Genomic DNA, 72089 nt, shown 5'->3' on the forward strand with positions numbered 1-72089 from the left:
ATCGCTGAAAATCAATACACTTCTTCGTCTTATGACCATAAAGACTGTGTATAAATTTAAAGTCAATCGGATATTAACTTAAGCCTCTAGAGCGTCCACAAGCAATTGTGGATGTATCAAAATCAACAGGTCAACTTTATGTCTTCGATACAAATTTTACACGCCCAATCCAAAAGCTGATCACTTTACCCAAATCAATATCAATATGTTTTGGACACATGGTGTTTAACATACACCAATTCGCTTCGGGACTAACACATTCTTCAATTTTATTTGAATAGTTTGTTTGTGACGTCTTTATCACTCAATTGGGAGGAAACTAGATTAAACAGACAATCACACAAGGTGGGACAGATAAACCTACTACACTTGACTCAGATAAACACACTAGGTGGGACAGATAACCCTACTACACTTGACTCATATAAACACAAGGTGGGACAGATAAACCTACTACACTTGACTCAGATACACACAAGGTGGGACAGATAAACCTGCTACACTTGACTCAGATACACACTAGGTGGGACAGATAAACCTACTACACTTGACTCAGATACACACACGGTGGGACATATAAACCTGCTACACTTGACTCAGATACACACTAGGTGGGACAGATAAACCTACTTCTTGTCACGTACAAACTGAAGAATGAAACCAGTCGAATTAAGTGATTTAAAATGCAATTTTCTATTGTATGTTTATAATTGAGTATTCAGTTATTTTCTATTTACTCTACATTGGGTATTTGAATAAAATTATTTTGTAATAATATATTTATATTATTTAATTTCCCGATTTACTTAAGTGCGTCCATATATGGCCACATGCATCTTAATCAACTGGCACCGTTGTAAATTAATCAGATCCACCCACCTTTTTGGTTTCTGCTACAAGAGTAGCTTCCTGTTTTTTGATTTGAGCCTTGGTATGTTTTAAATCCTCCCGACATTTGACGTCTTTCTGCTCAAACTCATTATATTTATCTTTATTTATTTCTATCTCCTTCTGTAACTCTTGGAATTCTCTGAAATAAATCAAAACAAATGGGGTTTAACATCCACTCAACACAAACTAGGTCATTTCGGGACTAACATATGGTTCAACTTTTTTCCATAATTTCAATAATACGGAGGACCCGTAGAAAACGCACAGGGTTGGACAGGCGACCCTACTCCTTGTCACGTACAACCCTCCCCCTTTGGCTAATGGGCCTAGAGACCAGCTAATGGGCCTTTAGATCAGGTAACTCTTTATTTTAAATTCCAAGTGTCAAGGGTAATTTTACGTGCAGTCCAACCTGTACACAGGACATCACTTCATCCGAACAACTACACACCAGAGTGGATTTAAAGTCTTGTCATTACTTCGATCATTTTGCGACTAAAATATGGGATTTTTATGTTTACGATGCAAGAATTTTGTTTAAGACAGTTGTGTTAATCTTCCTATCACCTCTTCTTCAATTTAATATTGTCCAGACTATTTTTAAAATGTGCACATTTTGTGAATTTAGCGTTACACAGCTGGACAAGTGAACACTTGGCTGAATAAAACCTCTAAGATCTTCTCAGGCCAAGACAAGTTAGAAAGGGTCTTTAACATCCAACCAAAACATAGCCTGTTATTCAAGGAATGGAATTTTAACCCAATTAATTCACAATGATTGAATGGTACAAACAGATCAAGAATTTAACCCAAGTAATTCACAATGAATGGTACAGATAAAGAATTTTAACCCAAGTAATTCACAATCAATGGTACAGATAAAGAATTTTAACCCAAGTAATTCACAATGAATGGTAAAGATAAAGAATTTTAACCCAAGTAATTCACAATGAATGGTACAGATAAAGAATTTTAACCCAAGTAATTCACAATGAATAGTTTTGATGAAGAATTCTTACTTAAAAGTCTTCTTGTGTTCTTCTGCTTTTACTTTCTTTGTTTCTGTTATTTCAGCCATTTTGTTGTCAACTTCTTTCAAACTTTCGTTTATTTTATCAAATTCAGCCTTGGCCTTTTCTTCATTCTCTGTACATTCATGGCTGTAAAACAATTTAATTAACCGTTCTATATTCTCTTATTATATGTGTAGATTGCTACCCACACAGGTAACATATTACTATTCATCATTATTCATGTAACTTGTTATTATTCATCATGAATATTCATGTATACAGAGATCATTAATAATAATAATAATAAGTGCTAATATCGTGCTAATTCCACATATAGTCGTGCTCATAGCGCTACAAATAACACAATCACTCCTGCAAATATTATTCAAATAAGTATGTTTTCAATCTGGATTTAAAGGAGTATAATGATGGACTGGATGGAAGATTTTCAGGTAGCGAGTTCCACATATTGGCAGCAACAAAACTAAATGAGCGAGCTCCAAAGGAGCTTAGTATTCTTCATGAATATTCATGTATACAGAGGTCATTAGTAGTCATCATGAATATTCATATATACAAGGTCATTAGTATTCATCATGAATATTCATGTTGACATGATATATAATTTCTCCACTTACATATAAACATGATATAGCTGATGCTTGACTCCAATTAATTCATTCTCTTGCTTCAAAAATTCTAACGCCTCATTTTTGGGGCCTTCAAGGTCGTCTTTCTCCTTCTCTACAACTTTCACACGATTTAACTAAAAAAATACATGAAATATCATAAAACAGAAAATAGAATTCTTAAGATCCAAATATCTTATTTCCTATAATAAGGGAGATGCTGCAGTAATAAACTACATGTACAGAGAGAGAGAGAGAGAGAGAGAGAGAGAGAGAAAGAGAGAGAGAGAGAAAGAGAGAGAGAGAGAGAGAGAGATGGGTTTAACATCCGCTAGACACAAACTAGGTCATTTCAGGATTAACATATGGTTCAATTTTATTTCAACAATCCGCTTCCACGTAGAGGTCTTTTAGCAGTGGGAGGAATCGCCATATAGTGAGCTAGAAGAGAAAGTTTTGTCCGGCCGGGCCGCCAAAGTTTTTCATCCCATCTAGTTAAGATTGATTGTTACTGTAGATAAAATCAATATCTTACCTTTTCAGCCCGATACTCGTTTAATGTTTCAACTCTTTTTGACAAGATATCGATTGGTTCTTTAAATCTGTTACTGCCGATAATATCTTCCAGGAATTCTAGCATGCCATCTTCATGTTCCGTTAATGCTTTAGGTTTCATCATCGCTATTTGTTCAACCTCCCCCTCAAAAATATAAAACAGATATACATGTATACTGTATAATCAACAATAACCTTCCATAAGTAACTTGATTCTCGTGTGTTTAACATGTCATTGAAAACTTGGGTGATATTACGAAGGACATTAATCTTCTGATAATTAACAAAGACAAATCCTGTTACAATTGAACCCATCTTCTGTTACTCAAAACAGATGCATGGTCTGCTTTTCACAAATTAATGAAAGGAACTTGTTGTTTATATCACGTTTTGGTCACAAAACCGAACATTAAAAATTGCAAAGTAACATTTTTAAACTAAATGTCAGAATGAGTTCCAATTTATGTTACAGGTAGCCATCCCACAGCGTTTTCCAATATGCAAACACTAAAATAACCTAGCCTGGTTATCCATTGGTTGATTTATAACAAGCCAACAGTGAGGCTGATGTCCCCCGCCAAAATCCCAAAATAAATAGATAACACATATTAATTAATCGCACATTTTATTTTTTTCAAAAGTATCAAGCAATCAAACTGATAATCAACTATACACTAAGTTTTATCACTCTCTATCAGATAGAATCAAAGTTATCTTGTCCTAAAGCATCGACCAATGAAATTTCTTAGCTCTGCTTAGCTTTAGCTCGAAATGTTAATCATTGAATTCAGTCAAGACATTCACCTAATGACCATCTACATCAAGTTTAAATATTCTACCTTCACTAAAAGCAGAGCTGTTATGTTCCACAGTCTTGACCAATTAAACTGCTTATCACTCCTTAGTCTAAGCAGAAAATTCTCATCATCGAACTTAGTCAAGTAATGATAAAATGAATCTTAATACTCAGGAATTTCATCACTCTCACTTAATTAAAACCAAAGCTATTGTGCAACAAAGCATCAACCAATCAGATTGCTTATCTCTGCTTACCATAAGCTGACAATGTTTATCATCAAACTCCATCAAGAGAGAAATGGGGTATAATGTCCACTCAACACAAACTAGGTCATTTCGAGACAAACATATGGTTCAATTTTATTTAAATAATTCGCTTGCGCGTAGGAGTCATTACCTGTGGGAAGAAACCGGATGTTTTGGAGAAAACCAACTTGGCTAGATAGGTGACCGTACCCCTTGTCACGTACAGGCAGGAAATCGAAATCATGCCACTTGACTCTAACCCTAACCCTTACCTAGATTCAACACGCACACGTTAACCATTCAGCCACCCAACCCAGCTCACTTGACTCAATGATGGACCTTATGATTGAAAGCACATGTTAGACCAGATGCATTATGTAAGGGCTAAAATGTCTCATTTGGCCTCAAATGTTACATAAATCATTAATAAAACATTTATTCACATGCCAAGCTCTCTAGATCATCGGATGGTTGTAAGTTTCAATATATTCACGTTTCATTATCTATTTTTGGACAATTGTAGCGAGAACTGTCATAATGCACCTGTAAAATATAAGAATCTACCTGTATTTACCTGTAGGATTAAGAATCTGTTGTGGTCGAGATCAATTCCACATTTACGTAATAACGCAGCCACTTCCTTATAGGTAACTTTTCGTCCATCGACACTGTAGTTAGAGGTGTTATCTTTATACGCTGTACGGGAGACGACCAACTCAGAGTCAGGTACAACTGTAAAATCTTCATCTCCAGGCTAAAAAACAAATCAGTTGCTAAGCAATCAAAGAAGGGACAGAAGAAATTTCCAAAGTTTTTAAAAGTCTAATATGTGACACTAATTATTGTGTTAGAATTTCAAGTCAATCAGGTGATAGCTTTACCATACCTGTATCTACATAGGTAAATCAGGTGATAGCTTTACCATACCTGTATCTACATAGGTAAATCAGGTGATAGCTTTACCATACCTGTATCTACTGGTCCCTGTTCCCTACCAGGCCCTCCGTCCTGCATCACTGACGAGGGGACACCATGACGGAAAACCCTGAAGAACACTCTTAACGAAACGACGGCAGAAAACCGAATAGAGAGAGAGAAATGGGGTTTAACGTCCACTCGACACAAACTAGGTCATTTAGGAGATAAACACTTCCTGTTACGTATTTAGAGGGGGTTTATTGTCCATTTAACCATGCTTGAATCATTAGAACACGAGACGCGATAGCGTCGAGTTGTTCTAATGGATAATTCAAGCATGGTTAAATGGACAATAAACACCCGATAAATACGTAACAGGAATGTGTTTATCGATATTGTAGCACAAATATTTGGAGATTTTCTTCGGAACTATTTAGAAAACATTTTTACACCCATTTTGAAAAGTCGTTATTTGGTCACGCGCTTGCGTTCATTTTTCAAAATATTTTCAACAGACGGTCTCTTGCTTACCTGCAAATCTAAAATTTTTGAGTCTCGAGTTGCTGGTAAATGAATTATGAAAGAAAATGTTATTCGGATATCGAAAACAACAAAATATTTTTAACGTTTGAAGATCTTTAAAAGAACGAGAAATTGGTATTTTTTTTTGCGGTATTTCGAGGCGAGTGTCAGCGTGATTGAAATAATTCCGCCCTGCTATCCGAGACTAAAAGAGGAGTAACTCTTGGCAACAAAAATGACTTCGCTTCGGGAGTTTCATGTAAGTTTCCAGCATTTATTATTTTATTTTGCAGACTGTTATCACAATGTTGTAGTTAGTTCTTCTTTAAACAATTGCAGTTCATACTTACACCCTCTAAAATACCGTATAAACCATGACAATGATGTCTAGTCTAAGATACCAGTGGTTGCTATGTAGCTGTTCTGACGTGTTGTCAACAAATGACAATTTTGGCATAAATGATAATGATTAGGCCTATATTTCAGCTGCTGTATTCGACTCCCTCATTGTATTTTCAAGCGATTCCTTGTGACTAATGACTTATTATCAGGTAGATCATGCTAGTCAGATTTTGAAAGCATGATTTTTTTTTTTAAAAATCCACCTGATTAATAAAACTTGGTGAGTGAAGCTAGCCTACCAAAAAAGAAAACATAGGCTACTGACACTGTCACTGCCTAGTTACGAATATATTTGGATACCTGAAAACGGTTTTAATTAATTTATGATTGATTTTCTACTGTTTTATGTATTTCAGAAATGTGATTTCATAAAGGATGATGTTTGAAACTGGTGTGATAGTCATGTGTGCAGAATTCCTTGAAGATATTTGCCAATAAAGATTTGAGTTGAGGAAGATCATTGGCACAAAAATGAAAAAAAGTACTGTTATATTTATACGCAGTAATTCACCTTGATAATTTAGAGGGGGTTTATTGTCCATTCGACAACACTTTTCGACCAATCAGAATCGAGGAAATTTCTAATTTGTGCTACAATTTGGGACTAACATATGGTTTAATTTTATTTCAATAATTCGCTTGCGCGTAGGGGTCTTTAGCAGTGGGAGGAAACCGGAGAAAACCCACGAGGTTGGACAGGCGACCCTACTCCTTGTCACGTACAACCGGGGATTCGAAACCATGCCAGTCGACTCAATGACAGACTTTATGATAAAGCACGCGCACGCTAACCATTCAGCCATCCAACCCCCCAGAAAACCGAATAACTCTGGGGGTATCTAGAATAAGTCCTATTTGCTTGAGTGGGAGTCCTGAGGCCGCATGACCCTGGCCCATGGGTCATCTTAGGTCAAGCATCAAGAGGGATTTAAGGCATAGCATATTCAAATTAGATTTGAAGCAGATTTGAACCATGTTGCTGTGGGGTTTTTTTATAAAAACAAATTTTGGTAATAAATAAAGAGTAAACATCTATATCCTTGACGTTTGCCAGCGTAGAATATGGGCGTAAAATAATTTGTGAGCCCATCTGTTTTCCGCAACCAAATTGGCCATAGATACTCTCCTGACCGCCTCCTTATCAAACAAGCGCTTTAATCACTGAGGCACTGCAGTTCCTGAATTAAAGATAGAATTTAGAAATAGGTATCTTACCCCTGTGTCAATAATTCTCTGGAAATAAACACTAACGGTACAACTGTTGATGTCACGATGTTCTTCACTGTTGTGTAATAAAACACTCAGTTTCTTTGATCGTATCTTGTTGGCACGGTAACCAAACACAAACAACATGGAGTCAATAACATTTGATTTCCCACTACCATTAGGTCCCACTATTGATGTAAAACTCTGAAAAACATAAATTATATATAAATAATATTTTCTAACTCTTTGAAAGAGAGAGAGAAATGGGGTTTAATGTCCACTCGACACAAATCAGGTCATTTCGGGACTAACATAATTTTATTTCAATAATTTGCTTGCGTGTAGGGGTCTTTAGCAGTGTGGGGGGGAGGGGAGGACCCGGAGAAAACCCATGACGTTGCACAGGCGACCCTACTCCTTGTGGATGAAATATATTTCGGATATAAATAGGGGCAATATAAATATTTTCAAAGGAGAATTTGATAGAACCATGAACAAAATATCCATGACAAAAACAGTCAGCTCACAGGGCCAACCAGCCATCTTCAAAATAAAATGATTTGGCTGTCCCGTTATTTATCGCCGCCGTAAATTTTAAACACTGACAGTATGGCCTATGCCCATTAAGGCTGTGTAAAAAATATCGATATAATCGATAATCGGTAGAAGTTATTTAGCGATACGATAATCGATATGGAAATTTAAATATCGATTATTGGTATATTTACCTTCTGACGGCAAGTTACGGTCACTTTCACATGACTGAACTTGCCGTAGTCTAGCATTAGCAGACGAATGAATGAATACACAACGTCAACACAACAACTATTTCTCCCTCTGCTTACAAACTGGCACATTTTAAATATATATTATTGTAAAAACTAAACTTTAAGATTAAATACATTATTTTAATATTTTCGTTGTCTCCCTCACTTCTCCCTATTCTGTCTGTAGGGAGAAGTCACTTCTCCCTAAAATTTGTCCCTAGTTTCAGCCCTGATTACTAGTTGAAACTAAAATAGGTCACGCACTTTGTGAACAATGACAATCGCACGTGATATATAGTAAAATTATAATTATCTCCTTTCTTTGTTCTTGATTGATTTGTAGAGAAATCGTCTGCTTTCACGATAAAACTAATTGTATTATTAATGATCAACTCCGCTTTTATTACTAAATCATGTCAAGATACAGCCCATACAAAACACGTTTTTGACTTCCAGGGAAAATATCTATATCTCTCGTAATTTCGTGGAAGAATTCTACTTTGGTTTTCATCTAAATTAACCAATCATAAAAATTCTACTTTGAAAGCCCTTAATTATTTTTTTATTGTCCAATCAATAGACGCCTTCTATTTTATTTTATTCTATTAGTAGTAACACTGTGTGATCGCCAGTCACTTGCAAAGAGAAACCATGTATTGTCTTTGTATTTATTGGAGATATTGGAATAAAAAAAGGTTCAAATGAATCCAGAACAAAACTTAGAATAATACTCAAGTTATTCCTACATTTAGCAACTACATGTAATCATTTTACATTAATTGATTTTTTTACGTACATCGGCACAGTATTATGGCCTGAAATGTGCAAATATCAAAAGGGACAGAGATCTTTGGGATATAAAGATATGTTTTTTAAGTTTCATCAAAATATGATAAAAATTGTGACCTCTAGAGGGTCGAAAACCTTCGTATTACACACTTCTACACAATTTGCGTACAAAGAAAGAACATATTGTCGGGCAGTTTCATTTCGATTTTCCAGAAATATGAATTCAACCTTCATTTATGGTGAAATGGTGATGTATTTAAACAGTTTTTAAAATCAGAAAAAAAATTGTGACCTCTAGAGATTCTGCAAGCTAAAAATGTGATTTTTCAAACAATCAGGGGCCATAATCCAGGAATATAAGTTCAGATATCCGCGATTATCAAAAGGAACCAAGATATTTGTGTTATGGTGATATTTATCGGAGATATTGGAATAAAAAAAGATTCAAATGAATCCAGAACAAAACTTAGAATAATACTCAAGTTATTCCTACATTTAGCAACTACATGTAATCATTTTACATTAATTGATTTTTTTACGTACATCGGCACAGTATTATGGCCTGAAATGTGCAAATATCAAAAGGGACAGAGATCTTTGGGATATAAAGATATGTTTTTTAAGTTTCATCAAAATATGACAAAAATTGTGACCTCTAGAAGGTCGAAAACCTTCGTATTACACAATTTGCGTACAAAGAAAGAACATATTGTCGGGCAGTTTCATTTCGATTTTCCAGAAATATGAATTCAACCTTCATTTATGGTGAAATGGTGATGTATTTAAACAGTTTTTAAAATCGGAAAAAAAATTGTGACCTCTAGAGATTCTGCAAGCTAAAAATGTGATTTTTCAAACAATCAGGGGCCATAATCCAGGAATATAAGTTCAGGTATCCGCGATTATCAAAAGGAACCAAGATATTTGTGTTATGGTGATATATTCACATGTTTTTTAAATCAGATAAAAATTGTGACTTCTACAAGCTAAAAACGTGATTTTGCGTACAATCAAGCCATAATTCAGGAAGTTACGTTCCGATATGCGCAAATATTGAAAGGAACTGAGATCTTTGGGTTATAAACATACATCTCGAGTTTAAATCAATTTGGATAAAAATTGTGACCTCTATAGTGTTCACAAGCTAAAAATGTGATTTTTCGTACAATCAGGGGCCATAATCCATGAAGTTACAGTCCGATACATGCCAATATCGAAAGGAACCAAGATCTTAGGGTGATAAACCTATATTTCAAGTTTCATTGAAATCGCATAGAAATTATGACCTGTAGGGTGTTCACATACAATTGTGGACGGACGGACAGGGGCGACGACAATATACATAAACATGATTATAAATAAAGTCTTTATCATTAATATCAATATTACCTTATTATAAATAAAATCTGTGAAAAGGTGAAAATGATTTAAATTTAACTCACTTTATGAAAAGGTCCAAGTGTTTGGGTTCCAGCATACGATTTAAAATTATGATTTTTGATCTGTGAAATCATCAACCTGGGTCCATTAACGTCATATGTTGCTACCGATTCTGGGGCCGCAGGAATTTCAACATCTCCGTATTCTGAAATAAAAAGATCAAACCCAAATGAAATGAGGTTTAACGTCCTACTGTTCTGCTGCGACTGGGCTAATGAAGATGATGGGCTTACGCCATACAGTGGAGCTACGGCCAACTCTTGTATCGAATTCCAACTTTCAAGGGATCTTTTACGTGCATGCCAGCATCTTATCCATGTATATCCCATGTGTATCCTTGGTTTTATAATTACCACAAAACACAGCTCTGTGTACTGATACAGGTAATGTGATTGTGAAAATATAGGTTGCCAGGCAAAGAAACATCTGCTGCATATAAATATTCAAAGTAGATCCAATGATTAACCTTTTCTCTAGAGCGCCCACAAGAATTTTTAAAGTGATCAATTTTCACAAAGTAATTAGCGTATATCATTGAAAATGTTTCTTAACATTGTGTATTAATTCAATTTCAATCAGTTCATGTCTTTAACATCTAGAGCGTCCACAATCAGACAGACCATCAGACGGTCGGGGCGATGGGAGTGTAAAATAATGAAACATCCTACTGTTCTGCTCCACCTGGGCTAATCTAGACGGGCATACAGCATGCCATAGGGTGTGCTATGATGGAAATTTTACCCGAACAGTGGCACTATGACCTACTCATATATCAAATTCCAACTGTCAAGGAATCTTTTATGTGCAAACCAATGTGTACACGGGGAGAGAGAGATGGGGTTTAACGTCCACTCGACACAAACTAGGTCATTTCGGGACTAAAATATGGTTTAATTTTATTTCAATAATTCCCTTGTGCATAGGGGTCTTTAGCAGTTGGAGGAAACCGGAGGACCCGGAGAAAACCCACGAGGTGTACACGGGACCTCAGCTTTCGTCCCATTCGAATGACTATACATTATCCCTGACAAGACTGACAATTTACTTTCTCTGTCAGTGCAGGTATCGAACATGTGTCTTCCCGGTTAGCCAGCCAACATCTTATACACTGATTCCTTGTGGCTTCCTTACGAAAAAAAAAACGTTTCAATTCGAGATCAAACCCAACAGAATCCCTAATTTGATTGACCAACAACCAGTGCTTCACGTTTAAAAAAAAAAGAGGTGCCATAAAAGCTTTTCTAAAATTACAACAGCTGAAAATCGCTCCTGCAAAAATAGCACTTCTCAACTCTAATCCATGTATTTCATACTATACTTTGACCATAGATGAAGCCATTTATTGACCATTAATACTTAGAAAATGTTTTGATATTTATTAGAATAAATAAAAAGAAAAATGAAATTTCAGTATTTATCTTTCACACCTAGGGTCCTATACTGACTTGATGAAAACCATAAAGAAAAGTCACAGAAAAAATCTTAAGTTTAACTTTGACGCCCTGATAATTTTGACGCCCTGATAACTTTGACAAAAAGTCTGCACCGTAACAATTCGATGTTTCCCGTTTTGTCTCCAATGAAAATATAAACAATGAAAAAATTCAGAACAATGTTCGCAAATAAAGTTTATGTATAATTAATATAATTTACAGGACAATTTGAGAAAATTAAACAATTTGGTCCAAAGAGTATTTTATACGTACATGTATATAATTTTTAGCGTAAATAAGTCGGAATGTGAGAAATGAATTCCAGGGGGCGCGATAAACTGTCCTCTGCACATGATTAATAATAGTGTCATGTACAGGTGCAACGACGTGTTTGATATTCCATTTTATACCGATATTTTAGAATCCGAATTCTACACATTTCTCAACGGCAGGGCCATAGGCCTCTGAATTAAACTTAAAACATGATTTGAGACGCATGTTTTACTAAGCGGAATTCACATTAAGACTTACAGCTAGTGCGGCTGTCGAAGAAATTAAATACGATATTCACATGGATCAAAATAAGAATCAAAACCATTTAATCGCGTTTGTGTACATGGATAATGTGTGACGTGGAAAATTATAAATGACAGGTCAGTTACTAAAGCGACATTTCGAGGCCTGTCTGATTAAACTCTATATTTATTTCTATTTATCTAAATTTTCTTTTTTTGAAATTTATAGAAAATCGCGTGTGAAACTCGAATCGTCGATGCAACTGTGTACGTGATCAATTGAACATTTGGAAAACTGTTCTGACTGTATCTTTTTTTTTTTTTTTTGTTGTACGTATTTATTTTAAGGTTCAATAATTATTCTCTGAATTGACATAATCATTGTTTTGTTGGTCATATTCAACCAAGAGGAAATTTCAAAACAATGGCTGAATGTTCGCTACACAACTATTTTTTTCATTGGTTAGAGGGGTCTAACCGCAGGAAAATTTACTGTTACTATTGGCTGACAGCATGCATGCACGAATCAAACAATCTTATTTGCATATTGCATGCTTTATTAGTATAATGGCTGGATCGGTAACCTCAACGACCAACATGTATTACCTTTTATTAGTGTGCTACTGAGTTTGCCATTATATACAATAAAAATAAGGAATATTTTCACGTTAACAAAAATATTTACTTGACGCATCATATGTTTCCACTAATTTCCAGCACCCAGAATCAAATTTAGCGATATTTTCCTGTGGGCCAGAAACACAATTCCCATTGGACAATTATTCGAGGATTGGTTACATGGGCTTTATTTGCAGTTTGGGGGTTCGTTTTTTGACAAATGTAAAATATGACGAGAACAATTTTATCCTCGGAGGAGAGCGATCGCTCGCGTCAAACGTGAAGCACTGAACAACCGTGTATTGATATTACCCTCTGGATTGAAATGTCTTGAAACTGTTGGGGTTTGTGGAACTTCTTCACTGGCTGGTTCCTGCTCTGTTTCCATAGCAACCTGTTCATCTTCCTGGGCGGGCGGTGCTACAGCTGTGGTGGTTTTCTTTTTATATCTGGGCATCTTTCTGAAATATTTCAAATTCAAAGCAGTACTAGAGTATACAACAATATCGTTTATCTTGAAATGCAAATTATGTGAGGCAGAAACTGGGTTTAATGTCCACTCATTAAAAATAAGAGTATTTGGGGAATAACATATGGTTCAGTTTTATTTGAATATAATAAATACCTTGCGTAGGGGTCTTTAGCTGTGAGAAGAAAACAAAAGATCAAGAGAAAACTCATGTGCTTGGACAGACAACCTTACTTGTTATCAGATACATATTACAAGTCTGTATGTGGGGAATAGAAACCACGGCCGGGCGGGGGTGGGGGTGGCGGAATCTCTGAGATGAGATAAACATGCATTGTGCAAGAGCTAAATCTGCCTATTACAGGTCTTTCTTTAGGCCTGAAATGTGATCTAAATTATTAATTGGACATTAATTAAACTATTATTTAAATTATCCAGACCATAATTAATCGCTCAATGCCATCGTTAGCCTGCGATATTTTGACATTTGAGGATTTGAATACATTTTGTGATGGATAATTGAGACTTTGTTTGTTATTGTACCAACGATATATTTAGTAATGACGATCGTGGTTTGTCTAAAATTCTTAAAATTGAATCGCTAATGTTCAGTCAGACAGAGTGAAGCAATTTGTCAATTTGAAATTTGAAACATTTTGCATTATTTATTTTATAACTATAATTTATAGCAAGAACGGGCAGCTCTTTATCCAAATCTTACATACATCTTTAATATAGACTGAATTGTGCTTCTGTTTTTCCATGGTTTTATTGTGTGTACTTTTGCCGTGACCGACCGAGTTTGTTTACATTTTTTGAACGAGCCTGACAATTCAATTAAGATTGTCAACGTCTATAGTTCTTTAAATTGGAACAGACATTACAGAGATATATCAACAATCAAGTATTCAATAGATTTTGGTTATTAAAAAAATATTTTAGCTATTGTAAATTAGGAATATTTACCGTTCTGCTGTGTATTATTGACAGCAATGTCGAAAATGGCGCTCAATTTCACCATCCATCCGGAAGTCTCCAAGTCTGTAATTATTGGGTACGGATAATCGAGTCTACGCCATTCCAGAAAGAAGTCAAATAACATAATTTTTGCTTCAATTTTCTCCAAATACAAAATATTAAGCTTTTAAAACAAGTTAAACGTGATCGTGATTTGTTCTACGTAACTTCATACAACTAACTATCAGATATTTGTTAAATGATTTTAGAAATAATGTTTCAGGGGAAATAACTCTCTTTAAGATTTTTTTTTTATGGATGTAGACCACTATTTGTTAAACGCGAATTGTTTACCTCTATCGTCGAGTTGTCATTTTGTGTGCTTGTTTGTACGTCCGAGGTATATCTCCTATGACGGGGAATTTGTGTCAAAAGTCAGTGCTATGTTGTTAGTGTTCTTGTATCTCCAAAGTGTAAATTGCAACAAGTCAAATGTAAAAAATTGAAATTGTTGAAATGTTGCAATTTTGAAATTGTGAAATGTTGAAATGTCAAAAGGTAGATGTCCAATGTGCAATGTGAAAGTAAAATTATTTTAAAATAAATTAATTTTTATTTAATTGGTTATATCACAAAATGAATTATACGTAGAAAAAATGTCATTTGTCAAAAGTCATGATGTCATTTTACGCAATGTAATACAGCTAAAAAAAAACTTTGTATTTGTCAGTATTACTGTTTTTTACATTTAATTGACTTCGTGAAATTTACACATTACATTCAACATTTGTAGCATTGGAGATACAAGAACACTAACAACATATCACTGACTTTAGACTCAAGTCCCCCGTCATAATCTTCAACTGGTATGGAGCGAAAACCTTGCCAGAATGTAGTAATATGGTCTCTGCGACTATATTATGTCTCTAACTGATTTATTGGTTCCACATATTATAGAGAAGTCATATGTCACGCACTCAAATTGAATGGGTGATAGATCTATATATAAACAGTGATAATTTGGTAAACATTTAATTCTATAACAAAACCACACGTCTAACACTCGCCTGGTGGAAAGTGTCCACTGTCCATATAAGGGTGGTTCTCAACGCCATTAAGCTTAGTAACCAATCATCATAATTGTATTTGTCCAATTAAATAACTGACAGAGCTGTCTCAAGTACACTGTCAATGATTAAAGGACTGATTTAGATACTATAGGGAGAGAGAGCGAGCGAGAGAGAGAGAGAGAGGGTTTAACGTCCACTCGACACAAACTAGTCATTTCGGGACTAACATAAGGTTTTAATTTTATTTTAATTTGCTTGCGCGTAGGGGTCTTTAGCAGTGGGAAGAAACCGGAGGACCGAGAGAAAACCCACAAGATTGGACAGGCGATCCTACTTCTTGTAACGATCCTACTCCTTGTAACGTACAACCGGGGAATTGACACCCCCCCCCCCAGTTGACTCAATGACAGACCTTATGATACAACGCGCGCGTACTAACCATCCAACCCCACTAGATCGTAGGAGAGCCATATGATGTAGGGTTTCCACCGGTAAACTCGTTCTGCGGTGGGGTTGGGAGAGTAGCGAATGACTTTATTGTAACCTATGTATCCAGTGCTTGACATAAAATGTACAAACGAACTATTGCATTGTTGTTCCTGTGTGAAACGACAATATGAGTAAACTGAGGAAAATACACAACGTGAAAAGGAGTCCTAAGTAGAGAATTACAAATATAACCAGAGACGATTACAAGGCTATTAAATTGTGTAGCAGGATAGACTATGCGTAACACGTCGGCCGTGGGAAGTTTTTAGCAGATGGACTTTCCACATCTGACGAGAGACGCATATTATTACAATAATCCCGACTCATAACTCCAAACAAACAACAAACGAGTAAGATATTGGAAGATGAAAATTAGAAATTAAAAGTTAGAAATGATAATTGACTATTTACATGAATTTAAAATACAAATATGCGAAATAATCCACGTACCCGCCCATGACGACCACGCCATAGACCATCGATGAAACCAATCGCATCTCATCTTAATGGCCGACCCCAGAAGACCATTGTGTACAAAGTCGAATCGAAATTGTGGGGTACCCCAGGGATCAGTTCTCGGACCAGTATTGTCCGTACTGTTCACACGATGCCTGGGGGGGGGGGGTGTGGATGGCCGAATGGTTAGCACGCGCGCGCTGTATCATACGGTCTGTCATTGAGTCAACTGGTGGGGTTTCGATTCCCCGGTTGTACATGACAAGGAGTAGGACTGCCTGTCCAACCGCGTGGGTTCTCTCCGGGTCCTCCGAAAGCGAATAATGGAAATAAAGTTGAACCATATGTTAGTCCCAAAATGACCTAGTTTGTGTCGAGTGGACATTAAACCCCATCTCTCTCTCTCTCTCTATTCTCACCTTGTTGCAACACCACAGCGTCTTGCGTCAACTCTTTATTCTCGCCTTGTTGTTTGTGACTCCAGTATTGAGTTTGCACCATGGCGGCCATGGGTACTAAAATGCCTGGCATCTTTTGGTGCGGTCTCTAGCCCTTTCAAGACTGTACTACTGTAAAGTCCGCTCACTTTCCATGTAGTCTACACGTTTTCATGTGTACAAACAAAAATCGCTGAAAAGGGTGGGGAATCCCAGGAAAATATCAAAAGGGTGGGGAATCCCAGGAAAATATCGACACAAGTGAGGATTTCTCTTTACAGCATGGAGCCTGACATTTTTAACGTTCAGTAGCCGCCTTTTTATAATACCACCATGTCTAAACAATATGCCATTTGCAAGATGAATTTGAAGAAATAAGAACGGTTGATTGACTTGTGTAGGTTAGCCTACCACTATCACGATTCGTGCTATGATTGAAATTGTGGTTTTAATCGTGGGGATTCTATTAGGTCTTATCATATATTGAGGTCAGTCGTGTTGATCGTGTTGATCGTATCGTGGACTCTAGGGACACCGCAACAGTTGAGTTGCATTTGTGCCTGTGTAGCGTTCTTTCATATTTTTGACTTGCAGTTAGGAACGGATCTCACGGATGGTGACGAGTAATCCAGCGATCCTGTCGAGGTGTGGTGACCCTAAGACGACCGCTCCGAGGAAGATCATCTAGCTGTGGTCTGTGTTGCATTGTATCGACCCAGGAGACGGTAAATTGTGGTTATGTTTACGTTGAAATGATGGACACAGGCTACCAGACGTCCACTAACCTGGTTTATATGGATCCGAGTTAAGCGTGGCATTGTTGAACAATGAGTGATTATAGGCCCAATATTGGTCACAGTTTTACGACAATTCCTGCATGTTCGATTTCACGAAAAATATGTGCATAGTGTCCACATATTCATTAAAATGGTGCGTTCTGGTGATTCATTAATTCGATGCATTCTGACACGTTGCTTCCAAAAAGCAATCAAAATGTTCCTAACACCACCAGACTGCTCTGCATTCTAAAATTTGTATCAATTGTTGAGCTAAACCCCGCAGCACACTAAATAGGGAAATACCGTCTTCATTAGATTGCAGTTGATGCAGAAAAGTAGCTTAGTACTTGAAATTCGCTTCCATTTCATTTCATCACTCTATAAGCATACAATATACAGTCTGGGTCTTCGAGACTAGCTGAATATACAATATATTTGCTGCTTTAATTTTTGTACTAAATTGTTTGTCTTTCTGTTTCAAAATGCGACGGGTGTATAGCGCGATCTGGCAACCTATCTTTTAGGATTCTTGTTTTCTGTTCGCGGCGTCTTATGCTTCGTTGATTCTGAGTTCACAATACGACAACCTTTGTGGGCTGCCGGACGATATAACAGTTAAGAACGTATATTTCGTGGCCTGGCAACCTATCTTTTTGGATTGTCGTTTTCTATTCGTTACGTCGTGTGCTCCGTTCTATGTGTTGTGTTAATATAATTAGATGCATCAGCCCATTCATCTAGATCGTGATATAAACAGGCCCGTAACAGCCCCCCCCCCCCCCTGTGAAAAAATTTTCAACCATAAAAAAATAGATATACATTGTCCGTCAATATTACAGCACCCCGGAGAACATCCCCCCCCCCTCCTCACAGCTATTAGCTAGTTACGGCCCCGGATAGCCTATAAACAAACCTCCTTAAGGTTTATAAATAAAAATAGAAGATATTATAAAATCTATAAAAGGATATTTTGAAAGTTATTGGAGCATTGAGTAACTACTGAAGGCCTGTTTTAATCGGCTTATAACTAAATAGAACACTATCCAACCAATCTTTAAAGTATGGAAGACGATAAGTACCAATTCGCTCCTTCTTGCCCGCGCGAGATGAAATGAAATGAAATGGGGTTTAACGTCCTACTGTTCTGCTTCTAACCTGGGCTAATGAGGACGGGCATACGCCATACAGTGTGCTATAAGGGAAATTTTGCCCGGGCAGCGGCGATACGGCCTACACTTATATCGAAATCCAACTGCCAAGGGATCTGTTACGTGCACGCCAATGTGCACACGGGACCTCGGTTTTTTGTCCCACCCGAACGACTAGACAGCTGTCCTTGTCAGGCCCTCCATCCTGCCGCGCGAGACGAGGGGTAGTGGGTTCGATCCTGGTGTTGGCCGAAGTTCCTCGGATGGGACGAAAAACCGAAGTCATGACAGTAGGAATTTCCTCTCATAGCAAAATATATGGCGCATGCCCGTTTTCATCACCACAGTCGGTGCAAAGGAATAGGACGTTAAACCACATTTCATTTCATATCTGTCTACTTAGTGCAATGCGAAGCAGCGACGGAGCGAGTTTAGCCTGACCATTTTGTCGCGGCTTCTTGACTTTGCATCCTGAAGAAAAGGAGGGGCGAAGGGATACTTATATCGTCATCCATTTTAAACACGTGACCTGGACCGCGAATTGTTGAGTTTCATTCTATATAAGAAACATCATCTCTCTACCCTGCATGTCTCGAGATAAAAAAAATGGTACTATATAGTTGTTTCTGACAGGTGCTGCATGTCTCCAGATAAGAGATGGTACTATATAGTTCTTTTTGGCAGGTGTGATTGAGATAGTATTTCAATAAGCAAAACTTTCACTTTTTTTCTTCAAATCAATCTGACTAAACCACAGGAACTATTTCGTTTCGTTTTTTATAGTTCAAAATTTCGTTTTACTTGTCTTTACTACACTAAGAGCTGGAAAACCTGTTATATAACCCGCATTCTGATTGAATTACGGGATTAGCCAATGAAACGGTCTGTTACGGCGAGTTCTTGGCGTGCGATGCACGGAACTGTGGGTAAACCACTAGAAATGTCAACGATGATTGATTAATCAATGTCTTACGTCATAGGTCAAAGGTCGCTGGTGCGACCGCTGACGCGACCTTCCAGTACAACCGGTTAATTGTTCATGTAATGTAGGCCATCGAAAGTATAAAAAAATTAAACATTTAATCCTACCCAACACGGGTACAAATTATCTCTTTTAAGTCCATTGTGATTTTCTGGCCTGGTTTCCCCTTGATGGAGGGAGTGACAAGGTCAGCTGTTTAGTCGTTCGGATGGAACGAAAAAACTGAATTCCCGTGTATACATTCGCGTACATGTAAAAGATCCCTTGGCAGTTGGAATTCGATATAAGAGTATGCCATAGTGCCACTGACGGGCAACATTTCCCTCATTACAAACTAAAAAAAAAACCCAAAAAACGTTTGACCAATAAAGTTGGTTCTGTCGAATACCAAGAGTTTTTTTTTCGGGACTGAAGTATTGCACAGTTTCATTTAAAAATTGACATAGGTGTAGGGGCATATAGCCACTGATAAAAATAACTTCACTAACAGAAGAAATACAACCTTATCACTGGTAAACAGTCACTCACTACCCTATCACTGGTAAACAGTCACCCACTACCCTATCATTGGTAAACAGTCACCCACTAACCTATCATTGGTAAACAGTCACTCACCACCCTATCATCGGTAAACAGTCACTCACTACCCTATCACTGGTAAACAGTCACCCACTACCCTATCATTGGTAAACAGTCGCTCACTACCATATCATTGGTAAACAGTCACCCACTACCCTATCACTGGTAAACAGTCACCCACTACCCTATCACTGGTAAACAGTCACCCACTACCCTATCACTGGTAAACAGTCACCCACTACCCTATCACTGGTAAACAGTCACCCACTACCCTATCATTGGTAAACAGTCACTCACTACCCTATCACTGGTAAACAGTCACCCACTACCCTATCACTGGTAAACAGTCACCCACTACCCTATCATTGGTAAACAGTCACTCACTACCCTATCACTGGTAAACAGTCACCCACTACCCTATCACTGGTAAACAGTCACCCACTACCCTATCATTGGTAAACAGTCACTCACTACCCTATCATCGGTAAACAGTCACCCACTAACCTATCATCGGTAAACAGTCACACACTATCCTATCACTGGTAAACAGTCACCCACTACCCTATCATTGGTAAACAGTCACTCACTACCCTATCATTGGTAAACAGTCACTCACTACCCTATCACTGGTAAACAGTCACTCACTACCCTATCATCGGTAAACAGTCACTCACTACCCTATCACTGGTAAACAGTCACCAACTACCCTATCACGGGTAAACAGTCACCCACTACCCTATCACTGGTAAACAGTCACTCACTACCCTATCATCGGTAAACAGTCACTCACTACCCTATCATCGGTAAACTGATCGGTTGCTGACAACACTGAACGTGTATTATCCCCCCCCCCCACTAAAAAAAAAGACGAAATCCTAAAACCTGATCCAAGACATCCTATAAATACTGATATATTAGACTAATGATAAAAAATACCGAATGCGACAGAAAAAAAATTAACAACGGTTATTCAAATTAGCCATACATAGGATGCCACGTGTATTAAGACTGACCAGTCATTATTCTAACCAAGCATGTAGTCCACTATTAGAGAAAATCATACATGTACTAAACTTAGGCTATCTGTCTACAGTTAACTCCGCTTGAGAAGAGACGCTAAGCTGGTTGACCGACATTTTAAGTCCTAAATCGACGATTTTAGTCGAAAACACAGAGTAAACTTCGAGAATTTTGTTAAGGGTTTATTCTGCTTCTATAAAATAAAATTGAAAAACTTTATATAGTCTTTTGTGTATGACAGATGTAGAACGGGGTAGAATCGTATAGTAATTTTTAGATATGTCGGCCATTAAGGGCAGAGATCTATTCTCGAAGTATAAAGTAGATGAACCTCTGTGTGCAGAATTAGATAAAATGTGCGTTAGAACATCTAGAGTAGAAAGTGTGAAGTCAAAAGATGACAGTAGAAATTCTGTCAATGAAAGTATAATTCTGATGATTTCAAGTTGGGAAGCTAGATGTTTTTCCTGATTAATTATATAAAATTAGATTTATCAGTTTCGCTTTTCTAATTTTGATTAGATGACATTTTGAACCGGATACCTGGGGATCACGTGGCTAAGTGGGTAAGAAGCTGGCTCGCTAGCCTGGAGATCGGGTGTTCGATCCCTGCATTGGCCGAGAAAGTTCATCTAGATTTTCCGGCGCGGTTTCTCCCTTGTCAGTGATGCAGGATGGAGGGCCTGACAAGGACAGCTGTCTAGTCGTTCGGATGGGACGAAAAACCGAGGTCCCGCGTACACATTGGCGAGCACGTAAAAGATCCCTTGGCAGTTGGAATTCGATATAAGAGTAGGCCGTAACGCCGCTTCCCGGGCAAAATTTCCCTCATAGCACACTGTATGGCGTATGCCCGTCTTCATTAGCCCAGGTTAGGAGCAGAACAGTAGGACGTTAAACCCCATTTCATTTCATTTCATTTCATTTGAACCCGATACCCCATTATAAATAAGTGCACATTTTGTGGGGATACTACACCGTTAACTTATACACTGTGATAATTGTTTTCTTCAAGTGATCTTCAGTAGTATAGCTGGAGTTTCTCCTCCCTTTCTAACAAAAAAACACAACACCAATACACACCGACATACTGAAACTATTTAACTAAAAGCAACACAATAGTTTATGGCCGGGAAATAATCGATCCACTGGTTTTATTCTAGAAGTACGACGTTTCAACAATTATCCCCCTTATAGTCCGATCGTCAATGTAAATCCGTCGGCTTTTCGGGTAGAAATCGTGGAATAAGCTTTATTTTGTAGGTTTTGATGTTTGATTACAAAAAAACAATGTTGACATTTTTTCTGAGAAGGTCTTCACAGTATGGGTGGACATTTTTTGAGGGTGGCCATTTTGCGATAATATTCCAAATTATTTTTTATTTTCACCTTATTTATAATGTTATCGACATATCAACTGTGATTTGGCAATGTATTAATATTGGCGGCATTCTTGACTATATCTCAGATTGTTTTCCATCATTTCAGGATGATATTTCCAAGATGGCGCCCATTTTAAGCGGGAAAATCGGTCGATGCGCTGATTTCGATTAGGTAGTAGTGTTTGGTGTCAATATATATGTTTTCGGGGTCACAAATCCCATTCCTGACATTTACAACCTTGTAAAATGATCACATGTTCATATACTTAGCATATTACCAAGATGGCTGGCATTTTGGGCGGGAAAATAAGACGATGTGCAGATTTGGATTAAGTGGTAGTGTTTGGTGTCAATATATATGTTTACGGGGGCGCAGAATCAATTTCTGGCATTTACAACCTTGTAAAATGATCACATGTTCACATATTTAGTATATTTCCACTATTGCTGCCACTTGTGGTGGGAAAAAAATCGGACGATGGGTTGATTTCCATTAAGTAGTTGTCTTTGGTGAAAATATATATGTTTTCGGGGAGGCAGATTCGATTTCTGTCATATACAACTACGTAAAATGGTCGTATGATCACCAATTTAGCATATTTCCAAGATGGTGGAACGTTTTCTAAACACATTATTATCATTTATTTATCATCGATTTCCCTGGGAAAATAAAGCCTATTCCTGGCATGAAGGCAAAAAGAACATAGCGGCAGCGTCGTGCTTACGCCATGTGACAATCTTGCGCCTACAACGACCACACCAAGCGCTTACTACAAGATCTTTCTACGCTCATGGCCAAGATCTCGCTGCGCGAAAGTGTTCCCACCATGATCTCGCGGTTACCAGTCAGATCGGGATACTTTCTCACCACACTCCAGTGATGTGCCTACCAGGCGTAAGGCGGTCTCTCACCACGCCTATAGAGACCGTGTCATGCTCGCCCGTTCTCATACACTTTCAAAGCAGAAAACAACCAATAACCAAGCAACCAAGAACATTTCATAGTTTTCTTGAGGTTTCCTCTTTGGGGGCTAGACTGGAGCTGACGGACGAGGATCAGTATCTTCCCTATATATACATACAGGTCGTAACAGCGTAGCAAGCATATGGCCAGGAGCTTCGTTCCAGTCTGGCAGCAACGTGGATGATAGTGGTGGGGACGTGGCTGTAAATGAAATACTTGCCAAGTAGCCCTCATAGCATAGATTATTTTATCAACTGACATCCAAGATGAATGTATAACGAATATGTGGAATGATATTGCGCTGGAGTTCAACTACTTCATTGTTGGATAATATACCTAATGTGTAAACTCGGCACAGGCTTCCAGGAACATGCTACAAGCTTATACATAGCAGAATTGGATTCAGAAACCTTTACAGTAGAAAACGTCCTGCCACAAACAAAAATATGCTGAATGTGTGAACATACCACCATTTCACGCAGTTGTAAATGGCAGAAATCGAATCTGCGCCCCCGAAAAACAAATATTGACACAAAAACGCGACTACGTAATCAAAATCAGCACATCGTCCCATTTTGACGCCCGACATGAAAGCTATATTGGAAATATGCTAAATATGTGAACATGTGATAATTTTACACTGTTGTAAACGGCAACAATGGAATCTGCTCTCCCCCAAAAAAATCCTGGTACCATAGACGACTACTTAATCAATATCCGCACATCGTTCCATCTTCCCGCCAAAAATGGCCGTCATAGTGTAAATGTGCAAAATAATCATCTTACACAGTTGTTACTGACCGAAATGGATTCTGTGCCCTTGAAAACATATATTGACACCAACGACGACTACTTAATCAATATCAGCACATCGTTATATTTTCCCGCCAAAAATGCCCGCCATCTTGGTAATATGCTAAGTATATGAACATGTGATCATTTTACAAGGTTTTAAATGTCAGGAATGGAATCTGTGGCCATGAAAACATATATATTGACACCAAGCACTACTACTTAATCGAAATCAGCACAGCGTCCGATTTTCCCGCCAAAAATGGTCGCCATCTTGGAAATATCATACTGATATGATGGAAAACAATCTGAAGTATAGTCATGAACCCTGCCAATATTAATACATTGCCAAATCACAGTTGATATGTCGATAACATTATAAATAAGGTGAAAATAATAAAATAAGTTGGAATATTATCGCAAAATGGCTACCCTCAAATAATGGCCTCCCATACTATGAAGACCTACTCCGAAAAAATGTCAACATTGTTTTTTTGTAATCAAACATCAAAACCTACAAAATAAAGCTTATTCCATGATTTCTACCCGAAAAGACTACGGATAGCAATTATGTAACAAACCGAATCCGACTATTAGTGGTTATCAAGCACGACGTTTCGACAAACATCCTCTCGTTATTAGGCACAATTTATTCACCAATGGCTAAATCACACCTAACGATTATATTAAATAAATAAACACGTTTTCAAGGAAAAATAATATTATCTCGGGTGTCAGGTATTCTTCTATTGTCTCGACAGAAAATAAACAACAAATGTATTAGATGAAGTGTGAAGTGCCGCCCCAAATGTACTGGATGAAGTGCCGCCCCAAATGTACTAGATGAAGTGCCGCCACCAAGAATGTGTTGCCCATGGTTAATAATAAGTGCAAGAGGGTCGCGCCACTCAAACAAAACCAACAAGACGAAACCCAGAACACAAAACACAAGACGCACAATATACACAAGCCACAAAAGACAAAACCGTGGACAAGGGACACAATATGCACAAAACTCACAAGCATTGCAAGCAATATAAAGGGTTTAAACATACATTATGACGTCACATTAATAATGACGTAATTGTATTAATCATTAAACATACATTATGTAAGAGCTAAATCTGCCTATTGCAGGTCTTTCTTTAGGCCTGTAATGTTATCTAAATTATTATTAATTAGAGATTATTTAACTTATCCAGACCATAATCAACTATCGATGTTATTGCTAGCCTGAGATATTTATTGGATTAGGATCCGATTTGCTGCTCAACTTTCATTCATGACTTAATCATGAAATGGATAATCGAGATGATGTTTTTTTTTTATCGTACCGACTTTAGTAATGATGAACGGGGCTAGGCCGAAAATTCAATTGCGAAATTCTCGGTTCAGAGTGGATCAATTGGGCTGAAATTTTCAGCAAATTTCCATTAATTAATCTAGTTTTTAACTATTATAGTGAGAACTGCCAGCTCTTTATCTAATCTTCCATAATGTATCTTTAAGTAGTACTAGCAATTGTCGTTATAATGCGATTTTCCTGAAGCAATGGCTTGGATAATCCCTCGCTCGCGGTTTAATCCAACGAAACACTGCAAGGAGTATGTTATAATACCCACTCACGTGGTGATTACGGGGGTAGCGCGAGGATTCCACTTCCTTTAGACCTACTTAAAAATTTATCTGGCATTGAGGATTTTAACATAGGCTTAGTCTGTTCCCCGATTCCATTCTGATATTTTGCATAAAAATATTGGTTTAAAAAAACGGATATTCCCTTTTCTTTTCATTTTAAGCTGTTAAATAAGAAAAATAATGATGAAAGGAATGACTATCTTAAAACCCAGTGCCCCTGCTATTGTATAGATATAAATTAAATCTAAGAATATTTTGAAATATTCACATTTTAACACAAAAATATTTAAATTTTACTGTATAGTAGTTTATTCATCCCTTGAATCTGTGAAATAAAAAAGAACATTTTGCCACCAAAGCTGATTTAGGTGGTTTTTGATGCAGCATGGGCGTACCCTTTGCTTATTCAAGCCAAAAACTTTGCGGTGATACAACTCGATAATGCAGTATAGAAATTCTATATTCATAACTTATTTTGGGCCACCAAAGCTAGTTTAGAAGTTATGTGCGCAGTGAGCCTATATACCCAAACTCGATTTTCTCATTTTTTTGTTATGTTTACGGTAATTAATATCACAAAAAAGAAACGTAGGAAGCTTCTGAAATTTTGCAGGCGAGTACTTTATTCATCCCTTGATTCTGTGCCCCCCCCCCCCCAAAAACAAAAACCCCAACAAAAACCACAAAACAAAACAAAACAATTTACCACCAAAGGCCAAGCAGCTGTTTGGATGCTTTTTGATGGACATACCCATTGCATAGAACGTTAATGAACTTTGACAACCCTAACACCTTTTTATAGGCCTAAAGCCGTATATTATAGCGCTGTGCCTATACATGCTGTGACGTCATTTTACTTCCAGATGGTTCGCCCCAAAGTCATGAATATTGACCAAAACCTGGCAGAAAATGGAAAATGAAATGAAATGGGGTTTAACGTCCTACTGTTCTGCTCCTATACTGGGCTAATGAAGACGGGCATACGCCATACAGTGTGCTATGAGGTAAATTTTGCCCGAGCAGCGGCACTATCGCCTACTCTTATATTGAATTCCAACTGCCAAGGGATCTTTTACGTGCATTCTAATGTATACACGGGACCTCGGTTTTCCGTCTCATCCGAAGGACTAGACAGCTGTCCTTGTCATGCCCTCTGTTCTGCACCACTGACAAGGGGAAACCACATCTGAAAATCCTGATGAACTTTCTCGGCCAATGCAGGGATCGAAAACGTGACCTCCAGCCTAGCGAGCCAGCGTCTTACCCACTTAGCCACATGGTATAGAACATACAATAGATTTGGCTCCAGGCCTTGCCCAAATCAAACTCTTAAATATTAAACAGCGTCACTTAGTGAACAAATATGCATTTATTTACAAAATTATTAATCAACAATGCCCTTCATATTTAACCAACATCCTCTGCTACTACGATACTCGATACTCTAATATCAATAACAAAATTGTCATTCTTCGGCCTAATCTATCTGTTGTTAAAAACAGTATTAGATTTACTGGTGCCCATTTATGGAATTCATTACCTGACTGTTTAAAATATTGTAAATCATATTATTCATTTCGAAGGCAATTATTTAAATTTGTAACTACGTAGAGACCTAGTATAGTCTTCTATATAGTAGTACTTATATACATTGGGAGCGCTCGGAAGAAATATATTATGGTCATTTCCATTAATTAATTTGTCTATTTACATGTACCATAAGCATAATATTAGATGATAATTATATGATTTGTGTGTGACAACTTTATTATATTGTGATTGTAATATAATTAATATTTTCAATTGTGATTTTGTTAATATTCTTTTGTAAATATAGCTCTTCTGTTTTCAAATTTCATTGTTCACTTCTTTAACTTCTGTTATAAAGGGCAAAATGTAAGACAGGCCTCCTGGCCTAATTTTCAACCCTTTGAAAATAAAGTTATTATTATTATTATTATTATTAAAATGGAGATCCAAACCCTCTTCTTATATTACAGACAAAACATTGCTACGCGAAGAGGTAAACGAAATAATTGCTATGAATCGAGAAGCTACAAACGTCGCCCAAATAAATAAGTAGCTCTTTTTCATAAGTATGTGTTATATAGTTTATTTCTCTACCCAGTTATTAAATGCCGGTAAAAGATCACAAATTCCTAGTAATTAGTAGTCTGATCCCAACACTCTAAACTAGAGTTATCCCCGGAAGCGTCAGCTGCACTGAAACTGTTGTGTTGATTGATAAGATCGCTTCAACTTTATTTCTGTCCTTTCAGTTTTACTGGGCTGTAACGAAGTGATTTATATAGTATTTTATCGGCTGTGTTTTGTACAACATGTCTTCCTGATTCAACCATGTTAACTGCATGTAAAAGGTGCATACCCTATAGGAAAATGAAATACGTTGCTATAATTTTATTATTCGCCGTAGTTGTAGCAGGTTTGTTCCTTACTTACTTCTTTTTTTTTATTAATTTATTTTGACATTCTTCAGCTACGGCGCAATAGACAGTAATTTCACACTAAACCATTCTCTTTTTAATTTTAACCTCACCCATTTACATATCCCCCATCTAGCTGTTGGTGTAGGTGACCCGCAGTGAAACCAGGGGGACCTATAGATATATATGTAAACCAAAAAAAAAACAGACAAAAATATAACCAGACTTTATTTACATGATGAATAAATGTCTAGATAATATGAAAATAAATTATAAACCTCATAAACATTTTAATTATTTACATTTTAAACATTACGCTACGATTACGAAACAGAGTTTTTATTTTTGAAAAGCTTGACGTAAAATTACGTCATGCGACAAGCAGTGTACTGTCACCTGATCTATCCAGTGGGAATCTTACATAATAATAGACTTTGGGTGGCAAATGACATGTTATTTTCGCGGAGTAATAGTCGACATCAACAAATATACCCTGGTACCGATAAGGAAAAGTTCTCTAGAATTGTGACTGGGATAAGAAAAGATCGTACTCCGCCCGCGAATATACTTGTACAAACACACGGGCAAAGTTTATTCACGATCATCCAGTATCTATTTTCTATTGCTGTCCTGTTCCGAAAGCCGAAGTTTTTCCCCCTGAAAAAATTCACAGATAGATTTTTTTTAACATGTGCTTTTTTGATGAAATAAAATAATTCATGGATTTTCTTTTAAAAAAGGCTAAATATTATCAAATACACAACAAAGGTAGGGCTAACACGTTCAAAGAATTCATATTGTGGAGATTTGCAGCGAGGAATTTTCTTTCCAATAGTTTCTGTGAACTGACAGATACCGATGCCGATATATAGATGCGACAATGGATCGATGCGTACGAATTTACTTGATATCAGCACTATCTATATCATTTTTGAAATGAGATGTGTGTCTTTAACCTGCATGACTGATTGATATTTTGAACCAATCGTGCCCACCCAAGTCCTACAGTTTAAACCTTACCACTGGGAATCGTGCCCTCCAAAGTTCCGTACAGGAATGATTTTTTATTAACTGACTGATAGGGAGCCCATTTGGGCCATTGGCTTTGTGAAAAAGAGAGACCACTGCCGCTTTAAAGGGCCAATGGGTGCCTGACCCCCATTTTTTTCGAAATACTGACTGGAAACATACTTCCTCTGTCGTATATTGTCGGTTCGGTATAACTGTTGCACAGAAACAGCATCACCCATCTTTCTATTAACTGTATCTATTTTTGTGTGTTGTACTGTTGGATTACCTATTTGAATAACATACTTGTACCTGTACCTATTTGAATAACATACTTGGACCTAACAATCAATGAATGCATTCATATGATTCACCCAACCACTGTCAACATTTTGACCTAAAAAACTATAAATTATGTGAAGTAAAGAAACACAATTTTACCATAGTAGTACTTTTCAATAATTTAGATCCTGTTTACCTTTTTGATCATTACAGCTTTATTCATGAATATTACGTACTGTACATCAGATAAACTACTTTTAAAGCCTAAAACTGTTCAATTAATCTCTTCTGGTCAGCGCTCTTTTAGTTTTCAATCACATGTTTTATTTTAAAATGTTGTACATCTCTATAATCTTTTTAAAAACAATGTTAAAAACATTTATTTAATCAGGCTTTTAACTGACTCTGTATATACAACTGTTAACAGGTCTAGTCGATTGAATGGGCCGAATAACCGAGGTCCTGTTTACACATTAACATGCACATAAAAAATCCCTGTTGACTCATTATTCTGTTACATGTAGACACCATTCAAACTCCCTAAATTGAACAGCCTGTTCTTCTTATCTTTCTTATCTGATTCAAATACAGATCTATATTTCGTATTGTTTTTTATACTTTTATGGCCTACACTACATGTAGATCTGACCAGTTATAGCGAGAGTTCACGTTACGGGTCAAACGAGCGGCTTTTGATCCTATGACGTCAGACCTTGATTAATCAATCAGCGTTGACGTTTCTAGTGGTTTACCCACAGTTCCATGCTTAAAAAGGCCAAGAACTCGACGTAACAGACCATTTCATTGGCTAATCCCTCACTTCATCCAGAACACGTCAATGATAACAACTCTTTCAGATCCTAGTGTAGTAAAGATAAGTAAAACAAAATTTTAAACTATGAGAAATGAAATGGCGTTTAACGTCCTACTGTTCTGCTCCGAACTGGGCGAATGAAGACGAGCATGCGCCATACAGTGTGCTATGAGGGAAATTTTGCCCGGGCAGTGGCACTATCGCCTACTATTATATTGAAGTCCAACTGCATTCCAATGTATACACGGGACCTCGTTTTTTTCATGTCATCCGAAGGACTCGACAGCTGTCTTTGTTGAATGAAATAGGATCTGTGTGTTTTACTGTGGCTTTCAGCAATATTTATACGTCCATGTTGAAATGTGGTCATATATTTTATCACTCCCTTATGTCTGTCACTTTACAAGCTAAAGTTATCATCCGATTGACTTAAGTTCATGAAATGAAGAAGTGATTTGATTTTCAACAGTTTCTGATTATTGCTTTCAGAATTATTGCCCTTGATCATTTTTAATAATGCTACATGTACATATAAAATTGCTTTAAATTTGTACTCAATGTTTAATAATGTTCATGAGATGAAGAATCCTATAGAATATGATTTTCCATGATTTTTGATAATTACTGTCACTGTTGTTGTATTGTCCTTTGAGTCGACTGACCTGGTTTTGATTCCCCGGTTGTTCGTGACAAGGAGTACGGTCGCCTGCCCAACCTCGTGGGTTTCCTCCAGGTTCTCCGGTTTCCCACCACTGCTAAAAACCCCTACGTGCAAGCGAATTATTAAAATAAAATTGATCCTAGTTTGTGTCGTGTGGACGTTAAACCCCATTTCTCTCTCTATATATGTATTGTCCTACTTCTGATTGTACTTGCTGGAAAACATTAAGAGAAAACTCTTCGAAACGTGACACAAATACATTAAACATACATTATGCAAGAGCAAAATCTGATTATTGCAAGTCTTAATTTAGGCTTCAGATGTTATAGAAATTATAAATTAGATCTTTATTTAAACAACAAGCCCAAAATCAACTCTGTCGACCCACGGATGGCTTGGCTACAGCTCGGATTTAAATAGGATTTCACTTATCAATTAATTCAAATATGGCGCATCCTGATGAGAATACGTCAGTTAGATCGAGGCTAAATGATAGAGTGTACTTAGCGAGGCCGCTGTAGAGCGTTTCCGCATGCCATTGAAAACTTTACTTGATAATCGAGATATGTAGGTGGAGTTAACGCCTGTCAATCAAACGATCAGCCACAGTGAAGGCACATTTCACTACCATTTCTAGTCAAATATTACAACGATGATAACTATGTTCAGAATAAAGTAATTTGACTGAAATTTTCAAAATATTCTTCTTTCATCATCTACTTTTGAACTGCTATAGCAAGAATGGCCAATTCTTTGTAAAAATCTCCCATAATGTATCTTTAAGTAATTGTTCTTCCATAAATATGATGACAGGGTTGGCTGGTTTATCGTGTGTGTTTAAGATCACAAAGTTTGTCATTGAGTCAAGAAGCGTTCATTCAATTACCCGCTTGTTGTGTTGTCTGTCCAACCTTGTTGGTTTTCTCCAGAACTTCTTGTTTCCTTCCAAAGCTAAAGACCCCTATATATGCTCAATCAAATTAATGAAATAAAATTGAACGACAAAATGTCCTAGTTTGTGTAGAGTGGACGTTAAACCCTCTTTCTCTCTCTCTCTTTCTTTCCATCCATAAGTATGTGTTATAGCTTATTCCTTGATTCTTTAAAAACTTTCTACACCTGCTACGATTATCATCTAATTGATATCCAATTGATCCGTTGTGTTAATATTCATGATAAGTCTATTGATTTCATTGATTGCTGATATCCAACATACTGTACATGTAGATGAAGTTAGTAATAACATATACATGTAGAAAAAGAAATATATTTATTGGATTCTGAAAATTTTGACTGTCTACCTTATTTACATGTGGTCATAACAACCATAAACAGTGAAGACCATAAACAGTAAACAATAATGACCATAAACAGTGATGACCATTCAACCATAAACCATAACGACCATAAACAGTGATGACAATAAACAGTGATGACAATAAACTATAACGACCATAAACAGTAACATGACCATACAACAATAAAACATAACACCTAGGCCATAACGATCATAAACAGTGGTGAATCTGACGACCATATGACAATAAACCATAATGGTCATAATTCGCTTTGGTCAAAACAGCTCAAATCTTTGATGGAAACAAACATAAATTGTTAATACCAATATATTGTAAAACAATATATTAAAATATAAATAGAATTTCTTCATGTACATGTTAATTTATTTTTTGAAGTAATTTGATGATGTTGAAATTTGATGATGGTGAAATAGTTGACTAATAATTCTTGTTTTTGTATTTTTTCAGTGGCTTATGGAAGTTTATCAAGTTTAAATGAAAAAGAAAGGTAAGATGTTATAATCATTTGGATGGGGTGAAAAAAACGAGGTCCTGTGTCCTACTGACCTTACATACCTGGCAAACCTGTTCAGTCCTGTTAATTAAAAACCCCACTGACTAGACTTATGAAAGTAAAATGTTGTAATGAATTAATGATTGAATGTTTGTTCGATCCTGGTTCCTGGAGTTTTACGTCCACTTCCACGAGGTTGGGCAGGCGACCGTACTCCTTGTCACGAACAACCGGGGAATCAAAACCAGGTCAGTCGACTCAAAGGACAATACAACAACAGTGACAGTAATTATCAAAAATCATGGAAAATCATATTCTATAGGATTCTTCATCTCATGAACATTATTAAACATTGAGTACAAATTTAAAGCAATTTTATATGTAGCATTATTAAAAATGATCAAGGGCAATAATTCTGAAAGCAATAATCAGAAACTGTTGAAAATCAAATTAGTGACAGTTTAAAATCTAAACCGCTTAAAAAAAGTTTTATAACTGCAAATATTTCAAATTTCAACTACATGATGAGTATTTTTTATCCTTCCGTTTGAATCGATGATGAAACAGAAACAAAACTACACGATGATTAAATCTGAAACCAGGGCCGGGGATATATAGATAGATAATAAACCAATCAAATTAAAGAATTACATTCTAAATTTAATTTTATTGGCTAAAATTTTATTATATGAATAGAATTAGTTAATAAATTCTTAACCATAAATATTGGATTAAAGAGATCACCTGTTGATTGGCACCTGATCTCACTATATCGTTAATTACCCTTGCTGGATATAATCTAAATATTGGATTAAAGAGATCAATTGATTGGCACCTGATCTCACTATATCGTTAATTACCCTTGCTGGATATAATCTAAATATTGGATTATAGAGATCACCTGTTGATTGGCACCTGATCTCACTATATCATTAATTACCCTTTTAATATATATGCTTAAAGATACATTAATTAAGAGTTTAATAAAGAGTTGGTCATTCTTGCTATAATAATTCAAAAATAGATGATAAAAAAAGAAAATATTGAAAATTTCATTCAAATTACTTCATTCTCAGCCAAGTTATCATTGTTTGTAGTTTTGACAAGATGTGTGCACAGTGGTAACCAGGGCACTGGTATATTCAGGATTTAAATTTTTAAATGGCGAACAGTTTTAATCTAGCTAATATCTCGAGTATCCGATGCCATCGAGAGTTGATTATGATCTGGATAAGTTAGTTAATGTCTAATTAATAGTTTATGTAACATTTCAGGCCTAAAGAAAGACCCGCAATAGGCAGATTTAGCTCTTGCATAGTGTATGTTTAAAGATACATTATGTAAGATTTAGATAAAGAGCTGGCCATTCTTGCTAAAATAGCTGGACAATAGATAATGTAAAATGAATAATTTGAAAATTTCATTCAAATTAATCTATTGTGAGCGAAGATATTAGCCTTTGAAGGTTTGATAAGATGTGTGCATTAATTGCAACCACCGTGTTGGTTGTTCGAAGATAAGTCTCGCTCCTCCAGTCTTAACTGTTCTGTTCTATTTAATATCGGAGATATCCGATGCCATCGAGAGTTGATTATGACCTGGTCATGTTAATATGAAATGTCTAATTAATAATTTAGATAACATTTCAGGCTTAAAAAAAGTCCAGCAATAGGCAGATTTAGCTCTTGCATAATGTATATTTAATAAGCCTGGTGTCATCCAAAGATTATGGATTATTCTCTGCACCCCAATTGCTGATAAATATAGCTCGTTGTCAACTCTGTCTAGCGAATTCAGCTATTAAAGGATAAAAATATAACTTAGGATGTTGTAGTGTAATGATAAGGAGTTAACATAATACAATCCGTAGTGTATATAGCTAATTAACTAAAAGTCAATTCCTAACAAATACTATAAATAACAATTGTTTTAATTTCACTAAATAAGACACTCTATCTTTCTACTCTGGGATTTCACTAAACTCTATATTTCTAACACAAGGTACAATTTTATGGATACACAATTACTGAGTTTACTAAATTAAGCGACGTTTCGACGACGATACTCCCGTCTTGATAAAGACGTTTACACGGGACCTCGATTTATCGTCTCATATCCGAAGGACTATACATTGTCCCTTACCAGGCCCTGCGTTCTGTACCACTGACAAGGAACCATGCCAGAAAATCTGGATAAACTTTCTCGGTCTAATGCAAGGATCGAATACCCGATGATTAGCGTGACAACATCTTACCCGTCTCTACATATAGAGATTGTAGTATGTAAATAAGAGTAGAGTTTCCTGTCCAACCTCATGGATTTTCTCTGGATAACCCTTGTACATTGATGTATTTAACCATAGAATTGTATGATTAGCCTTTTATAAACAGTCTGGATACACAAATATCATATCTGATTAGCCTTTTATAAACAGTCTGGATATACAAAATTAATATCATTATCTGATTAGCATTTTTATGTAGTCTGGATGCACAAATGTCATATCTGATTAGTATTTTTATAAACAGTCTGGATATACAAATGTCATATCTGATTAGCATTTTATAAACAGTCTGGATATACAAAATTAATATCATTATCTGATTAGCATTTTTATGTAGTCTGGATGCACAAATGTCATATCTGATTAGTATTTTTATAAACAGTCTGGATATACAAATGTCATATCTGATTAGCATTTTTATAAACAGTCTGGATATACAAATATCATATCTGATTAGCCTTTTATAAACAGTCTGGATACACAAATATGATATCTGATTAGCCTTTAATAAACAGTCTGGATATACAAAATTAATATCATTATCTGATTAGCATTTTTATGTAGTCTGGATGCACAAATGTCATATCTGATTAGTATTTTTATAAACAGTCTGGATATACAAATGTCATATCTGATTAGCATTTTTATAAACAGTCTGGATATACAAATATCATATCTGATTAGCCTTTTATAAACAGTCTGGATACACAAATATGATATCTTATTAGCCTTTTATAAACAGTCTGGATATACAAAATTAATATCATTATCTGTTTAGCATTTTTATGTAGTCTGGATGCACAAATGTCATATCTGATTAGTATTTTTATAAACAGTCTGGATATACAAATGTCATATCTGATTAGCATTTTTATAAACAGTCTGGATATACAAATATCATATCTGATTAGCCTTTTTATATACAGTCTGTAAAAATATGAATTGAACCATGAAGTAGATATATGACCATTTAATTGCTTCAACAAAAGCACGAGTAAATGTAGTTAAATAGACCAACTATTTATTGTTTACTTTGAGACAGGCTAATAAAAAAGCCAAAACGTTTGGGGAATGAGGATCAATTTGAAAATTGTATTTTTCTTTATAAGCCTTATGCACGAATAATCTCATTTTTCAGCCATGTCATATTGAACAAGCCCTGTTTGGTTATATAAACTAATGTACATGTCGGAATGTCAACACGTGGGAAATAAATCAAGCACTGAAAGAAATTTTATTACGCTGGATACTTTGTTAAGCTAAACAATTTGTTTCGCTAGATATTTTGAATGAATGACTTTAGTCACTTGTCTCTTTATCATTTAAAGGGCCATTATGGTAGGTTAGATAAAGGGCTGGCAGTTCTCACTATAATAGTTGAAAAACTAGATAATCTAAAGGGAATATGCTGAAAATTTCAGTCAAATGGCTTCACTCTGAACCGAGAATTTAGCAATTAAAGTTTACGCCTAGCCTCGATCATCATTACTAAAGGGTCAAATTCAGCAAATTCCCTTTACATTTTATCTAGTTTTTAACTATTATAGTGAGAACTGCCAGCTTTTTATCTAAATCTTACATAATTTATCTTTAAGTAAAATTGAGTCGAATGAAACAATGATAAAACTTGAGTTCAGTAGAAAATAATACAGAATATAAAATGAACGAACAAAACTGCAAAATAAATGAAAGAATATTTGATATTATAAATTGACGAGTGTTTTGTGAACACTAAATAAGTTGAATAGTACGACAGAATGAATACACAGCTGGTTTAATATAAACATATTGATCTAATAACTCTATCAATAAAACATATTTTATAGACAGACAAGTCTAGTGATATATTACATATTATTGATATAGATATCTGACAAACTTTATAAAACATATATCTATAACTGATTCTGTCATTGAGTCAAATGGCGTGGTTTCGATTCTGCAGTTGTACGTGATAAGGTGTAGAGTAGCGTGTCCAACCCCCGTGGGTTTTCTCCAGATTCCCCACTGCTAAAGACCCCTACGCACAAGCGAATTATTGAAATAAAATTGAACAATATGTTAGTCCTAAAATGACCTAGTTTGTGTCAAGTGGATGTTAAACCTCATTTCTCTCTCTCATGTCTCAATCTCATGTCTGGAGGTCGCGGGTTCACTCATGTCTCATACTGGAGCCACGGTTCCTACTGTCACTGGGATACTGCCTCATTTGTTATACACTGCCTCATGTGTTATATTCTTACTCACGTGTTATATACTGACTCACATGTTTTATACTGCCTCATGTGTTATATACTTACTCACGTGTTATACACTGCCTCATGTGTTATATACTGACTCATGTGTTATATACTGACTCACATGTTTTATACTGCCTCATGTGTTATATAATGACTCACATGTTATATACTGACTCGATGTGTTATATACTGACTCATGTGTTATATAATGACTCGTGTTATATTCTGACTATTGTTGTTGTATTTTATAGAGTGAGAAGGTATGATGATAGTATTCACAATGAATTAAGTATTTTAGAAGAGAAGATTTCCCATCTTGAACAACAAGGGTAAGTGTATAGATTAGCTGATCTTCAACCTATTTGTTGATTTGTATTAAGGGTGGGCCTAGGTTGTTGAGTGGTCTCTAGACTGAGGGTTGGGTTAATTTGTATTAAGGGTGAGTCTAGGTTGTTGAGTGGTCTCTAGACTGAGGGTTGGGTTAATTTGTATTAAGGTGGGTCTAGGTTGTTGAGGGTTGGGTTAATTTGTATTAAGGGTGGGCCTAGGTTGTTGAGGGTTGGGTTAATTTGTATTAAGGTGGGTCTAGGTTGTTGAGGGTTGGGTTAATTTGTATTAAGGGTGGGCCTAGGTTGTTGAGGGTTGGGTTAATTTGTATTAAGGGTGGGCCTAGGTTGTTGAGTGGTCTCTAGACTGAGGGTTGGGTTAATTTGTATTAAGGGTGGGCCTAGGTTGTTGAGGGTTGGGTTAATTTGTATTAAGGTGGGCCTAGGTTGTTGAGGGTTGGGTTAATTTGTATTAAGGTGGGTCTAGGTTGTTGAGGGTTGGGTTAATTTGTATTAAGGGTGGGCCTAGGTTGTTGAGGGTTGGGTTAATTTGTATTAAGGTGGGTCTAGGTTGTTGAGGGTTGGGTTAATTTGTATTAAGGTGGGTCTAGGTTGTTGAGGGTTGGGTTAATTTGTATTAAGGTGGGTCTAGGTTGTTGAGGGTTGGGTTAATTTGTATTAAGGGTGGGCCTAGGTTGTTGAGGGTTGGGTTAATTTGTATTAAGGGTGGGCCTAGGTTGTTGAGTGGTCTCTAGACTGAGGGTTGGGTTAATTTGTATTAAGGGTGGGCCTAGGTTGTTGAGTGGTTTTTAGACTGATATTCCTATTAGATATTCATCTTTCACAATATTTTAGTTTGTAAATGATTCCTATATCACTTAGAGGTGGGTTGGATGGCCGAATGTTTAACACATGTGCGCTGTATTATACAGGGTCTGTTTTGATTCCCCGGTTGTACGTTAAGCCCCATTTCTCTCTCTCTTTGTGTTATTCCCGAAATGACCTAGTTTGTATCAGTGGACATTAAACCCCATTTTGTTTCTGCTTGTACCTCTATTATAACACAACAAATGGTCGGACTGTTATGTGTCCTCTGGGTGATTATTTTACACATGGAACAGGTTTGCAAAGTCCTAATAAGATTTGTGTTGAAAAATTAGTGCGTATCTAAAGCGGTGGACACACTAGCCGAATGATTCGGCCGAATCGTTCAGCCGAATCAATCAGCGTCGAAATTTGCCTAGTGTGTCCACTGTCATTCGGCCGAATGATTCGCCCAAATCAAACAGGTTTGATATATTCAGCCGAATTATATTTGCCTGGTGTGTCCGCTTCACCGAAGCATTCAGCCAAATATAGAATTCATTAGCCAATCACCACTCATATCGAGAAGTCACGTGATAGATTAAAGACATGGACGCCGCCATGTTTAATCATGTGATGTGAAAGGTGATGCAATCGACAGGTTAAATCGGGCTAAGCATTCGGCTAGTGTGTCCACCCATTCGGCCGATCGATTAGGCTAATGTGTCCACTGCTTTAGACTTCTCAACGCCATTAAATATCAGATCAGGACTTTAAACAAATTATATAGAACTTTGAAACAGTTTTAGGCTATAATGATTTTGTTTAGATAGTATTAGTAGGTATGTAATACCTGTATATATATATATACAGGTGTATGTACAGTAACACCTGTATATGTACAGGTATATGTGTACCTTGTTTACATAGAACAACAACAACTTTCCTATTTTTAGTATCAATTTAAACTGTTTGTACCTGATAACAGACAGCTTTATGGAAGACATTCACTAGGTTTATTAACTGCAACGTTTCAATAAGGTCACAAACAGATAACAATGAACTAATTAACGAAATAAGTAAACTATTATAATCAATGAGAAACCCTTAAAGGGGGGGGGGGGGGATGTAATGTACAAATCCATGCTAAAACAACAACTGGTCATAATTAAACCCTTAATTTCCATATTGCAAATAAAGATTACAAAATTTAAAAAAATAAAGATTACAAAATTTAAAAAAATAAAGATTAAATTATTTAAAAACAACCTATGAATGAGAAACCATGTTGTTGATAACATTAATCACCCTCTCCATTAGACAACAACCAATCACATTGTTATCTGTTTGTATATAACCTACTGTAACATGGTGATTGTATATATCCTTAGGCCATTAACATATATCTATATCCTTAAGTCATGAACATATATCTATATCCTTAGGCCATGAACATATATCTATATCCTTAGGTCATGAACATATATCTATATTCTTAGGTCATGAACATATATCTATATCCTTAGGCCATGAACATATATCTATATCCTTAGTTCATGAACATATATCTATATTTTTAGGCCATGAACATATATCTATATTCTTTGGCCATGAACATATATCTGTATCCTTAGGTCATGAACATATATCTATATCCTTAGGTCATGAACATATATCTATGTCCTTAAGTCATGAACATATATCTATATCCTTAGGCCATGAACATATATCTATATCCTTAGGTCATGAACATATATCTATATTCTTAGGCCATGAACATATATCTGTATCCTTAGGTCATGAACATATATCTATATTCTTAGGTCCTGAACATATATCTATTAAGTTTAAGTTTATTACATTTAATAGAGCGCTCATTACTGCAATACATGCATTCAATGGCACTGTACAATTAAAATAAATAATTTAGTATGTACAACTTGTACAGTACAAGAATATAAAATATAATATATTAATAATTAATTAATTCTTGAAGGTCCTTTGGAAAAGATACGTTTTAAGTGATTTCTTAAAACTATCCTGAGAGTTAGAGTTTTTTAAGCTGTCGGGAAGATCATTCCATAGCCGTGGACCGGCAACACTGAAAGACCTGTCCGCAAATGTTTTTCTTTTTGTGGGTGGAACGTTTAGTGACTGACTGTTGGAAAATCGTGTCGAATATCGGTTGGGATTGGGTTTAAGTAAATCTATCAAGTACTGGGGAGCAAGGTTATTTAAGCACTTATATACTAGAAGCAATACATGTAGTTTATATTCTGCACGAGCATGTATAGGCAAAAAATGAAGTTCTTTCAGAGCATCTGTTGAACTTGAATATTTTGACTGTCCCAGGATCATTTTTGCTGGGAGGTTTTGTATTCTTTGAAGCGGTAACAAGGTATTTTTTGGCAAATTGACATAAAGGCTATTGCAGTAATCCAGATGCGAAAAAACCAGAGCATTAGCAAGTTTTAAACGAGAATTTCTATCAAGGTAGTGGTTTATTTTCTTGATATTGAATAGTGATATTGCAGCGGTACAAGATTTTATGAGGTTTTCATCCATTAAGACACCGAGAATCTTAACACGGTATGATCGTGTGACAGACACATTTTCAACTTAAATCTCTGTTGTTGTACATTTTTGCAGAGTTTTGTTACTACCAAAAACTATAAATTCTGATTTATCATCATCCATTTTAAGCCGGTTGCTAAGCATCCAATGTTTAATGTCATCCATCGTGGAAGATAAACGCGAGATCGTTTCCAATTCCGATGTAATATTGCCAGCTTTAAAACTACCGTAAAGGTTATGATCATCGGCATACCCAACGAGATTAAGGTCATCCTTAACACTGTACTGCAATGTGCTAGAATAACATGTGTAAAAAACAGGACCGTTTATACTACCTTGAGGAACAGAAAAATTTATATCGACTGGTGTCGAGTTAGTTTGGTTGATGTTAACATTAAAGCTTCTACCAGAGAGATGGGAAGCTACCCATTAGTGTGCGGTTTCACAAACGCCAAAGCACTTTGAGAGGATTTCAAGCAGCAGTTCATGGTTCACACGGTATCAAACGCGGCGCTAAGATCTATGGCAACAAAAGGGGATAATAATTGATGTTCCATATTGTGTAAGATGTCGTTGTATATTTTAAGGATTAATGTTTCTGTACTATAGTTTTTACGATATGCGCTCTGGTATGATGGTAGGAGACGATGGCTGTCCATGTGCTTAGTAAAGCTGATTAGAGAAGCCTTTTCAACTAATTTGGACAAAAAGGAAAGGTTGCTAACTGGACGGTAGTTCTTTTTGATGTGGTCTAAATTTGTTTTCTTTAGAAGCGGTTTTATGATAGCTCTTTTCCAGTCTGAATGAAACATACCCAACGAGAGGGAGGTATTGATAATATCACAGATTACTTGTGCGAATATATCGCGATGTTCTTTAACCAAGCATGATGGTAACGGATCCAAATTGCACGTAGTTGGTTTTGCATTTTGAATGAGCTTTTCAACAGTTTCAGTGTCTATTTCACTGAATGAAGCAAACGAGTCTATAGATGGAGGAACGTACACTGGATATCCATCCAAAACTCGGCAGATGGTGTCAACCTTATCGTGAAAGAAGAAAGCAAAGTCATTCGCAAGCTGAGAATCAGATACACCTTCGGGTAGCGGATTAGATTTCTTGGAACCAGTAAGGTTGGCAATTGTTTCAAACAGTTGTTTAGAATTATTTCCGCAAGAGTTGATCCTGTCGCGTATGAAAGAACTTTTAGATTGATTAAGATGGTGACTGTATAAGTTACGGACTTTACGGAAGTGATCCCAGTTCTCGGACGTTTTGTGCTTGACCCAGTCACGTTCAGCGTTTCGGGTTGATATTTTAAGTTCCATTGCTTTAGCACCAAACCAAGGTACTTTCCGATGAAGTGTAATAGATTTCGTTTTGATTGGTGCATGATTGTTTAATACATCTTGTAAACATTCATTATAGCCAGAAACGAGGTCATCTATGTTATTCAAGGTCGAAAGATGTTCTGCAACTTTGGTAACATCGGACCTGAAAAGCTCTTGATTAATCGATTTAAGACGACGGAACTGAATTTTCTTACGCACAAGCATTGGACGACATGTTGAGATATTTGACAATATGAAAACATGGTCAGAAAGATAGTATTCGGTTATGATATTACTTATAGAGAAATCACTGTTTTCACGAATCAATATAAGATCCAGTGTATTTCCAGAAATATTTGTTGGGTTCGTAACAAGTTGGTTCAAAGAGAAATTGTCCAATAGTTCATTAAAGGCAACAGTATCCGCTTCTGTTGGCTTATTGACGTGTATGTTGAAATCCCCGACAAATAAACATCTATTGCAGGTCAAAAATATATTACTTATAAACTCAGCAAATTCACTGAAGAATGTTGCAGTCGAAATGGGATGCCGTTTAGAATATGGTGGTCTATAAATAGCTATTACAGTAATTCTAAAACTATTGATAATTAATTCAATTTGTGCAAATTCAAAGGACATATATTCACCCGAACTCGTAACGCTAGCTTTAATATTGTCCTTAAAAAATATTCCAATACCACCTCCCGACGGTCTTTTCTCTCAAAGTTTTTGAAGTCATAACCGAATTCTTTTAAGTCTGCTATTTCAACGGTGTTACAATTCTTCAACCACGTTTCGATGAATATGCAAAAATTAAGAGATTCAGTGACTAAATGGTGTAGAAATTGGTCATTTTTATTACGGATTGATCTAGCATTAACTAAACCAAATCTACAGTGACGGTTATTGTCATATAATGTCTCCAGTGGTAAGGAACGTAATAGATCAATGTGAATTCCTTTATTTTTGTCCCATGATGCCTTCCAACTCGCAGTCCTACGAGCACTAGATTGTTTGCCACGATTTCCCCGACAACATCTTTTTATACCAAAGTTTTGTATTTGATTTATGGCTATGTCAGATAATCTCGATGATTTAAAACCAGGTCAGAGTGAGTAAAGCTCTGAGGCAGTGTAGCAAGTTCGTTCTGCATGGTTAGTCTCTGTACACCTCAATGTTTTGAAAAGATTCAATGAAATGACTATTAGTGTAAAGAAATGATAATGATTAATAATTACCCCAAAAACATTCTTCAGTGAAATCATTGTTATAAATACATTAACTATATCTGTTCACATATCTTCAGACATAAGTACAGTATTCGATACCTCATAAAAACACTAATATACTTGAATAAATGTAGACATCATATATACGTGCAGCCACACTCGAGGCGCTGTCATTATATCTATATTCTATAGGTCATGAACATATATCTATATCCTTAGGTCATGAACATATATCTATATCCTTAGGTCATGAACATAATCTATATTACTGACATGAAATCGGGTTTTAATGCCCTACTTTCCCTTTCCATTTTCTGGTTGGTGGAGAAAAGTTGGACATTAAACTTCATATCATATGCAGGAAAATACACGTTTTGATACAGATTTTCTTGTTATACGCCCCCTATTGTCATGTGGTCAAAAATACACGTTGTGATACAGATTTTCTTGTTATATGCTCCTATTGTCATGTGGTCAAAAATAAAGTCATGGTTAATTACAAAAAAGTTTTTGTGATACCCATAACTTTATTTTTAACCATTCCTGCTACTGGTGCCACCATATCAAGTTTATTATGACATGGATTCCATCAAAGATTATCTTATTAAAATTCCTCACTCTTAATTTGAATTTGAATTTGAATTTTCATCTGGATGTATATTGTCATCGTCCCATTTTCATCTGCCTGATTGTCACAATTCTTATCCGATTTTGACGAAACTTAAAACATTTGTTTATATCCCAGAGATCTTGGTTCCTTTCGATATTGGAGTATCGGGCTATAAGATCCAGGATTATGGCCCCTGATTACATTTTTTATCTTGTTCTCTGTCCACCTCTTGTAAAATGTGGGTGTATCTTGCATGGCAACCGTTTGTATCATATTTCAAAAGACTTTATATTCACAATTAAGCTGTATAGCTTATTTTATATAAATAAAGAATTAAATTTGTGTTGTGTTGCTAATATTTAGAATTCTTCTTCTTTCAGAAAGAAATCTTTTCCAGATGTAAAGTTTTTAACATATAAAGATAGAAAAAGAATACTGGTACGTACAAGGCTAGACCTCTTTGTTTCTGGTCAAAGAAACTTAAAGAAATGTTTTAAGCGTCGACTGGGCTAATGAAGTTTGGTATACACCATGCAGTGTGCTATGAGGGAAATTATCAATGGTTCTGTTGTGTGCACACCAATGTGAACACAGGACCTCGGTTTTCCGTTCCATCCTAATGACTAAACAGTTGTCGTTATCAGGTCCCCAGTCCAGCACCACTGACAAGGGGGAACTTTCTCAGCCAACACTGAGAGTGATTCAGCGACCTTCAGAGTATCGAGCCAGTATCATATTCACTGAGAGCGATCCTGAAACCCCCAGACCTCAATCTGATTAGTGGTATATCGATTAAACTCAATCTGATTAGTGGTATATTGATTAAACTCAATCTGGTTAGTGGTATATCGATTAAACTCAATCTGATTAATGTTATATCGATTAAACTCAATCCGATTAGTGATATATTGATTAAACTCCATCTGATTAGTGGTATATCGATTAAACTCAATCTGATTAGTGGTATATCGATTAAACTCAATCTGATTAGTGGTATATCGATTAAACTCAATCTGATTAGTAGTATATCGATTAAACTCAATCTGATTAGTGATATATCGATTAAACTCTATCTGATTAGTGGTAAATCGATTTAACTCAATCTGATTAGTGGCATATCAATTAAACTCAATCTGATTAGTGGTATATCAATTAAACTCAATCTGATTAGTGGTATAACGATTAAACTCAATCTGGTTAGTAATATATTGATTAAACTCAATCTGTTTAGTGATATATCGATTAAACTCAATCTGTTTAGTGATATATCGATTAAACTCAATCCGATTAGTGGTATATCGATTAAACTCAATCCGATTAGTGATATAACGATTAAACTCAATCTGGTTAGTGATATATCGATTAAACTCAATCTGATTAGTGATATATCGATTAAACTCAATCTGATTAAATTTTTATTTGAAAGATTGTCAGCTTGTTTAACATTTAGTTGTGGGGTTGGATGGTTAAGTCTAACTCTTACATCTATGCTTTTGATCGTAAGGTCTGTCATGTGGTTTGCTTTCGGGACGCAAGCTTGTACATACGTGACAATGAGTAGAGTCGTCTGGACATTTATAAAAATAAATTTGTACCATTTGTTAGTCCCAAAATGACCTAGCATGCATTGTTGTGACCTAAAATACCATTTCTCTCTGTCTCCCTTGTTTAAAATCCTAGTTTTATTTTCATCTTACTGTTTTAAAGATGGTTTTATTTCGATTGTGTGGAGAGTATAATATGTTAACAGTACACAGTTAAGACATGACAAATTCAACAACTGGTGTGGTTTCGAATCCCAGGTTGTATATAACAAGGAGTAGGGTCGCCTGTCCAACCTCATGAGTTATCTCCGGTCATCCTGTTTTCTTCCACTGCTAAAGACCCTACGCGCAGACGAATTATTGAAATAAAATTAAACCATATGTTAGTCCTGAAATAACCTAGTTTGTGTTGTGGACGTTAAACCCTCTCTCTCTCTCTCTCTCTCTCTCTCTCTCTCTCACACAAATCCAAGATAGCAGTGATGATGTCATGTATATATTATTGCAACCTGATTAAAATACAGATCTATATTTCGTTTTATTTTTTGTTTTTTATACTTTCGATGACCTCTACTACATGAAGATCTGACCTGCTGTAGTGGAAGGTTGCATCAGGTCGAATCAGGTGTCAAACATGTACGAGCGGCTTTTGGCCTTATGACGTCAGACATTGATTAATCAATCAATGTTGACGTCACTAATGGTTTACCGATCTCACGCCAAAAACTTGCTGTAACAGACCATTTCATTAGCTAATCCCTTATGCCATCTAAAACGCGGGTTAAATAACAACTCTCCCATATCCTAGTGTAGTAAAGACAAGTAAAATGAAATTTTGAACTATAAAAACGAAACGAAATATGATTTGTGTTTTAATCTGAGTGATATTATTGTTCATTTATTGTCAGATCTCGGGTGGAGCTGGTTTTGTTGGATCACATCTTGTGGACAGATTGATGCTGGCAGGTCACGAGGTCACAGTTGCTGACAATTTCTTCACCGGAAGAAAACGTAACGTCGAACATTGGATTGGTCATGAAAACTTTGAGTTACTTCACCATGATATTGTTAATCCTCTCTTTATAGAAGGTAAATTTATTATTTACATTTACAACGTTTTCATTTAGAAAAAAAACCCACTAGTTCAGTCTTTGTTTTAATCATATCTTTAGAGATCCTTTTTAACATTAACAACATTACTCATGGGGACATGTCCATTCTGTCCAGACATTGCTTGTGGGGATGTGTTCATTCAGTTGAGACATTACTTGTGGGGGCGTGACCATTCTGTTGACACAATACTTGTGGGGATGTGTCCATTCTGTCGACACATTACTTGTGGGGTCGTGTCCATTCTGTCGGGACATTACTGGTGGGAACGTTCCATTCTGTCGAGACATTACTTGTGGGGACGTGTCCATTCTGTTGAGATATTACTTGTGGGGACGTGTCCATTCTGTGGAGTCATTACTTGTGGGGATGTGTCCATTCTGTGGAGACATTACTCGTGTCCATTCTGTCGAGATATTACTTGTGGGGACTGTCCATTCTGTTGAGACATTACTTGTGGGGACGTTTCCATTCTGTCAAGATATTACTTGTGGGGACATGTCCATTCTGTGGAGACATTACTCGTGGGGATGTGTCCATTCTGTGGAGACAATACTTGTGGGGACGTGTCCATTCTGTTGACACATTACTTGTGGGACATGTCCATTCTGTCGAGATATTTCTTGTGGGGACGTGTCCATTTTGTCGAGACATTACTCGTAGGGATGTGTCCATTCTGTCGAGAAGTGGGGACGTTTCCATTTAGTTACGAAAGAGGTTGATTTATACAGCTGGTTAATTTATCAAATATCAAATTTCTCACATCTTTATCCACGCTGATATATACTCCGATTGATTATTTAACGTTTAATTTAAAAAAAACAAAATATAATCAAAATATCAACTGTAGATAACCTTCCACTTCCACCCAACATGGATTTAATCCGATTTAATTACATAGTGGACAGCATAGATATATTTAATTTCAATTCAAAATAACTTTTTAAATACTGAACGGAATAGAATGATTTTTGTGGCCAATATTGTAGTTTGCAAGTGATTTCTATTGCGCTAAATGATGCAGCAAGTCAGTTACAATTTCATATTTTCTAAGAAAGTCAAAACATAATTATTTCTATGTCTTTTGCTCAATAGGTTGTCAACTCACTATTATATGATCATAGGTGTCAATTCTCACACTTAAAAATCATAACACCGGAAATAATAACACAATTACTTTCCAATTACCTCCCTTGTTTTCTATTCCCCACCATGGAATAGCTATCTTCAAACGTTTGAATTTGAAGTTGAAAATGATATTTTTGCCAATTTCTCAACTGGCAATAGCGAATTATAGGATTAATAGGATTATTCTTTAACAAGGTAGGACTGTTTATAGGTACCATCTATTTTAGGGCTTTATTTTAATACATTTTAAAAATATAACTTAAAAATATGAAATTATAACTTTAAAAACATGCAGATACTAAATAGTAGCCCTGTTTACACTTGGACGCGATAAGCTTGCCGTTCTTGGCATGGTACCAGATCGCAATAACTTTTGAGAAATTGACCAGATTACATTACTCTAAAATAACATGTCTCCGAAACGTGCCAGGCATGCCATATTCGGAACTCTTCATAAAAGTTAATTTCACTCCCTATACAAATTACCCGGATGGAGACGATTATTGAGGCTTATTTAGTTTGAGCAGCCATTTTGACAAAACTAATGACAGAACTGTCAAAGTTCGCTGGGAGAAAGGTCAAAGTTCATTTGGTGCATGCACAGTAATCCATACTGAGAAACGTTCTCAGATCGGATAGCATTTACACTTTGAAAATTTAACTGTGCCTGGCACTGTGCGGAGACGCCTCACTTCAATTGGCACGGTACTCCGTATGGCACACTTTTGTTTGATCCGTTTACACTACACAAAAAATTAACTGTGTTGTCCCTAGTACCGTGCCTGGTACGCTTAAAATTAACTGTGTTGTCCCTAGTACCGTGCCTGGTACGCTTAAAATTTAAAATGTAACAGGGTTATAGTATACTGTATAACCATTTGTTTTTTTGGTTTTTTTTACAGTTGATCAGATTTATCACCTGGCCTCACCTGCTTCACCACCAAACTATATGTATAATCCTATAAAAACTATTAAAACTAACACCATTGGTACTATAAATATGTTAGGTAAGTTCTTCTAGATCCACCTATAAAAACTATTAAAACAAATACAGTCGGTACTATAAATAACCCAGGTATCATTTAATCTTGTGTATGTATTGTTTAATGGTTGAGAGCGAGACATTGCGTAATATACAGTAACAACAATGGAGTCATGAGGCCCGAGTGTTTTTACAATATATTACGCAATGTCTGAAGTTCTAGACCATTAAACAACTTAAAATACAGACACTCCGAACACGCTAGTATAAATAATGTATGATTGGCAAGTTGCCTGTACGATTATTTGAAAAAATGGTGCGCCAACATCAAATGGTGATGTCACATCTGTATTTTAATCAGCACTGTCTTTAACATTCATTCAATATCAAATCTGTGTTTAAAAATTCATAAAAATCATTTAAAATCACCAAAAATCATCTAATTAGGTGAATTTTTAAACAAAAATTTGATATTAAACGAATGTGAAAGAAATTAGTGCTTGATACACAAGATTAAATGACACAGTGTTATATAACGTCCTGGACAACTACCACTCACTGTGTGTAGGGCTTAATATACTGCCTTGGAGGTATTTTCCCCAACCTATTCTTAGAATATAGTTCGTCACTTGGGAGAATCTCTTGGGAATTCCACCACGATCGCAGCATGTGTAGGACGTTATATTATGTCCTGGACAACTGCCACTCACTGTGTATAGGGCGTAATATAACGCCTTGGAGGTATTTTCCCCAACCTATTCTTAGAACATAGTACATAGTTCTTCGTCACTTAGTCAAATTAATTACACAATAGGGGGTAGTTAACGTTTTAAAAACGTCACACTTAACGGGTTAATGTTAATTCTCGTCTCTTAGACCAGCTCTATCCTTTTCCCAAATTTTTGTGGGGTTCAAAGCTTTCTATATCACAGATGGAGCAACATGTGGCAACCTCTTGCTCAAAAGCATGTATGAGGTTCACCATGGAAAACTTGAGATACACAAACTGGAAGTAGCATACACTATACATGCAACTTCTGTACTCTTCATGGGCAACTTGTATTAGCTTCCTATGATTGTAGAAATGACAGTTTGTTAGTCCCAATATGACCTATATATAATATGAAAACAGGCCCGTAACTACGGGTGGGTGGGGGGTGGTGCAGGGAGGGCAAAGCACCCCCTGTAAAAAGTTTTGCCCCTCCCCCCCTTTTAAAATTTTTTCGACCTTTAAAAAAAAAATAGATATAGATTCCGACACATTTACAGCAGCCTTGAGAACACTTCCTGCCCCCCAACCCCCCTCGTTGATCTGAGCTACTTACGACACTGTATGAAAATGAATTAAAATGATATATGTTAGTCCCAATATGACCTATATGTTAGTCCCAATATTTTCAGGTTTAGCGAAACGAGTAAGAGGTAGATTATTACTAGCTTCAACATCAGAAGTCTATGGAGGTAAGGCATCAGACTGGTCGTTGGTGGCTATTATTATTCTATTGTCAAGGTCACTCGAAGGCATGACAATAGAGACTATTGCTGTGATCACTAGGAAATGAAATGAAATGGGGTTTAACGTCCTACTGTTCTGCTCCGACTGGCCTAATGAAGACGGGCATACATCATACAGTCTGCTAGGTGGGAAATTTTGCCTGGGCAGTGGCACTTTGGCCTACTTTTATGTCGAATTCCAACTGCCAAGGGATCTTTTATGTGCATGCCAATGTATACATGGGACCTCGTTTTTTGTCCCATCCAGACAACTAGACAGCTGTCCATGTCAGGCCCTGACAAAGGGGAGAACACGTCAGAAAATCCTGATGAACTTTCTCGGACTTTAAACCCGATTTGATTTGATTTCTTATCACTAGAAGTTATTACAATATAAACGATTAAACCATTGTCCCCTTTTAGAGATTCCTTATTCACCATATTGTTGTTTAAAAGAGATGAACAATACCTAAAATGAAAAGGAGTAGTGTTGTCTGTCCAGCATCGTGACAAGGAGTAGGGTCGCCTGTCCAGCATCGTGACAAGGAGTAGGCTCGCCTGTCCAGTATCATGACAAGGATTTGGGTCATCTGTCCAGCATCGTGAAAAGGAGTAGGGTCGCCTGGCCAGCATCGTGACAAGGAGTAGGCTCGCCTGTCCAGCATCATGACAAGGAGTAGGGTCACCTGTCCAGCATCGTGACAAGGATTAGGGTCACCTGTCCAGCATCATGACAAGGAGTAGGGTCACCTGTCCAGCATCGTGACAAGGATTAGGGTCACCTGTCGAACATTGTGACAAGGAGTAGGGTCACCTGTCCAGCATCGTGACAAGGAGTAGGGTCGCCTGTCCAGCATCGTGACAAGGAGTGGGGTCACCTGTCGAACATTGTGACAAGGATTAGGGTCACCTGTCGAACATTGTGACAAGGAGTAGGGTCACCTGTCCAGCATCGTGACAAGGAGTAGGCTCGCCTGTCCAGCATCATGACAAGGAGTAGGGTCACCTGTCCAGCATCGTGACAAGGATTAGGGTCACCTGTCCAGCATCATGACAAGGAGTAGGGTCACCTGTCCAGCATCGTGACAAGGATTAGGGTCACCTGTCGAACATTGTGACAAGGAGTAGGGTCACCTGTCCAGCATCGTGACAAGGAGTAGGGTCGCCTGTCCAGCATCGTGACAAGGAGTGGGGTAACCTGTCCAGCATCGTTGGTTTTCTCCAGATCCCCTGGTTCCCTCCCACTGCTAAAGTCCCCTATGTGCAAGTGAATTATTGAAATAAATTTGAACCATGTGTTAGTCCCAAAATGACCTAGTTTGTGTAGAGTGAATGTTGACTGACTACCATGTGTGATAGATATTACATGTTAAGTAAATATATGTTTAATATTTAACTTTAAATAATATTCTTCTATGAAGCAAAGTGGCGTTCACAAACCAATTTTAACTAATTTTATCCAATTCATATTTTGATGGAACTTGGTGTAATACCTTAAATACCTAAAATGACATTCAGAGACATCAATTTTGTATTTTAGATCCGGAAGTGCATCCCCAGACAGAAGACTACTGGGGTCATGTGAACCCGATTGGTCCGAGAGCCTGTTACGATGAAGGAAAGCGAGTAGCAGAAACCATGTGTTACGCTTATCAAAAACAAGATAAAATAGAAGTACGAGTGGCCAGGATATTTAATACGTTTGGTCCCAGAATGCACATGAATGACGGACGGGTCGTCAGTAATTTTATTTTACAAGCGTTACAAAATGAATCCATCACGGTAAGTTATAGCATGGATGGTTATATTTATATTAGTTGTATCATGGTAAGTTATAGCATGGAATGGATGGTTACAGTTATAGCATGGATGGTTATAGTTATATCAGTTATAGCATGGATCGTATATACGGTTGACAGTTACGTTAGATCATACATTCTATGGTAATATCAGATCAAATGGTTATATCAGATCGTATGTTCAATGGTTATATCAGATCATATGTCAAATGGTTGTATCAGATCGTATGGTCCGTGGTTATATCAGATCGTATATACATATAGATTGTATGGTCCATGGTTTGGCCATGTCATTATTTTCCCATCAGTTACAGGAAGTTAACAGACCCTTGATAAATGATACTAGATAATCATGAATGGTACTGGACAATCATACATTACTATAAACATCATGAGATAAATGATACTGGACAATCATACATTACTATAAACATCATGAGATAAATGATACTGGATAATCAAACATTCCTATAAACAACATGATGAGATGAATTATACTAGATAATCAAACATTCCTATAAACAAATGTGATGTGAGAATTGATTTAACTCAGTAGTAACTTGATCTTTTCGCACAAGGATTATCTGAGAATGATAATATTTTTGAATAGCCTTGTTTGTAGTTGTCTGTGATATTCATTTCATAAACCTCACATTGGTTAACTGAGAATGATGCTGGTCCATGGTTAGGGTTAGGGTTAGCTGATCCATGGTTCAATTTAGGCTCAAACTTTTGAATAGCCAATTTTTGTAACTGATTAACTTCTTGGTTAATTTTGAATAATGTTTATTGAGTAATAAAGAACATTGTTGATTAAGTCACAATTTATCTTTTCAACAATGGAATTCTCATGAAAATCAAAGATTATATAAAGTGAAAGACATCATCAAGATGACAGAATTTAAGAAGAAGCCATAGCGTCACTGTCTAATCAAAATTTCCCTGTAGAATGTTAAACCCCATTTAATTTTATTTCATTAACTAGTTAGTATTCATGAACCCAACCCCTGCCACTTACGCACACCACCCCTACCACATATGCACACTACCACATATGCACACCACCACTACCCCCTACCACATACGCACACCACCACCACCCCCTACCACATACACACACCACCACCACCCCCACCCCCACCACCCCCTACCACATATGAACACCACCACCACCCATGTCACATATTATACCACCACCACCACAACCTCTGCCACATACACACCACTACCACCACCTCTACCACATACATGTTAGCACACCACCACCACCACCACCATGCACACCACCACCGTGCGTTTGAAAATTCTTCAAAATCAAATGTAATATAAGAATATCTTGTGTTATGACCAACCTAGTTAAACTCTAGGAATAATGGTAACCTTGAGGAAAGGTTTTAGGAATGATGAATATAAAAAATGTTGTTATTTCTAGGTATATGGAGATGGAAGTCAGACGAGATCATTTCAATATGTCAGTGATTTAGTGGATGGTTTAATCAAATTAATGAACAGTAATTATTCACAACCTGTTAATCTTGGCAATCCTGAGGAACACACCATCATGGATTTCGCTAGAATTATTAAAAATTTAGTGGGTAAGTGATACATGTACATCTACTCACATATGAGGGGTTGGGTGGTTGATTGGTTTTACGCGCCTGTCATTTACTCAAGTGGCCTGGTTTCAAATCCCCGCTTGTAAATCGAATCGCGTGGATTTTCTCCAAAACCTCCAGTTTCCTGTAACTACATGGCTACATGCAACATAATAGAATTGAATTATACGTCGTGTCGACTTTAAACCCTTAAGTTTTCATATAGGGGGCAGTAGTATAAATATAGTATTGTTAGTTTTATTTTATCTACCAGGGGGCAGTAGTATAGATACAGCATTCATATTTATATTTTTATCCACCAGGGGGCAGTAGTAAAGTAGAAAAAAGAACAGCAATGGAGGACGATCCACGGCGACGGAGACCCGATATTACACGAGCTAAAAAGTACCTGGATTGGGAACCAAAGGTAAGTTAAACTAGGTGATTATTAGATTGAAAATATATAGGAATGGATTCTTTTTATTTTAACTGAATACCAAAAGGTCAGTTTAAACAACCTTGAAATATCAGCTCACTATTCTGGATCTTAGACAATCCTTTTAAAATAATTGATGCAGGATGGGTTTTTTTACGCTTTTTTTTTGTTTTTATTTTTAAGAAACACACAAAATTATTATAAATTTAATATTTTTTCAACTCTTATAAGAAAAACAAAAAATAAGTAAGAATTTGAAATAACGTTCCGAATAATTCTGTGACTTCATCTACCTACATTAACACCTGGGGAAATGTTTTCAAATCTGATAGTTTTTATTTTGGTTATGGCCGCAATGGTGACCATTACGTGGTATCAATACCATACTCATTGTTAAAGCATGGATTTTGCTGGCGATTTAAATCAAAGTCTGCGCCCTTGATCTCCGCTCAGAGAATATTTTTGGTCATATCTCTCTCACAGTCATATTTCTTGGGAAAGATTAGGCATTTTGATGTTTAAAAAATTTAAAAAAAGGATTGACAGAAAAATTGTCGGTATTCTTTGGTTGCCATCTTTCCTAATATGAAATTAACATTCGATTGTACAGTGTCATTCGTGATTTTCATTAGTGTTACGTGTCAAGAAATGTTCAATAGAGTTACTTCCCTAAGCTTGATCGCGTGAAATATGAACAAGCAGAAATTATTGACATTGTATAATAGTCTGGTTCTCATCAAAAATGGGTCGCGTCACTCATTTTTATTAACCCATTAAGTGCGTAGGTCGTTATATAACGTCCTGGCCAACTGCCACTCACTGTGTGTAGGGCGTAATATAACGCCTTGGAGTTATTTTCCCCAACCTATTCTTAGAACATAGTACATAGTTCTTTGTCACTTTGTCAAATTAATTACACAATAGGAGGTAGTTAACGTTTTAAAAACGTCACGCTTAACGGGTTAAAAATAAAATAAAAATAAAATTTGATTTCAAAGATTCAAATATTTATTTTAGATCAATCTCACTCCTTAACTAACTCCGTCTTCATTAACCCAATATGAGAAAAACAGTAGTTGGATGTTAACACACATTTCATTTCATTTCATGTCTTTATCTGGTCCACTTCTCAAGAACTGTGTCAATATATAAAAGTATGAAGTCGGTTTTAAATCTTTTTGTTTTTTTTATTTTTAGGTTCAGATGTTAACGGGTATTAATCGGACGATAGAATATTTTAAAAATGAATTACGACGATCTCATCACAGCCAACGTAATTTCCACGCACCAGAATTGGGATTTTTGTAAACAGCGTGTTTTATTTCCAACCATTCCAGATAAATATAAAATATTTAGATTAGATAAATAGCTGGTTGTTCTTGCTATAATAATACAAAGATGCATTATGTAAGATTTAGATAAAGAGCTGGCCGTTCTATCTATATTAGTTTAAAGATACATTATGTAAGAATAGATAAAGATCTGGCCGTTGTCACTGTAGCACTAGCATATGTAAATCTGCCTATTGCATGTCTTTCTTTAGGCCTGAAATGTTATCTAAATTATTAATTAGACATTAATTGACTTATCCAGACCCTAATAAACTCTCGATGCCATCGCCAGCCTGCGATATTTACTGGATTTTAAAACATTTTTTGATGGAAGATTAAACGTCAAAATTGATAATCGAGAAGTTTTTTTTTTATCTTAAATACTTGAGTAATTCTGATCGAGGCTAGGTCTAAATTCAATCGCTGATATCTTGATTCACAGTGGATCATTTTGAATGAAATTTTTATCATATTCTATTTACATTATCTATTTCTGCAAGAAATGTCAGCCCTTTATCTAATCGGGGAGTTGGATGGACGAATGGTTAGCACATGCGTGCTGTATCATAAGGCCTGTCATTGAGTCAACTGTCGTGGTTTCGAATCCCCGGTTGTAAGTGACAATGATTTAATAAAGATCGGCAATAGAATGATTTAACTCTTACATGATGTATCTTTCGTTTAATTTGTTTAAAACTGTATCTATATATATAAACGCTTGATTTCCAATGTTTCGGTCTTTATTGACAGACTTTTATCAGGGAAATAAAGTTCACAATGTTTTAGCTGTATATATTGATTTAAATGACAGGGGTTTTATGGTGGACGTCTGACAAACTTCCACCACTCGTCAACTCAGCTGATCGTTAAAACATTCGACCAGCGAACCACAAATTAAAGGCTGACTAATTATCACGAAACCTAATCTAGATAGATCAGGTAAAAGTCTAGTGTTTAATAGTTCAATAAAATGTCAGATAATTTCATTCAATGAAATATTTTTCTTATTTCCTGGAATATCTTCAGTAGTTCAATTAATATGTAGGTTATTTTCTTTCGATGAAATATTTAGGATAGTTTATATTTTGTTTACTATTTCAAGGTTTTTCTTGCATATCTTCAATAGTTCAATAAAATGTTGATTATTTTCTTTATTATTTTAGGGTTTATTTGAAATATGTTGAATAGTTTAAGACACAAGTGTAGAAATTATTAAACATGAATTATATTGAATAGTTTAGACACAAGTGTAGAAATTATTAAACATGAATTATATAAGATGTAGATAACAGCTGACAGTTTTTGCTGTAATAGTTAAAAAATAGATAATAAAATAGGTAAATACTGAAAAATTTAAGTCAAATTACTTTATTCTTCGCAAAGTTATGACTGAAGAATAGCGTAGTCGCGATTTTCATTTCTACCGTTATTACAATAAAAAACAAAGTCTTGATTATCCATTTTTAAATATTAGTTTATTAACTGGCGATCGTGTTCTCTTTTATTTCGTAGATTAACCAATGAAATTGTCTGGTCCATCGCAAACCTATCTAGCCCCGAGTTCACAAAGCATTCTCTAAGATTTTACTCAAAATTGTTCACCTTATTTTAACTAAAATATAGCTCTTTATAAAACTTTTGTTGTTTTAATGTATCAAATACATCAATAAGAAACTATAAGGAAAGTTTTGTGTTTCTGTATCAAAGATATTTCTCATAATGAAAATGTTTTGTGAACTCGAGGCCAGATGTTTTTATAGTGACATCAAAAGTAGAAAAGGAATAGGGGATTAAAGCAGACCCGTTTATACAAAGACGGGCGGATGTCAATGTGTAAATACGACCTTAGTTTAAAGTATAAAAGGAATAGGGAATTAAAACAAACCCGTTCATACAAAGACGGGCATACTTCAATGTGTAAATACGACCTTAGTTTAAAGTATAAAAGAACGAAATGAAATTTATTTTGAGGTTTTTAATGCGATTGTCATGAATGTGTCGTTGTTAATGTCATTATAACTTGGGTATTGTGTAGTTGGGTTGTTTTAGTACGAGCTTCGAGTTAAAAACTGTGTTCAGTTATTACTGTAGTCCAGGTATCATTTAATCTTGTGTATTAGCACTAATTTCTTTCAAATCTTTGTTTAAAAGTTTGTAAACATCATTTAAAATCACCAAAAATCATCTAATCTGTACTTGTGTCCAGTTTAAGGCTGATTGTTCAGTTTTGATGAGTTTCCAATTTACAAGTATTTAATTTCTCGATCACTGTTAAAAAATAAACAACCCAACTGAAATTAAACACTTGTAAATTGGACACTCATTATCAAAATTAATCAGTCAGCTTTAAACGGTACACAAGAACTAATTAGATAATTTTGGGTGAGTTAGAATAATACTTATGAATTTTTAAACAAAAATTTGATATTTTACGAATGTGAAAGACGTTAGTGCTAATTACACAAGATTAAATGATACCTGGGCTACAGTAAACAGGTGTCTAGACGGACCGTTTTAAATTATGCGACAGAAGGAATCAATTATTCTTAGATGATTCTCAACAAAATTTTACAATTTGCTGCTAATAATAGTTTTAAATATAGAAATGAAACCCCTTGCTATTGCTAAAACCGGACAACTAAACATAGTCTCTATCATCCAGACCCTCTATACGTTGAAGACTGGGAGGTCCTGGGTGACCGAGACTACACTATACCCGAGTTGTTGTGTTTGTATATTTATGATTTGTTTTGTCTCTATCGTCCAGACCCTCTATCAGTTGAAGACTGGGAGGTCCTGGGTGACCGAGACTACACGATACCCGAGTTGTTGTGTTTTGTATATTTATGATTTATGTTTTGTTATTTTGTCTCGTTTGTTGTCATGTCTTCAGTTTCTGTTTAAAGGAGTTGTACCTTTTTCATCTGTTTAAAGGAGTTCTACCCCTCTAATCTGTGTCAAAAATCAAATGAAATCTGTCAGCAGTTAAAGATACATTATGGGAGATAAGATAAAGAGATGGCAGTTCTCACTATAATAGTTAAAAACTAGATAGTGTAAAGGTAATTTGCTTAAAATTTCAGTCAAATTGATCCACTATGAGCCGAGAAAGAAGCCTGTGAAATTTTTGCATAGTCTCGGTTATCATTACTAAAATCATTAACATAAACAGCATAGTCTCGATTATCCACTTTTTCTGATTTAATTATCTTTGGCCGTTAGCGGCATATAGGAATCTAATCCAGCCAACATCGAAGGCTAGCCTTGACATTGAGAGTTTATTATTGTCTGGATAAGTTAATTAATGTCTAATTGATAATTTAGATAAGATTTCAGGCCTAAAGAAAGACTTGTAATAAGCAGATTTAGCTCTTGCATAATGTATCTTTAAAACCAATGTTGGTTATTGAGCTATAAAACATGTAAACACAATTTGAACTCTATATAATGGCCGGTAACCGTCATTTTCTTCTTCAGGCTTAAGTTAGATTGTGCGGTTGCTGTTCTCTTTATATAGTCATTAGCAACCAGAATTAAAATCTCATATAACCATAGCAACCAGAATTAAAATCTCATATAACCCTAAAAACAGACACAAAATATTTATAATGAGACCAACTTGTGCTAATTCTACTGTAATGTAAATTTACTTGTATAGATGGAATAATTACATATCACATCAATCCAATTCTAAACTTTTGACCACTGCAGTGGCATGATTAACCCAAATCCACCCTTATTTTTAACTTGATATAAATATTTAATAATATGCTAAATTGTCAATTTTAATTTAAAATTGTTGCGTGGGTTCATATGGTGGGTTTGAATAGAGTTTGGTAAATGAAAGAGGGTTATCCCCCTTTAATATGTTTGTTTGTATCTATATTTATTTTCGTTGTAGATAAGTTTAATCATACTATTTATGTTTTTAAAAATTTCTTTATTATTAATTTTACGATGATTCAATGCTTTGAAATTTTTTTAAATAAAGAGATAAAATAATGTACAAAGTATTTATATATTTATTATACCAATGGGGGTGGGGGTGTGGGTCTGAGTAGATTATAAGAGAAGGGGTTAGGGTTAGGGGAGGTGGGGGGTTCGTGTAGATGATAAGAGAAAGAGAATGGGGTGGGCGTGCGGGTCCAAGTAGATGATGAGAGAAATGGCGTGGGGGTCCGAGTAGATCATAAGAGAAATGGGGTGGCCGCAGGGGGTCGGGGTGGCCGCAGGGGGTCGGGGTTGTCTTGGATAAGACTAAGAGAGAGAGAAACTAACATGGGACTAACATATGGCACGACTATATTTCAATAATTTGTTTGCAGATAGGGTCTTTAAAAGTGGGAGTAAACCACAGAACCCAGAGTAAACCCACATGGTTAGGCAGGTGATCAAACTCCTTGTCATGTACAAGCTTGGGACCACAGCACTTGATTCAATAACAGACCCTATGGTCTAAACCACATGTTTCTCTCAAAATAACGAAATTGTACGCTACAACAACTTGGGCTGCCTGCTAAACCTGGTAGGGCTTCTCCGGTTTAAAGAACCCTTTCCTGCAAGCTGATTATTAAAACATAAAATATAACCAAGTACGAACAATCCAAACCATAAGACAAAATATATGTCATATTAGTCCAGAAATGACCTAGTTTGTGTTGAGTGGACTTGACGCTGCATTGTTCATTGCCGAATTCTGTTTATGCATTACTTCCTGTCACCATTAGCAACCAATTCTAATAATTTGGGAGTTACGCTAATTTATTATTTTCTATCACCATTAGCAACCACGTCACTGGGTTCATTACTTTCCATATTTGGAGTGTTCAAATCCAACGCATTTTCACAGATTTTTGGATGAGTTACCAAAACTACTTTATTGGTGGTCTCCCCTGTTGGATGAACACGGTTGCTACAGCAACAAAAAACTATTGTTTTAAAAGTGCGCAAGAAGCGTTTGTTAAGAGCACAGTACATCAGAAAGTTGCATGAGAAGTTGAGACTGATTAGAATTGTCACAGTGATTTGAAACGTGGTGAAAATCTCAGATTCAAATTCTGTACTGTAGCCAATCAGCTGTATGATAGAACTTGGTACCATGGTTACCAAGAACAGTATAATAATGCCTAGCAACATAAGAATAACCCTCGTTTGCTCTAGATAAAGTTTTTGTTCAATCAGACTCTCTGCGTGCAGTTGCTGTTGAACTTTCCGATGTGACGTCAGGTGGATTATAAGTATTATGTTAAATACTAGCAGTATCACCATGGGAACGAATTGAAATAAGATTGCATCAAACCAACCATATATAGTAAAATATAAACTCGACGCGAACTCAGTTGGTTCGATTTCTGTCGTATTTTCAGAAATCTGGTATTGCCAAAACGTTGGAATGTTTTCCACCACACTAAATATTCCTGTTGCCATGACAAACATCATCGCATTCTTTGAATGTTTGGCTCCACAACTGTATCTTCCCTTAAAACAAATCGTGGAGCATCTTTCGATTGTAAAAATAACGGTGGTTAAAATGGAGGCCTTCAGGAAAACATCTCCAACAGGAATGTAAACATAGGCCTCATAGAATTTGGACAGAACTGATTTGTTGCTGCCGCACTCTGTACGTATCACTCCTATAGGAATTATAAATACCAGGCTGAGCATGTCATAAACCGCGAGGCCTTTCAAATAAACAAACGCGGGAGCTTTAAAAGGCCCGCGCAACAAAACTGTTAACGTTAATATATTACCCACAATTCCAAACAAACAAATCATGGGTACAATTATAAGGTAACCAATATATGCATAGTTCATCATCTTGATTTACAAATTATACAAAGACCTGTTTTCCACTTGGTTTCCATTCAAAAATCTTAATTTTTGGTTTCTGTACAAAGTTCTCTGTGTCGAGTTAGAATTGGATAACTGACTTCAGTTTCTGTACAAAGTTTTCTCCGCCGTATGGTGTAATATTGGTGACCAGTCGCATCTAAAATATATTCCAAATTCGTTTTACACAGTAGTATGATGAAAATAATGCCTAGTAAGCCTACAGTATCTTCCAAATTTGTTCGACACAGTAGTACGATGAAAATGATGGCCTAGTAGGCCTACAGTAGGCCTATCAACCGAAATATTATGAGATGGACACAATCCATGTGGTGAAGGTAGTTTGCTGGCTGGAGCCCTGGTGGTATTGGGAATCAGGAGTGTTGAGGGTTTGTATGCATGGTAGGTCTTCACAGTTCATGGATTATTGTTTGGTAAATTTTCACATTGTAAATTTGCAGAATAAATTCACATCTTCATTACCTTTTCAAATTTGCTCATAATACGAACACGTTTTTCAACTAAGCTCCGCACAAATTGACAGAAAGTAATATTTTGTCATTACCTCCCATGTCAGTCGACACTAACAAATTTAAATTACAGTCAATCTTTGTCAATGTTGGAAATTATGACGAATGATTGATATCCATTGTGTCGAGATCATGAACAGTAGGCTTACTACTGGTATTAGTAGCCTACCGTTGACTGATAGACTGATATATTATTGGTTTATAACAGGACATGATTCATCTATAGACCAACTTAATAATCAACACTAAAGCCATGTACACACCGTCCAAATAAGTGAGAGAGAGAGAGAGAAATAGGGTTATAGTCCACTCGACACAAACTAGGTCATTTCTGGACTAACATATGGTTTAATTTTATTTCAATAATTCGCTTGCGCATGGGTCTTTAGCAGTGGGAGGAAACCGGAGGACCTGGAGAAAACCCACGAGGTTGGACAGGCGACCCTACTCCTTGTCATGTACAACCGGGGATTCGAAACCACGCCAGTTGACTCAATGACAGGCTTTATGATACAGCGCGCACATGGTAACCATTCAGCCATCCACCCCCCACCCCCCCTCCAAATAAGTGCAATTGACAAAAAGTCAAAAGCGAATTGACATTTGGCAGATAACAAAATGAAATGAAATGAAATGGGGTTTAACGTCTTACTGTTCTGCTCCGACTGGGCTAATGAAGAAGGCCGTACACCATACAGTCTTCTTTTAGGGAAATTTTGCCTGGGCAGCGGCACTATGGCCTTCTCTTATAATATCGAATTCCAACTGCCAAGCCATCTTTTACGTGCATTTGTAATGTATGCACGGGACCTCAGGTTTTTTGTCCCATCCAAACGACTAGACAGCTGTCCTTATCAGGCCCTCCGTCCTACACCACTGACAAGGGGAAACCACGCTGGCAAATCGGATGAACTTTCTCAGCGAATGCAGGGATTGAACACGCGACCTCCAGGCTAGCGAGCCTGCGTCCTACCCACTTAGCCACCGTGGCTCCCCTTGGCAGATAAAGCAAAAGTATTATCTCCGAGTCTGTTCCCAGCAAGTTTTCCAGTGTGTCCCTGTCTTTATATATATCCCAGCACGTTTCCCAGTGTGTTCCCTCCTTTATATAACCCATACTGCAAGTTTTCAATGTGTCCCGGACTTCAACTACCCCACACTGCAAATTTCTCTGGTGTGTCCTCAGCTTTATGTATCTTCCAGCAAGTCTGTCAGTGTGTTCCTGTCTTAATGACCCCATCAAGTAAACAATACAGAATGATTTTATGTATCTAGAGATGTCCACAGGTAATTTAGCAATAGACCATAAAATCTACCAGTAGAATAAAATAAAAATAACTGGCTGTAAAGATATCAAAATTATCACAGACACAGACTAATAAATAACAAATGTCTAACTAATTGTGAACAAATTGTAGAAAACATTGCCTCCCCTTAAAGGTGCCACATTGGTTCAGTGAGTACGATGCCGGCTAACTACTAGAATGGCTCGATTTGACATATCCGGATATAGGCACCCTGCATGACATATCCCTCGTAGGCACCCTGCATGTAGGCTGTAGGCACCTTACATGACATATCCCTCGTAGGCACCCTGCATGTAGGCTGTAGGCACCTTGCATGACATATCCCTCGTAGGCACCCTGCATGTAGGCTGTAGGCACCCTGCATGACGTATCCCTCGTAGGCACCCTGCATGTAGGCTGTAGGCACCCTGCGTGACGTATCCAGAAAAGAAGGACGTTCAGCCCTATTTTATCATTGTTCCTTAAATAAGAATATAATGTTGCAAGATAATGAATATGGCGCTGTCCTGCAATGAATATGGCGCTGTCCTGCAATGAATATGGCGCTGTCCTGCAATGAATATAGAGAGAAATGAAGTTTAAGATCCACTCGAAGCAACGAATATAAGCCACATCGAATACAGGCCAAATCGCAGCATTTTTGAAGGTGGCTTTTAAATTCAATGGTCTAGGGCATTAGGTCCTGACTACACACAAGTTTGATAGAGAATTCTTCATTATGATAGAGCATTGGTTGGGTTGCAGCTAGCTGATCAATCTTAGCTATCCTGACATGTGTTGTACATTAGACAGGGTTTGTTTACTGTTTCTAAAACACATGATACTGCATGGTATAGTATTGATAGATGTTGTACATGAGACAGGGTATGTTTACTCTATCTAGAACATCCGATACCACCTAGTCTAGATATATAGTATTGATAGGTGTTGTACATGAGACAGGGTATGCTAACTCTATCTAGAACATCTGATACCACCTAGTCTATATATATAGTATTGATTGGTGTTGTACATGTGACAGGGTATGCTTACTGTTTCTAGAACACCTGATACCACCTAATCTAGATTATGTAGTATTGATAGATGTTGTACATGTGACAGGGTATGCTTACTGTTTCTAGAACACCTGATACCACCTAATCTAGATTATTTAGTATTGATAGATGTTGTACATGAGACAGGATATGCCTACTATATCTAGAACACCTAATGCCACTTCTCATGGCTAACAGACATCTGTTAAGAGTATAGCCTAGTTTCCCTTTAATAATATTAATTTATGACCCTCTTCAATGTCCATCTGTCAGGGTTTTATTATAGATCAGGGTTCATAAATATAATACACTATCATAATATCATATAGATAGTTTAAAACAGGGGTTGCCAGTCAATAAATATAATACAGGATTATACTAGTCAAACATTGTGATTATATAGATAGTTTAAAACAGGGGTTGTCAGTCAATATAAATATAATACAGGATCATACTAGTCAAACATTGCCATGGGTTGTCAGTCAATATAAATATAATACAGGATCATACTAGTCAAACATTGCCATGGGTTGCCAGTCAACATAAATATGACATATGAGAGAGAGAGAGAGAGAGAGAGAGAGAGAGAGGGAGAGAAAGAGAGGAGACAGGTCAACACAAACTGCGTTATCTTGGGACTAACATGGTAGGTTTCTCTCAGGGATTTCGTCAGTGTTGGATAGGCTGAGAGAAGTGAACCCACAAGATGATCAAACTCACAGTACTTGTCCATGTGATCTACAGGGCTCATGTTATACCACTTGGCCATCAACCCGACACTCCATCTCATCAATGAATGTCCATGTGATCTTCAGGGCTCATGTTATACCACTTGGCCATCAACCCTACACCCTACCTCATCAATGAATAGTATAGAGTTTTCTACACCAACAGATATAATAAAATGAAATTGTCTACATCGACCTGGCTAATCAAGTCGGGTATACACCATGCAGTGTGCTATGAGGGACTACTACTCTTGTGAATTTCAACTATAAAGCGTTCCGGACGACGATACACTGTCCCTTGCCAGACTCTCTGTCCTGCACCACTGATAAGGGGGTGTAATACTATATATACTGTATAGGTTATTTACATTCTCTAAATGATGCGGGGGTCGGATGGCCGAATGGTTAGCATGTGCGCGCTGTATCATAAAGCCTGTCATTGAGTCAACTGGCGTGGTTTCGAATCCCCGGTTGTACGTGACAAGGAGTAGGCTCGCCTGTCCTACCCCGTGGGTTTTCTCCGGGTCCTCCGGTTTCCTCCCACTGCTAAAGACCCCTACGCGCAAGCGAATTATTGAAATAAAATCAAACCATATGTTAGTCCTGAAATGACCTAGTTTGTGTCGAGTGGACATTAAACCCCATTTCTCTCTCTAAATGATGCTCTGTTTAATGTATTGAAGTCGTTTGCTGGTGGGGATCACGTGGGTAAGATGCTGGCTCGCTAGCCTGGAGGTCGGGTGTTCGATCCCTGCATTGGCCGAGAAAGTTCATCCAGATTTTCCGGCGTGGTTCCCCCTTGTCAGTGATGCAGGACGGAGGGCCTGACAAGGACAGCTGTCTAGTTGTTCAGATGGGACAAAAAAAACGAGGTTCTGTGTACACATTGGCGTGCACATAAAAGATCCCTTGACAGTTGGAATTCGATGTAAGAGTAGGCGATAGTGCCGATGTCCAGGCAAAATTTCCCTCATAGCCCACTCTATGGCGTATACCCCATTTCATTTCATTTCGTCTGCTGGTACCAGTGACAACGGGAACTGGACTAATTAGATATACCTTGTAGATTAAAATCAGGCAATGACATCGTAGTCTAGTAATCCAAATATGGCATTTCATGCTTTAGAAAGGTGGGCACCTGTCCTCCTTGGTGTCCATATAAGTGCATTGTGTTTAAATCGGGGTAGCATCTGGACAACTGACCAATCAGATAAAGGAAGTACTGGGAATCAGTCTATGACTCAAGCACATATCTTCCTTATAAGGAAATACAGGGTTAAAGTTTATTTAGATATTATTTAGTATTCTCAGAAGGACGTTCCCACAGCCTCCTCGACTGAAAGGCTGGGATATGGACATCATTTCGAGCTCGTATAGAGACATTATAGAGCGGTCTTGTCTTAGAGGGACTTTTAGCCTCCTCGGCTTAGAGGCTGGAATTTAGACAGCATGCAGGCTTCTTGGAATTACATATTCTCAGCCCCTGGTTCTAGTCTTGTTAAACTCAGACTGTAAATATAATAACTCCTAATGTAATATCATAGATGTTGTAGTTTCCTGTATTTCATATAAAAAACATAGTTATAATAATACAGTGTCGCAGTGTTAATTGATCTATTGAGTAAACAAAGTATCCAGTGTGAAAGCCCTACCAAGAAACAGATATAGTCACAGGCCGTTTTCTGGAGGTTTGTGAGTAGGATAGTGTCATAACGCTTTTCGGTGAAGCCGTGATGAAGGATAGTCACATCTATCACAGGGGAACCAGGCTATCTCATTCAATACCTGGTACTTTTAAAAATGTTTGAAATAAAATTAAAATAAGCAATACAATGAAGTTGATTTCAAACTTTCAATTTATTTCCATGATTTTTTTGGGTACATGATATATATATACAGATGAATATAAATAAGAAAGATACAAAAATAATACAATCAAAGTTTCTTGTAACCTTGTGTATCACCTTGACTACCAGACGAATAGTCACCTTGGCTACCAGTATAGTAGATGAATGATCACCATGACTACCCCACCTTGACTACCAGTAGACTAGATAGATTAATACCTCGGCTACCAGTAGAATAGATAGATGATCACCTTAACTATCAGTAGAATAGATTGATGATCACCTTGACTACCAGTAGAATAGATTGATGCTCACCTTGACTACCAGTAGAGCATAAACTTCTCCTCTCAAATCTGCCAATTGTGACTAGCAGGAATACATTTAAACATAAAACATATACATACAGTTTTATTTATCAATTAATTATAAGATAATATGAAAACATTCTTGGCCTAACAGAGAAAAACAAAATATGCTAAAGAATTCATGTAAATATTTCAACAGTTTTACGTCTCCTATAGGAAATGTTTAAACATACATTATGTCAGAATTAGATAAACAGTTGGTCGTTCTTGCTGTAATATTTCAAAAATACATAATACAAAATGAATATATTGAAAATTTAGTTCAAATTAATTTATTTTGGGCCAATTTAGTTTTGACGAGATGTGTGCATTGATTGTTTATTATCGTAACAACGCTACTTGTTATTCGTTTCTCCATTTTAAAATTAAATCATTAAATGGCCAAAACATTCTAATCTACTTAAAATCAGAGGGTTGATTATTATAGGCATTTCATGTGAAGAAATGTTTAAATAATAGTTTATTAACATTTGAAACCAAAATTAAGACCTACAATAGGCCAATTTAGCTCTGACATAATACATCTTTAATTATACTACTTCAATGATATCTGATTATAATAAAACAAGACACTCACATCATTGTTTTTATTACTTTCAATATTTATGAAACACTTGTTTAATATCATTATTTACCGACCACCAAATAAAACAAAATACATACAATTACTTATATAGAAAAATAAATTAAATTTAGACTCCTAAAATCAGACCAATCATTTCTTCCTGTTTTTATATCTGATTCAATAAATTAAACATTGGTGGATATTTTATCCAAATTAAAATCATAAACTTTCAATGTCATTTTGGTTGCAAATTTTTCTTTTTTGTAACACGTTTAGTCAAACTGAAATATTTAACATTTTTATCTTAGGACATTAAGACCCAACCCCGTCCCCCTCAGTCAATAAATAGGTGGATTTGTGATTGTTATTTTTGTTTTTTTAAAAAAAACCTAATCCAACATCATTTGATTTAAACATTGATGTTTCTTGCCAAAATACGAAAATAATGATGTCATATGACAGTGTAAGCCACAATCAGATATAATCAGTGACGTCTGCTTCGAGTACAGATCTTTCTGTTTCAATCAAACTTAAATCCGAAGCATAAAAAAGAATAATTGATTTTAATTTTAATAGTTTTGATGATTTTAATATACAATATTTACAAATATTTACACTTCAAGCACCTGGTTAATATTTTATTTCATACAAAACAATATCTTTCACTCACTGACAAAACACAAGTAGGTCTACAGCACTGCTATATGGACGAGGAAACGAGAATCGTGAAGGAATTGTGTTGTCATATCAAGTATGGCAGTGCTATATGGACGAGGAAACCAGAATCTTGGAAGAATTGTGTTCAAAATTTGAAATCTGTCAATTAAATGCAAAACGCAAGTACGACAGTGCAATATGGACTAGGAATCAAGCATCTTGGAGGAATTGTGTTGTCATATCAAAACACGAGTACGGCAGTGTTATATGGACACGGGGGAATTGTTGTTGTCATGTCAAAATTTGAAATCTATCAATCCATGCGTTATTGTCCAAGGAACATGTACGTTAAGTTTCATGTTAAACTACCCGAATAAAAGTTTCTTTCAATTAATCATTAAATCGTAAGAGAAAGTTAAGCAGTAAATCGGATCATAATCTACTAAAGATCGCAGGCTAGCGATGCCATCTAGAGTTGATTATGGTCTGGATAAGTTAATTAATGTCTCAGTAATAATTTAGATAACATTTCAGGTCCAAAGAAAGACCTGCAATAAGCAGATAGAACTCTTGCATAATGTATGTTTAAGATTTCTTCACCAAATTTCCCCCAAAATGTGTTATTCTGGCAACAATTTTTTTTTTTTTAAATGTTAGTTTTCTCCTGTATATTACTTGTTCTATTTTCAATTCAATAGCTTTAACATTTAAAAGAACATTATTTGCATAGCCTCACCTCTTCAGGTTTGTTGTCGATGATACTTGAAAAGGCATCAACTAAAATATTTTAAGAATATAGCTGTTTCATCAACTTAAGCTTAAAATTTGTGCTATAATTTCAGCCTATGATTGCAGTTTATGATTTCAGTCCATATCTATGAATGGGGGGTTGGATGGCCGAATGGTTAGCATGTGCACGCTGTATCATAAGGTCTGTCAGTGAGTCAAATGGCGGGGTTTCGAATCCACGGTTGTACGTGACAAGGAGTAGGGTCGCCTGTCCAACCGCGTGGGTTTTCTCCAGGTCCTCCAGTTTCCTCCCACTGCTAAAGACCCCTACACGCTCGTGAATTATTGAAATAAAATTGAACCCTGTTTTATTCCCGAAATGACCTAGTTTGTATCAGTGGACCTCCCTCTCATCTATGAATAGTAAGAATTCTTAAAATATTTTAGTTAACTTGAATATGTGAAATGAAATGGGGTTTAATATCCTTGGCATATTTCAGCCTTTACGGTTTAACGTGTCTGAAATTCACACTGTTAAGAGAAGGAAATCTATCATTTCATACAATAATAGTTGGGAAAAATAAGTTGGGAGACCTAAAATACCCTTTCTTTCGAATCGAGACTGAATTTAAAATCAAATGAAATGGGGGTTTAACGTCGAACTGTTCTACTCTGACTGGCTAATGAACAATTGGAAACACCATACAGGGAAATTTTGCCCAGATATTGGCGCTACTTCCCACTCTTATATCAAATTTTAACTGCCGAGGGATCTTTTACGTGTACGCCAATTTGTACATGAGACCATCTGAACGTTTATATGTTGTCCGTTGCCAGGCCTACATTGTTGTTGGTATCCATGACATTCCCATAATGCCTTATAATAAAACCTGTCGATATTGAGCCATGAAATTGGTTCATTTTTTTAACTCTACATTATATATTTTAATCTTTTGAATTTGAAAATGTCCGAATCAAGTACACCATTACAAGTAAGAAGGCTGACTGCATACACGAGTCAAATTTTAAATATGAATAATGATTGTTGGCGACAAATATAAACTTTTAATTTCAATAATTCACTTGTGTGTACATGTAGGTGTCTTTAACAAACGCCGCTACATTTTATCACGAAAAGGGAAGTTTGATACAATGAATTCAGGGGGAACCCCAGGTTTAACAGTGAAGATTCATAATAATACCCTCGCCCCTCCCTGGATGTCAATCACACATTCATACAAACAGACACATGTATACATATATACAGGACAGGAACCTAAAGTGACATATTTCGTCCTTCAATACTAATTGTAACAGCTTTCTGATTTTTTCCATATTTCTTCCGATCAGCAAATGAACGTTTATGTTTTTCATATTTAGAAATCTTCTTCTTTGTTGTCTGAAAAAAACAGGTATTTTATTTATCTTGGGCAGTCCCCTTCTACGGGACAGTCTACTTCGAAGGGGTAGTCCCCTGTTTATAGGTATCTAAGACAGACGGAGAAACCCCACTCGGTAAGAGAGGAGACTCTACTCCTAGTCACATACAAATAAAATTAAATGGGGTTTGGCGTCCTACTGTTCTGCTCCTATACTGGGCTAATGAAGACGGGCATACGCCATGCAGTGTGCTATGAGGGAAATTTTGACCGGACAGTGGCACTACAGCCTACTCTTATATCGAATTCCAACTGCCAAGGGATCATTTACGTACACGCCAATGTACCAATCGACAACCCTTGAATAATGGAAACAAGCAGCGTAACGCCTGTCAGGCAGCCAACCCTAGTTGAACTCAATATCATCCAAAGTCTTTGACATTGTAAACACGACTTACTGGTCAATTTAAATCAACATTGATGTTGTAATCTTACCGGGAAAAGATGGCATTCTTATATCCAATATTTAATACAAAATGAACATTTTAAAATTGGCTTGTGGGTTTTTGGAAATACAACTTTTGTTTTGTCTTCGCTGCAAAGTCCACCTGCAGTTCCGTGAACTGCATGTCAAGAACTCACCGCAACAGACCGTTTCATTGGCTAATCCCTGACATCAACCAGAACGCGGGTTATATAACAACTCTTCCCGATCCTAGTCTAGTAAAGACAAGTAAAATGAAATTTTGAACTATAAAAAACGAAACGAAATAGGATCTGTGTTTAATCAGACTGGCTGAAACTATGCTGGAAAATCCTAAAGAACTTTCCGGGTCAACATTGGGGGCGAACCCAAGACCTCGAGGCTATCGAACCAACTGCGGCTCACAACAGGAAAGACAGAAATAATAATTTACCTTTGGTGGAACATATTCCATATTAGTGGTTGGTCTATTTACGTAATCTCTGTTTGATGGGGCTGGAACACGAGCACGCATAATCCATCCTGGATCCCCAGGTCGCACAGCTCTGTAAAAACAAAAAACTTATCTACATTAAATAAGATCAAAGATGTCTGTGTGTAGGCCTATGTGTTTAGGCCTATGTGTGTAGGCCTATGTGTTTAGGCCTGTGTGTAGGCCTATGCGTGTCTCCCATCACACTTCGGCACCACGATTCACCCATAAATATGTGGTATCAAATTAACCAGCATGATGACCCCGTGAATGTTTTAGGGGGGTTGGATGACCGAATGGTTAGCACATGCATGCTGTATCATCATAAGGTCTGTCATTGAGTCAACTGGTGTGGTTTCGATTTCCTGGCTGTACGTAACAAGGAGTAGGGACGCCTGTCCAACCTCGTTGGTTTATTGGG

General features: G+C 36.5%; 3 protein-coding genes across 5 annotated transcripts in view; 1 reads left to right on the forward strand and 2 right to left on the reverse strand.

Annotated features, from left to right (window-relative positions):
- Positions 1 to 14315, reverse strand: part of LOC126808514 (structural maintenance of chromosomes protein 4) — a 25669-nt gene extending 11354 nt beyond the window's left edge. Inside the window, exons 1-9 of the mRNA XM_056102480.1 lie at positions 14178 to 14315; positions 13055 to 13203; positions 10179 to 10321; positions 7190 to 7384; positions 4707 to 4886; positions 3069 to 3233; positions 2543 to 2670; positions 1911 to 2051; positions 880 to 1030 (exon numbers count right to left, since the gene is read on the reverse strand). Coding sequence (XP_055958455.1) covers positions 880 to 1030; positions 1911 to 2051; positions 2543 to 2670; positions 3069 to 3233; positions 4707 to 4886; positions 7190 to 7384; positions 10179 to 10321; positions 13055 to 13199 — 1248 coding nt within the window. The 5' untranslated portion in view covers positions 13200 to 13203; positions 14178 to 14315. The remainder of the gene's footprint in view (positions 1 to 879; positions 1031 to 1910; positions 2052 to 2542; positions 2671 to 3068; positions 3234 to 4706; positions 4887 to 7189; positions 7385 to 10178; positions 10322 to 13054; positions 13204 to 14177) is intronic.
- A 13800-nt stretch (positions 14316 to 28115) lies between these two features.
- Positions 28116 to 57634, forward strand: LOC126808543 (UDP-glucuronic acid decarboxylase 1). The gene is made up of 11 exons (XM_050533379.2): positions 28116 to 28347; positions 32880 to 32919; positions 37701 to 37778; positions 44704 to 44761; positions 46776 to 46956; positions 49008 to 49112; positions 50489 to 50548; positions 52122 to 52363; positions 53813 to 53975; positions 54299 to 54402; positions 55609 to 57634. The coding sequence occupies exons 1-11, from the start codon at positions 28263 to 28265 to the stop codon at positions 55717 to 55719; spliced, it is 1227 nt and encodes a 408-aa protein (XP_050389336.1). The 5' UTR covers positions 28116 to 28262; the 3' UTR covers positions 55720 to 57634.
- Positions 57635 to 67008: 9374 nt separating this feature from the next.
- The window catches only part of LOC126808556 (protein IWS1 homolog), a 24125-nt gene continuing 19044 nt past the window's right edge, over positions 67009 to 72089 (reverse strand). For all 3 annotated transcript variants that reach the window (XM_056101134.1, XM_056101127.1, XM_056101140.1), the window contains 2 exons: positions 71630 to 71741; positions 67009 to 70732 (listed from right to left, as the gene is read on the reverse strand). In XM_056101134.1, the coding sequence (XP_055957109.1) occupies positions 70610 to 70732; positions 71630 to 71741 (235 nt within the window). In that variant the 3' untranslated portion in view covers positions 67009 to 70609. The remainder of the gene's footprint in view (positions 70733 to 71629; positions 71742 to 72089) is intronic.

This window comes from Patella vulgata, chromosome 1 (assembly GCF_932274485.2).
Source record: "Patella vulgata chromosome 1, xgPatVulg1.2, whole genome shotgun sequence".
NCBI lineage: Eukaryota > Metazoa > Mollusca > Gastropoda > Patellidae > Patella > Patella vulgata.

Coding starts and splice junctions, on each gene's coding strand:
- LOC126808543 (XM_050533379.2), top strand. CDS start 28,263: ATGTTAACTGCATGTAAAAGGTGCATACCCTATAGGAAAATGAAATAC. Junction 53,976..54,298: donor AATTATTAAAAATTTAGTGG/GTAAGTGATACA, acceptor TTTATCCACCAG/GGGGCAGTAGTAAAGTAGAA. Junction 54,403..55,608: donor ACCTGGATTGGGAACCAAAG/GTAAGTTAAACT, acceptor TTTTATTTTTAG/GTTCAGATGTTAACGGGTAT.